A 72,089-nucleotide genomic window follows, 5' to 3' on the forward strand; every position below is an offset into this window, starting at 1 on the left:
TTGACTTTGTTAAGCACACATGCTGACATATCAAGGGTAATCAGTAAAAGAACAGAAATAGAATATATAACTTCCAAATAAGTAGTGGGGAAAATGGAATAAAAAACAAAATAAACAAAACTCAATATAAATTTTTTAAAGCTGAGAAAGGAGAAAAAGCAAAGAAAATTAGAAGAGGTAAAGAGCAACCAGTAAGATGTTAGAAACAAATGCAAATGGATATAATCTTTCAGTTAAAGGACAGAAATTGTCTTCAACTATACCTCAATAAAAAAATAAATGTATATTATGAAAAAAATGACAGAAATTGTCAGATTAGGGGAAAGATGGGAAAATCCATCTAATATGGAAGAGACACACCTAAAATATAATATAAGAAAAGGCTGTTAAGCAATGAAGAGATATACCAAGCAAATACTAGACAAAAGTCAGGGTAGTAAGACAAAATACTAAAACTGACTCAAGAAGAAATAGAAAATCTGAAAAAAACTATTAAGAGATTGAATCAATAATCAAAAAACTCCCCATAGGGCTTCCCTGGTGGCACAGTGGTTGAGAGTCCGCCTGCCAATGCAGGGGACACGGGTTCGTGTCCCGGTCCGGGAAGATCCCACATGCCGCGGAGCAGCTGGGCCCGTGAGCCATGGCCGCTGAGCCTGCGTGTCCAGAGCCTGTGCTCCGCGGCGGGAGAGGCCACAGCAGTGAGAGGCCCACGTACCGCAAAACAAACAAACAAACAAAAAAAAACTCCCCATAAAAGAAAGCCCAGGACCAGATAGCTTCATGAATTCTAGTAAGTATTTAAAGAATTAACACCAATCCTTCTCAACTTAAATCTAGACTAGTTTCATACTGACTTTATGAAACTACTTGACTTTGAGGATCTGGATGAAACAATGTTTCTACTTGTGCTTGATTTTTCTAAAATAGAACATTTAAGAATAAATACTCACCTTGAGGATTCCTGGGAATCATCCGTCACCATACCTTCCCCTCCACATTCCTACAGCATTACCATCAAACCACGACAAAAATTAAAGAGAAACTTAAAAAATAACAAAATTGACAACTGTGAATTCACTAAAGAAATCATTAGGAAGAAGACGTTAAGTTCTGTGGTTTTTATAATATTCTTACAATATTTGAATTTTAAAGATCTTCTCCAGAAACTTTTTTTAAATAAAAGTTTTATTGGAGAAAAATAGAACCACCACGTACACAGGGAAAAGAGCACAAAAATTCAACTGATACAGAACTGAAAGTCACAATTATCCAATGTTGTTTGCGATTACTTTTCAATTTCTTAAACAGCTCCCCTCAATTTGTTTAATAGTCTCACCAGTTTTTTCAGCTGAAATAGCATCAAGTTTTCAAAAAATTAAGAGCCTCAGGGAAGGGACCAGCTTTCAAAACAACAAAGGTAACACCAAGAGTCTCCTAATGGTACCAATTCTACCTAAAAATTCCGTAAGAGTAATTATCGAGTCTGGTGGAACAGTCTACATATCTCACAGACCATCAGGGATGAGTTAGAACACTGACTTAGATGGTCCAGTATGGAGAGAGGGCAAACAAAATAGCTGCATTTCCTTGTCAGATAAGCTCAGTTAAGGAAACCAGGGAGGCTCTAAGAAAATACAGGCAATGGCTGCTCAAAAATAGTTAGGAAGGCATTCTACATACCACATACTGTTGGACAACAGTGTGTAAGTTTGATGTAATTATAAAGAAAACAGGCAACTTTAAAAAAAAAATAGCTGGTCACAGGTCTTTGAGAACTCAAGAAAACAATCAATAGCAAACACAAGAGCCAAAGTCTCAGTTGAGGGTTAGGACCTAGGTATTCTTCTTCATGGTTCCAAATAGTCAAGGAAATACACTGTTGCAAAAAAGCATTAAAGCGGGCTTCCCTAGTGGCGCAGTGGTTGAGAGTCCGCCTGCCGATGCAGGGGACGTGGGTTCGTGCCCCGGTCCGGGAGGGTCCCGCATGCTGTGGAGCAGCTGGGCCCATGGGCCATGGCCGCTGAGCCTGCACGTCCGGAGCCTGTACTCCGCGACGGGAGAGGCCACAGCGGTGAAAAGAGCATTAAAGCAGTTCTGATTTTTAAAAAAATCTAAACAAAATTTCTGCTTTTCCTCCAAGATCAATTCCCTTCAAAGCTCCAAGGAAAAACAAGGAAGCAAAACAGAACCCCAAACCCAAAAAGAAAAAAGCATGATGGTAAAAGAGAAGAATTTTACTCACATTATCAATTTGAAAAACAATACTTTTGCTATTTTCTATGTATGAACAATCCTAGGACATTCCCCTGAAAAGTAGGTGTCCAGTGGCTATGAGAACTCTTTATCTTCAAGCAATTTTGAAAGGAATAAGATCAGCATAATACAGAATTTGAAATTCCCAACTAGGGGGTGTACGGGGGAAATGAGGAAGGATCTAGTTCTATCTAGGGCTTTAGGAAGTTAAAATAAGGATGAAAGGAAATGCTTATATGCCAACAAAAAGGAGAGTTGAGGTGCTTCAAAAAAAAAACTTTGGTAGAGAAAATAGGAATGCTAAATCCCAGGAAGCCTGTAACAATCTACAATTGGTCCAAGTTAAAGACAAAACTGTCCAAACAACATTAAAGTCTAAAGGAAGCTGAAAACTAGTTTATGAATTTTTGCTCTTGTAAAAAGTTACACAACACGTGGGTTTTGGTCTCTTTTGCGATGTTCATATTATATTCATTTTTAATGTGAAGAAAGAGTTGGATTTTTCTCTCCTACCATGTTCTTCTAGTACAACTGACCAGCAATTTTCTATTTCAGCTATTTTTATAAGTACCTGTTAATCAGCACAGTAAACTCAGGGCTGAACCATATACACACATCCCATGGGAACATTTTAGGATGTGCGTATATAAGACTATGTAAGCAACTGTCCCTCTGCTTGAAAACTTGTTTCCAAATAAAATTTTTAAAAACATCCCTTTCAGTGTAACAGAACATTACTTAGTAAAATATGAATAGCTATGACAGCTTATTTTTCTCTTCAAGGGAAATCACAAAACAGGTGAACAACCAAGTCCAGGGTGGTTTTTCTATTTGATAAATACATCCAGAACTCTGTACAGTAAATAAAGTTTGCATGCAGTTTAAGTATCTTTAAATGACATTTTAAGCAAATAAACCTTTTGCTTCATAATTAATGGTGTATAAGAACCCCCCTCCTCTTTTTTTAATAGCCATAGGGACCTCTTCCCCAGTTCCAAACAGGAATCATGAAGACCAGGTACTTTCTTAAGAGTTTTCTGCACATCATACTAAATAACATGCAAAGAGTTCAACAATATTCTTCTTAAAGGTAAGTATTACTCTTTAAATGGGCATGTTAACCACTGAAAAGTCACTCAACTATTTCCATTACACTGCTTCATTTGGTCATTGGTAGTATAAAAGAAGTCAAATAATAACAGGTTAGTTTATTCACTGGCTACTGCTTATGACACCCAATGCTCCAAGGCCAACATTTTAAGCAATATAATTGTACTGGTTTGGATTTTCTTTATCTCTTTCCATGTAGTCCCGGTCAATTAAGGATTCTATTCTCTTCTTAAGATCAGCAGGCTGTAAGAGAAGGCAAATTTTCAGTGCAAAGCTCATAATCAGTGGCTCAAGCCCATTCACCAATACCCCATGAAAAAAAAACAGTTTTGGCTCACTGATTTAATGTATTTAATCTCAATATTTTTTAATTTTTATTTTTAAAATCTTAATATTTTTTAATTTTTTAAATCTCCTTGTTTTTTAAAGAGGAAAGTATAATGAAAATAAACCAGGTTAAAAAATGTTTTTACACTATACATACACTGTCACATCTTATATTACTTATTTATCTGTTTATTTATCTACCTATCTATCTATCTATCTGGCTGTGTTGGGTCTTAGTTGCGGCAGCACGAGGGGTCTTTGTTGCTGCATGCAGGATCTTTAGTTGTGGCATGTGGGATCTAGTTCCGTCACCAGGGATCGAACCCGGGTCCCCTGCACTGGGAGTGGGGAGTCTTAGCCACTGGACCAGCAGGGAAGTCCCCTGTCATACTGTTATACAATACTTTACTTTTCTATTTTAAAGAGGTCTTCTAAGAACCAGCTATTCTCTGCACAAATACAAAAGACTACCATAACTTCACAAAAGGAACACATTATAGTTTAAGGAAACAGAATGCTATTTAGTTTTGCCAAGATAGTTTGAGAAAATAAGTAGACCCTAAATTTGGACAAAAGCTGGTTCTCAAAGTCAGGTGGCATATTTATAAATTAAATAAAAAATGTACTATGGAAATCACTATTTACAAGAATACTACAACAAATGGTTTGATAAGTGAAGTATCATCTCATAATTCAGATCTTTGTATTTCAGGTTTAAGGTTTAACTATTACCTGCTATAAGTGATTTGAATTTTTGAATCCAAGTTGTTGAAAAATCATTGAGAAAGCTTATAGCTTGTTCTCATGATTGCATTCTTAGCTCTTGGGTAACAAAATTCCACTGTCTTTTGTATCTAGCCTATAAAGAGAATATAATCTTGCTTGCTAACAGTTTTTCAGATTGTGTAAAATGGCTACTTGATCAAGAAATGTAAAGAGGTAAAGTAGTTTGATGGGGCAGCCAAAATTTCACCAAAGTTTGAATTCCAAGATTTGAAAATCAAAATGACTTTCTCTTAATTATGGTGAAAGACCTAGAATATCAGCACAATATTTATTACAGTGATCCTCTACCTTCCCTAGCTAGCTAGCAGCAGTGATCTCTCTGGCTAGAGGTGAAATGATTGTTAAGGCAGAACGTGAGGGTGAGAGTGTGGTAATGAGGAGGCAGTATTAGGTTTGGAGGAGAGAGAAAGCCTACCTTATTAGCAGTGACAGCTAATGAGCACTTATGTGCCAGGCCCAGTGCTAAGTTTTACATATATTATCTCATTTAAGCTTCACAATAATCCTACGAGATAAGTACTATTATCATCTCCATTTTACAAAAGAGGAAACAAGCTCAAAAGGTGAAATGACTTACCTAGGCCCAAAGCTCATGAGAACCCTAACAGCCAAGGGTCTATCCAAACTTTACGAAGTGTTTATCATCACAAGAGTTTGGGAATCTTCTAAAACATGAGATACAGTCCAGTACAACACCACATTGTCTAAGGCGCTTTATTACTGGGCATTTATAATGGAACATGTCCATGTGACGACTAATTTGTCTGCCAGAACTACCGCTAAGCTTTAAAAAAGATGCCTAATGATTACTAGCTATCTGTACAGTTTTTAATGGACACTTACAAAAGCTAACTAAACAGATTTAACTTAATTAAAATAACCAAATCTGTCAAATAGCTAGGTATTTCAAGGAGAAAAAGGAAACAAAAATAACAAAGAAGCTCAAAAAAATAAAGTGAATAAACTTGAAAATTTCAAAGACTCACTTAGCAGCTAAACTTTCAGGTATAGGAGCTTTTATAAATTGTTTTCCCCTTTTGTCACAGCTGCCCACATATGTCAACAAAGGTTTTTTTGGAATCATATATATGAGCATAAGAAATGAAAACTTTTGTCCCTCCAAATGGTCTTGAGGTTTTATTCTATGTTTGTAAGATTTGTGTCTGAAAAATCTAATTTTTATATATAATAAGCTCAATATTTTTTATATATAAGCAGCTCAATAATAAAATACAGAAGTACCTACCTTTACTGGAAATTTCAACTGGTTGTACACTTCTGAAACAAGGAGATTGTGGCTAAGCGTCTTTCTCATCTTCATAATTCGAACAATTGCAGCATCAATTTGATACTGTCTGTCTTGAAATACTCTTTCTGTGGTGCTTGCTTGTTCCTCAACCTAACAAAAAAGTTTTAAACTTAGGAACTGTACCTGAAGTGAAACTTGATTACTTATACAAATTGTACATTTTAGGGACATGACACAGTTAATGCTTTAAATATGCTGAACTACCAAAAGAAACCTTATAAATACAGACAAGGACAGAAAAAACCCTACAAACATAACTCCTATCTGTCCTAATGTCCTACATCAATGAAGTGACGCCAATATTAGTTAATATAAAAATACCATCTTTGAGCTGCTTTTCTAGAAAGAGACAGCTGATGCAGAATTTATCATTTTCTTTTACTCTCTTCTCAAAATCTTAATGTGTCACAAGAGGTTATTGACCAGATTTCTGTATGACATTAGCTTATCTGTAAAAGTGACTGATTCTGACATCTGACTCGAAGTATGATACTAACCAGCTAAGCTAACCAGTGTCAAACTTTTTTTAACATTTTATTTTATTGTATTTTATTTTTTGGCTGCCTTGGGTTTTCGTTGCTGCGCAGGCTTTCTGTAGTTGTGGTGAGCGGGGGCTGCTCTTCGTTATGGTGTGTGGGCTTCTCATTGCGGTGGCTTCTCTTGTTGCAGAGCATGGGCTCTAGGAGCGCAGGCTTCAGTAGTTGCGGTTCGCGGGCTCTAGAGCACAGGCTCAGCAGTTGTGGAGCACGGGCTTAGTGCTCCGAGGCATGTGGGATCTTCCCAGACCAGGGATCAAACCCGTGTCCCTTGCATTGGCAGGCGGATTCTTAACCACTGTGCCACCAGGGAAGTCCAAAATTTTTTTTCATTGATTTTTATTTTGTAAAATATAAATCAGAAACACACAGTTAAAAAAAAGTCAGTTAGGGCTTCCCTGGTGGCGCAGTGGTTGAGAGTCCGCCTGCTGATGCAGGGGACATGGGTTCGTGCCCCGGTCCGGGAAGATTCCACATGCCATGGAGCAGCTGGGCCTATGAGCCATGGCCGCTGAGCCTGCACGTCTGGAGCCTGTGCTCCGCAACGGGAGAGGCCACAGCAGTGAGAGGCCTGCGTACCGCAAAAAAAAAAAAAAAAAGTCAGTTAACCAATTCTAATGCTAAAGCAAGAATGTTCCTCTTTAGCATCTAAATTAAGAGTAGTTTAGGCTTTTCTTTTTCTTTTTTTTTTTTTTTTTTTTTGCAGTACGCGGGCCTCTCACTGTTGTGGCCTCTCCCGCTGCGGAGCACAGGCGCCGGATATGCAGGCTCAGTGGCCATGGCTCACGGGCCCAGCCGCTCCGCGGCATGTGGGATCTTCCCGGACCGGGGCACGAACCCGTGTCCCCTGCATCAGCAGGCGGACTCTCAACCACTGCGCCACCAGGGAAGCCCCGGCTTTTTTTTTTTGCCTCATCACTTGGCATGCGGGATCTTCATTCCCCCGATCGAACCTGTGCCCTCTGCAGTGGAAGCGCGGAGTCTTAACCACTGGATTGCCAGGGAAGTCCCTAGTTCGGGCTTTTTGCAGTTAGTTTCTTTCTGATACAGCACATGTTTTAAAATAACACAGTAATCTAAGGGAGTATCACACCTTTGATGTGAATGTTAACGAGACAGGAACTTGTTTGCAACCTTGACTTCTATCCCTATTATAAAACTTTTTGTCAAGTACTGCATTAAACCTTGCTGGAATTGAAACCAACTGGTTTCAGGAAATGCTGCAGTTGTTGGTTTCCTTAATAAAAGTCTCTTACAAATTCAAATGGTAAAAACAAACAAAATATTCACTGTTGATCAAAGAAACACTAACTGAACCTTCCAATTTTTCACCAAGCAAGCTGGCAAAGATTAAGAAAAGAAAATATAGTCTTTAGTGCTGGCAAGGGCACAGTAAGACAGGCACTCACATTAGACAGTGTAAATTGGTCCAATCTTTCTAGAACACGAAATGGCATAATGTATTAAGACTCTTAAAATGTTCACACTCTTTAACACAAAAAATCTACTTCCATGATAAATTCGTAAGGAAAGGATCAGAGAGATTAAGATTTAGGTACAGAGATGTATCTTGCTGTTTTATTTACAATACTAAGAAGTTATGAATTTAAGTACCCAACAATGGACACTGAATAAATTATTATAACTGTGTGAAAGAATATTGTGTGGCCATCTGCCATTTTATAAAGATGCTTAATGGCATGGAAAAATTCTAAAGACTTGGGGCTTCCCTGGTGGCACAGTGGTTAAGAGTCTGCCTGCCAATGCAGGGGACAGAGGTTCGAGCCCTGGTCCGGGAAGATCCCACATGCCACGGAGCAACTAAGCCCATGCGCCACAACTACTGAGCCTGTGCTCTAGAGCCCGCAAACCACAACTACTGAGCCTACGTGCTACAACTACTGAAGCTCATGCGCCTAGAGCCTGTGCTCCGCAACAAGAGAAGCCACCGCAATGAGAAGCCTGCGCACCGCAACGAAGAGTAGCCCCCACTCGCCGCAACTAGAGAATGCCTGCGTGCAGCAACGAAGACCCAATGCAGCCTAAAATAAATAAAATAAATAAATTTAAAAAAATTTCTAAAGTCTTAATTTAAACACACAAAAAGCAGGATATAAAACTATCAGGCCCAATTGTGTACACCCCCGCCCCCTCAAAACCTGCAAAATCAAATACTGAAATACACTGAGCTAGATATAGGCATAGATAATGTTAATGTTAGTGGTAGTATTCTAGGCTAAAATCTTCTTTATAAATCTTTATTATGAACATATATAATTCCAGTACATTAGAATGAGGAGAATGCAAAAGAAATACCGTTTCTTTCATCTGAATTTGATTGATCTTTATCCTGAAAAGTTTGTGCTTGAAATCATCATTACAAATGAACTTGTCACCATCTTCAATATCTTTACCCTTTGGATTTTTCGCCAGAACTCTAGCTTTGCCACAAGCCAATGACTGCAGTGTTCTTCTTAACTCTCCATCCTCTGAAGGAGAAAGAAGAGTGGCTTAGTTATTTGTTATTAACTCATCAACACACACAGCTACATTCAACCTCAATCTAGCTTCTACCCCACCCATCTATTAAAACTGTTTCCTTTTTCCCTCAAGATCATGAACAACTTCCTCTTTGTCCTATCCAATGGCTTTTTTCCTGGTCGTCCTCTAAAGGCTTCAATTATCATTCCGAGTGGATAACCACCACATCTTCAGAAATGACATCTCATTTTCCCCAGTCCTACATTTAAAGGATACCTCCAGCTGGCTCTTTTACTATCATCAATTTTAGTATGTCCAACATTTTATTCATCATCTTCCCTATAAAACTGTCTTCTTTCCAACTGTTAGTTATGAAGCTACCAACCTCCTCTGGTGAGAATCCCTGGAATCATCTTTTAACTCTTCCCTCTCCTGCATCCTCCACATATCTAGTAGTTGCTTCCTTAGAGATGCTTCGTCTCTCTTCTCATTGGCCTCATTCTAGTCTAAGCTCGTTCTCACTTTATGCCTGAATTACCCCATTAGCTTCTGGACTGGAATCTCTTCATCCTTCAAGCTGCCCTACTATCTACTGATTATAGGCAAGCTGCCCAAATAAGTCACTTCCAATATGTCACACACTTGAGATCCTACAATGTATGTTTCACTTGCTAGATTTGTAAGGCTCTCCATATCTTACCTATCTAACTTTGTATCTCACTACTCTATGCTGCAGTTAAACTTTTTATGACTCCTGCCCACACTGTGCTCATTCCTTCCTCCAAGCCTTTTCTCATGGTATTTCCTCTTGCAACATATGCCTTCTCCCTAACTTAAATCTGAAGGCCCAGACCAAGTCCTACCTCCTTCATGAAGGCTTTCCCAATTGTGCCAGTCCACAGTTATCTCTTGCTTCACTGAACTCCTAACACACTCTGTCAGCACCACAGATTGGTACTTATTGGTTGTGAAATTAAGTGTCACTTCTCCCTTTCCCCATGGTTATAAGTGCCGAGGAGGGGGATTATCCCTTTATAGTCCCCCAGAACTCTTAACCAAGTGGAGTGCACATAGTGGACACCAAATAATGCATGCTAATCAAACGATTCAACACAAACCTATTCCGGTAGCCTGCTTGATCTCTTCTAAACTGAACTCTTCTCCCTCATTAAACATTAGCAGCACCAGTGTTTGAAAAAGAGAGACCTGGAGTTCCTTTTTACCCTGTTGGAGAAACAACAGTGTTTAGCCATCATTTTTTTTTAAATGCATGAAAATTAATCAAACAACTAATCTCTTACTGGAAAAGCATTTTTCAATTAGTGGATTTAGAAACTCGGATTTACATTATCCAGAAAAGCCAGTATGTTCAGTGTAGGGTTTAGGTGTGATCCTACCTAAAACAGGAGAAAGGATTGGGTGACCTTTCTCTTTTTTTAAGCCTTATAATTAAAACAACAAAGTAATGAAAATTAATAACTCAGTTTTATGTGTCATTACAGATATTTATCATGAGCAACAAGAAATCACTATTTCAATGCATTTTCAACTCTTCTGATTCAGATTAGTCATGAAAAGCTATAGGATTTTTTGAAATTGATATAAGAACTGTTCCCCTTAACGCCCACTCTATTCTCTAGCTCCCAGCAACAAGAAAAGAAGTTTCCTGTCAAGAAGTGGCAGCGTGAACTTTGCATCCACAGGTGGGGAAAGGGTGTGGGAGAAAAGGGTTATTGGTTTTGGTTTTGCAGCAGGGCCCAATCAACTGTGGAAAAGACCACATTCTTATAATATACACAGGGCTGTGACAAGCTATCACTATCTCATGCAGATATTCAGGACAAATTTATAAAACACCATAAACCTTCAAATTAAGAGGGATGACCTCAATATCAAAGATGAAGGTGAAAACTAAGTTTGGGGAACATCCACTTACCTCTTTAAATTCTGCCTTTAGCACACAGTGTCCTAGGGTTGACTGCCACTGAAGTTTCCTGCCACTATGTTTGCCTAGGTAAAAGGTCTTGAAAATCTCCTGAAGTTTTACCATCTACAATAAATAAAACAAAGCTTTATTTAAGCTCTGTATCCAATATCACGTTCACCACTTTTTATATTTACCTCATGTGTAAAAATTTCTGGAAGTTTTAAAGACTATACAGAGCAGGTCCACTGATCACTTTGATGTAAGGTAATAACCACCAAATCTAATGGCATTAATCAGTCTTTACACTCTCTGATCTGTCTGCAACATTTTATCATTCCCTCTTTTGAAACATTCATCTCCAATGTCTTCTGTGTCTCTGCAACATGCTGGTTCCTTTATCTCACTATTGCTTCTTCATTGGATTCCTTCACAGGTACTTCTTTCTACCACCTACCAAATGTGAGCCTTTTTCAAAGTTCTGCCTTAGGCCTGCCTGTTCTTCCTGTTTCCACATTCTCCCTCTTAATGAGGGAGATCTGCTCCCTGGGCTTCCATGATTATCTCCATGGAGGACTCTCAGTATCTACCTCTCTAGCCTTAACCCTTTTCTAAGCTTCAGTCCTGGGTTAAGATATTTCCCCAGGAGTTAGGATGGATTTACTCAAGCATCCATCACTCAGCAGTCCAACCCCCAGGTGATATATGGCCAAGAATTTTTGAGAGCCGGGCAGAGTGATGGGTACAATCTGGGGAACTGAAAAAAGAGTCAAGGAAATTGGCCCTGAACTCAGAAACTTGGCATCTTTAGCTATGCTCTAATGATATAAGTACAAGAGTAATATAAATAAAAGAGTAAAGTATTAAAAACAGTTGACATTTGGTGGTGGCGTGCTTACTGACAACAAACTTTTAAAAAAGTACATATTTTTCAATGATAAGCAAAATAGAAATGTCATGTATTTCTATGCTTATAACTCAAGTCCTAAACAGCAACTCTTACCTCTGGTGGTAAATGAACTTCCATAGGCACATATGTTGGCCAATAACCCATCGTCAGGATATTCACAGTTAATTCAATATTCCCAGGTACATTCTGGTTCTGCATATACTACAGTAAGATCAACACACACACTGAGATCTTAAAAAATAAAAGTGCATACATTTCATGCCATAATAATGACCCATTTAAGAAGTTCCCCATTACAAAACTACATGTGAATACTGACGATCTTTAAAATAAAAGGCAACTATTGGACGAAGCCTATATTAAGTGCACTAGAAAAGTACACTGGGTAACATTTTGCTACAATGGCACACAAAGATCATGTGACTCTGTTAGAGGCATTAACGACTTAAATAAATAATTTCTCACATATGACTGGGCTGTTATAGGATTTCTTCTCCATTCTTTTCCCCATACCACCTGCAGTCCCCACCTCTGGAGACCCCTATGTGGCTTGGAAAACCTGGCAGCAACCCCCATTCCTCACCCCACCAGCCAGCCCAAGTCTCCGGTTTTTCACTTGCTCCACTGCCTGTTTGCAGGGGGTGACCTGAAATGGGGAAGGAAGAAGGGGAAAGGGCAAAGCAAATAAACCCTATTCTGTAGCTACTACAGGACCCATGATCCTACTGACCCTGATCTTTCTCTTGAGTCTTCCACTCTCATTTCCCAGCGTAGCAATATAGTGGTAAAGAAGTCATTATTAAAACCCTAGGAGAGGGCTTCCCTGGTGGTGCAGTGGTTGAGCGTCCGCCTGCCGATGCAGGGGACATGGGTTCGTGCCCCGGTCTGGGAAGATCCCACATGCCGCGGAGCGGCTGGGCCCGTGAGCCATGGCCGCTGAGCCTGCGCGTCCGGAGCCTGTGCTCCACAACGGGAGAGGCCACAACAGTGAGAGGCCCGCGTACCGCAAAAAAAAAAAAAAAAGAAAAAACCCTAGGAGAGGAAAATCTACTTTGCTATCACTATTACCTATAATCTCAAATATTTCAAAACCAGCTTCTACCAACACCTGCAAAACTATGGATCTAGCTTTTCATTTCCAATGTCCCTAAAGGCCTTATACAACCACTCTATCACTTCTCCTCCCTCCCCATCACCACCTTTGAACATGCGACTCACCAACAGCGATTAGATGCTAGAAGCCCTGTTCTCACTAGCTACAGCTTTTCTTGTCCTTACTTCTGTTCAATACATTTTATTTCTATTTTTGTGTGTATACTGAGAATAAATTTTGAAGTAGGTCAAATATACTTACATTTCATTCGTGATTTTTTTCCTCTACTGTGACTATCATCTAAGTTGCTATGAAGTATTTATAACGAATACATGTTTCTATTTATCCTCTTCAGTACAAACCAAAGTAAGGAGATAACTAAATACATTTAAGTTGGAGGAATTAAGTAAGAGTTTAACTCACTTTTACCTGTTTGAACTGAATCATGATGTCTTTAGAAAGTTCCATGTCTTTAAACATTCCTTCAAGTTTGCTGGTGAAAGCAGCTCCACATTCTATTAAAAATGTTTGTACATTTACAGTATTTTAAAGTGGTAAAAACACAGAATTTAGAATTGAAAACATGAAATATAACACTTACTTTAGCATGAAATATGATCTGTAACTATTCATAAGAACAAAAAAATCCTTACCCCAAAGGGTATGCCCCACTAATTCAGAGTCAAGTCTTTAATCCTGTAGTAACCTTATCTACTACTTAGGCATAAGATAAATGGGAAACTTTTATACAAATAATAAAATAACAATGCTTTATTTTTTAAAAAATCACAACAGCTCTGGATATGTAAATAGGTTGGAAACCTAATGAGCTTAATCAATTTACGTTTTTATCATACGAACATACAATGATTGACAAAAGAGGCAACTGACTGAAAGAGTAAAAACTAAGCTAACATTTTCTCTCAGAAATCAAAGAAGAAAAGGAACAGAAAGAATGACAAACATACCATGTTTAAGTTTGGACAGCATTGATTTTTCAGCATCCACAGATGCACTCTTCCCAACTAACAGGCGCTTGGCTAAATCTTTCTTATAGAAGGCCTCAAAAACATCCTTGCCTATGTTAAATAATAAAACACAACTCTCATAATACTCCAATATAAGGTTTTGACAAAATTAACTCAAAGTGCTTAATAAATCGCACCATTACTCCAAGTTATTTAAATTTATAGATTTTATCCAAGTTTGCTAAATGCAAGAAACATTAGAGGTAGATTTTTGTGCCAAACCTTTCAAAAGTTCTTTGCTGTAAAGAATTAAGACTGAATTAACTTTTCTTTAGAAAAGCTTTAGTCAACTAGTAGCTTTAGCATCAATACTCTAGAGATTAAAATAAGTAGCAAAATTCAAGGCTCTTAATAGTGGAAAAGTCAAAGCACAAGGCAATTAAGTAACATTCCTCAAGTACCCCAATAAATTAAATGCAAGGAATGTAACAGAATTTTAAATAGCTAACCCCCAAATAAATATACCTTCTAGGTTGGTTATACTCGCTAGTTTCTCTGTTGAGTGCTTTGTTTTAAAAGAAAAATATTAAAACAAAAATACGTACCATAGATAAATCTAAATATAATCATAATCTTATCCAACATTTTCTCAAGTTCTTCATCTGTAGCTTCTTTGTTGCCTGCGCGAAGCTTTGAATCTACATACTTAGCTAAAATGGGGGGAAAGTTTGTTGTTTAGTGATCATGGGTATCCATGAGGTACTGGTCACTATAAATACCAAATAGGAGTATGATATACTGACTTTTTCAATGTTTCACATGTATACATGCATTTTTAAAACAGTCTCCAAAGTCAGGGAGACCAAGTGACTTGTTCAATGTCACAGAGCTAAAAAATACAAGAGTCTCAATTCAAACCCAAGTCTTCTGGCTCCACATCTAACGTACTTTCTACCATACTGATGCTTACTAAAATGGGATATGCGGGATATGGGTACCCCGGGGGCGGGGGGTGTATACAGCCCTGTGCTGGGGTCATCAAAGCCATTGAAAGACACGGCATATCTTCTGGAGTATTCACTTTACACTGATGGTAGGCAATCTTAAACCCTTTTCTATTAAAACAAACCAGATACATTACAGAGTAAGAGGCAAATTTTGCAAAAATTTTAAGGGTAAGTAGTAAACCAAGAAAATTTCATCCTTTTAGGACTTCCCTGGTGGCGCAGTGGTTAAGAATCCACCTGCAAATGCAGGGGGCATGGGTTTGATCCCTGGTCCGGGAAGATCCCACACGCCACAGAGCCACTAAGCCATGTGCCACAACTACTGAGCCTGCGCTCTAGAGCCCATGAGCCACAACTACTGAGCCGACGTGCCACAACTACTGAAGCCCGCGCGCCTAGAGCCCATGCTCCACAATGAGAAGCCACCGCAATGAGAAGCCCGCGCACTGCAACGAAGAGTAACCCCCGCTCGCCACAACTGGAGAAAGCCTGCGCGCAGCAACGAAGACCCAAGGTAACCAAAAATTAAAAAAAAAAAAAATTTCATCCTTTTGGCGAAGGACCTTCTCAGCTACCTCCTCCTCGACATTAAGGGGTACCCAGGTGGGAAAAACTGAGAACTGAAGTATACCACACCTTTTACTCTAAATGGGCCCAGATTATTAGGTTTATTTTCATCCTGGACATTCTACCTTTCTCACTGGCAACTGTAATTTTGTGCTATCCTTTCCTGTAGCCCTATGTGTGGGCCTCAAGAAATGGCACCCTGCCTCACCTCTAAATTGCAGGAGGCTTGTAAAACAGCTATCAAGCTTTTTATAAATAAAAGTAAATAGGGTCTTACAAAGAAAGACCATGTTTGACATGTGGGTTTTGAGATATTCTTTAGCATGAAGGACTTATTCCTTGCATCCAGCTTCTTAGAAACCACCAAGTATGCAACTCCAAATAAATTAGGTGTTAATATATAAAACCTTGTCAAAATTTCAGGTTAACTGGAATTTTATGAGTAAAAGAAGAACATTAAAGAACCGGGAAAAGGGACTGGAGAAATACCTATAAGTTCAGCAGGTTTGTTTGGTCTTTTGTTAATGAATGTTTCAAATGCTTCTTTCATGGCGTTGATAAATTTTTCATTCTTCAGGAAACAGATATCAATTATATGGTCAACCTTATCTTTAAAATCCAGCAATTCTTGAACCATGGTTTTATCCTTTTCAGGATTAATTACAATAGTGCTACCAAATGCCTAAAGAAACAAAAATGACTTTTTATTAGAATTTAATTATCTGCAATGAAAACAATCCCTCAAATCATATTTTAAGTAGATACACATACTTTAAAATCCCAAAAAATTAAGATAAAGCTGGCTTTGAAGTCAAGAAAATAAAAAAATAAAGTTATAAAACATTCAGACTGATACCATTCATCTATAGTCATAAAATAAGTAATGGCCACTGGCTATATAATATCATAATGGGGCATTATTGTAGAAGTCTCTAGGGTCTTTTTCCTACTTTTAAAGAAGTCGGGTTGAATTTTTAAAAACCAGCAATCTGCCTTCAGTGTAAGATCAAAGAAAGGAAAGAAATTTGGATCCAAAAAAAGCCCTCTTCCTTTTTCCACATTCACTGCCATAATTATTGGAGCTAGAAATCACATCAGACATCAAGAAGAGAACTGTTTTATTGCTAATTTGCCACACAGCTATCATTCTCAGGTTGACTGTTCTCAAAATGCCCATTACTTAAAAAAAAAAGGATCTAACAAATAAGAAATTCTTGCTGATATGTACTCTAGATGTATAGATTATAAGCCATGAGAGAGAAAAAAAAATAGGTTAATGTTAATACCTTAATGTATTCAATCCATTGCTGCAAGAGAACCTGAACGCCACCTCGAACTCTACTGAAGAGCTGATACAGGAGAGATAAATCTTGAATTCGGTTTTCATCAAGGAGGCTATTTAAACCTGAATTTTGAAACATTTGGTATTTAAAAAGTGAACAAAAGTGTCAGATATTTTAATGAAAAATAAGTTATTGTGATACTGGTCTGAACTATGACTAGTCTGAGATTTTAATACAGAGATGTGCTTTGAATTAAACTCAAAGAAACAATCACCTTTCCAAGTGAAAACTAACTATAGGGAACTTTATATATAAAAACAAAAATTGTGTAATGGTTTGTACCATTTAGCATAGTAGATGAGATGTATAAACCAACTTATAAAAATTGGTTTACATAAATACACATTATAAATACCTCATATGTGCAATAGCCACATTATATTTGCATCAGTATACACATATATATATATATTTCAGAGTATTGGATATGGCCTATGGTATATCAAAAACCATGCAGCAATAGGCCAAGTTTAAATGAAGTTCTAAAGTATTCGATTTTCAGAATGAAATAAAAGTGTAACTGCATTAATGTACTAAAATACCTTAAACAAAAGAAAAGATGGCTGGAGAGAAAGGTAAGACTTTTTTGCTTATTTGTAGCATTGTCAAAATAAAATTCAGGGTATACTCATAGATCACTTAGGATTAATAGAAATGCTTGGTTTTATATGCTAGAAACAAAAACATTTCAGTGCAAAAAGGAACGCATTTCCTTATTACTGCAGTCTTAAAAATTAAATCAAGAATTCCCCAATTCCCACTGTTTCTTTACTGGAGTTGGTAGTCTGCTCTCATCTCACTCCCTGTATCTTTAAGTTAAGGAAACAGGCACCTCCTGAAAGTATACTGTGATGAATAGGGAAAAGGGGTTGTGTCCCTCCTCAGAAATGCAGCCACACGCTACCAAACTTTTAAAAGGGCAATCTTTAAAAATTTTTCTACTTGTTTGCTGCTACCATTTTAAAAGTAATCTCTTATTTGTAAACTACCAATTACCTTTCTGAAGAATCGCTGTTAAGTGTTCACCTAGAAGTTGTTTTTCCACAGTAGCAATTAATGACTTTCTACAAGGAAAAAAAAAGTTTAGAACTATTGACTTTGACTTTGCTGAAAATTTATAGTCTCCCCTGGGGGGAAAAATCAAATAGCTCATTATAGGTTAATTTCAATATTCCTATTCCTATGTATAAATTTATTGTGCTCAGAGTTACTCTACTTTATGTCTAGAAGGAAAACATTGCATATTTCAGAATTTGTTACATCACAAAATAAATATTTTAAGGGTCTTGCTATGGCTGGCTTTTCCCAAATTTCTCTGCTTTCACTAGGAAAGTGAAAGTGTGCTGCTTATAGGAACTCCTTGGTTGGTAAAATTCAGGAAAGCACGGAAATACTTTCTCCTATGAACACCCACTGAATTTTAATCGGCCTGAAGATTTCAAAGATCACATCAGCTTGTAATACTATTTTTTAATTACATCCTAAACACATATAGACAACCAATTATCAAATCCTTGATTAAATCTAATTAAGTAGGGAAAATAACAACTCGAAGGTTGCATTATGAAAACAATTGTTAAAGACTCAAGACACCTGAAAATAGTTACTAACATGTTTGGGGATGCCCAAAGTGCCTTAAGTGATTCAACAACACAGGTTAAGGCTATTAGGCTGAGCATGTAATACTTACTGGGTGGTCTGATCTAAGTAAGTAATAAGTCTGTCTGCTTCTTCTTCTAGACGTTTGTTAACATGATGAAGATATTCAGGAACCTACAAAGATAGTTTTTTATATTATTGTTTTCCTCCCCATAAATCATTCAGAAAATGTCAACTCCAAAAGATCCTGGGAGCAGCCCTGTCAAATGTGACAGGGTTGAATCATATGTAAAATTATAGGTAGAGTTTATGATCCAGAATTCTGGCCTTTAAGAAGAGAGAAAAGAAAGGAGCACCTAAGTGAGAGAAAAGCAGCATAATGTTGGGAAGATAAATGCAAAGGGCAGCTTATGTTCAATAAAGTAGGGTCTATTGTGAGACACAGTGGATTTATTAATCACGATTTTTAAATACCTCTCTTTCTTGCATTAATTTTTGGCCTTCGGCTGCGTAGAGTCGGTTAGTTTCTTCCAAAAATCGTTGTTCAAAAGAATCCTGATAAATCTGGGAAGGGGTAACAAAATAAAGGAGTTCAATTATCCAATAAGTGTTTATTGAATGCCCTTAATGGGAACAGCACTATGAGTTTGGTTTTTATTTTTTTGGCCATGCCTCGCGGCTTGTGGGATCTTAGCTCCCCAACCAGGGATCGAACCTGGGCCCTCAGCAGTGAGAGCGTGGAGTCCTAACCACTGGACCGCCAGGGAATTCCCTGAGCTTGCTTTTTAAACATCAAATTAGGGATAGCAATCAGCTCTGTAGTAAGTGAAGTAGTTGACTTACTTGCAAATCAGAGAGCATGCTTAAAAGGCTTCGGAGTAAACTTCTATCAATTGCTTCACCATTCCTTTCCCTCTCAATCAAAAGAAGAATGCCATCAATTGTCTTATTCTGGACTTTCTGATCACTTATAATATGAGCCCTAAATAACTCCAGTCCCATATCCCTAAAATAAAAAATATATATAATCTAAATTAATTGACGACAATACCACTTCTGGAGAGGCTTGCTTAACTTCTCACCACATGTTAATTAGGGTTCCAGGCTTTGAAGCAGCAATTGTAAAAGTATAAAATCCACACATTTAATTTTAAATAACATTATTAGATTAAAGCATACAGGAAACTCATTTTATCTTTAATGAAAACTGAAGTTAAATTCCCATCTTCCTCCATAACTAAGTTTTATTGTATGATTTTCTTTGGTGGATTTCTTCCTCGGTCAAATCAAGAGGCAAAATTAGTTCAAAGCTATAAAATGGTCTTCACTGTACTGGTAATGAAGGCTTAATTGCTCATTTGTCATCTGGCTTCAGTACTCAAAAATCAGTAAACTCTGATAACTGCTGTAGGTAGATGCTAGGCACATGGTGGGGGGAAGAGCTCATTGTACTCTTCCGTTTTTGTGTATCCATGGAATTTTCCACAATAATGTTAAAAGATAATGAGTGAAATCTTGATCAGCAACAAAATGATGCACACTCAGACAATCCAGAGCAAACTGTAATCCCCTTGGCTAACACAGAAACTTCTTCATAAGTTATTATATGCCCAGGGAATGTTAGCTATCTCCAATATTAGCATAGGCAAAACATAATTAACAAGGTAAAACTGCTATAAACAGAAGTCTAGAAGCCAAATATGAGTTTTCAGGAGAATATTCACAGTATCACTCTCTTCTATTAGTGTAATTAAGATTTGACTATGATTTGTTACAAATCTTTTCATAATTTTTTTTCTGGTATCCTTACCAAATGGAGGGTAGCATTGAATTTTGAAGAACGTAAGTCCTATCCAGAAACAAAAAAATGCTCCTGATCATGATCTGCCAATGAAAAAAAGAAATCAAACCATTTTTTATATTTTGTGAAGCTGAAATATTTTATAAAACAAGATTGCAGGGTTTACTTGTATATATACCAGACTACTAGGATCAAACATACAGATAAACACATCTACCTGAGAATATGCCCACACCATTTTTATTAAACTATTAATAAACCTTAATTCTTGCTGTAGTTTCCAGAAAAAAAAAGACACTTAAAATGGTCTATGACTTCTTTGCAATCTGAGAAGCAACTAAAAATAAAAACAGAATAAAGGGGCATACAATTTTTCCTCAGCAACAGTCCTCAGGGTGAAACTGCCTTAAATTGTATACATGGAATTTTGGGTGGGTGGGTGGGTGGGATGGATTTAAGATTTTTAATTTGCAGAATATAAGGTTTAAAATAATACCAGATTAGGGAAAAAGGAAAAGGTTGTGATCTGAATAAGCTAAAATGTAGAACCATCAGGCACCTTCACAAGTAACCAAATAGCGAGTGGGATAGCCATCAAGACTGACAGGCAAAATGTAACTTTTTTAATGAGATAAATACTTTCTGCTTAAGTGTTACAAAAATAAAAATGATCATAAGGTGAAAGTCATTCTAAAATACTGGTTTACCTGTAACTTGCAGTTTTAAAATAGAAAACTCAACCAAAATTAGTTTCAGTCCCCCCACTGCAAAGCTTTTAAAACTAGCATTCCTGTATTTGCAGAAATTTTAACTACAATATTTAGCTGAAATGTAATGCTTTTTCCATCTTACCATTTGTCTGCAATGGTTTTGCCAACATCTATCGATCTTCTTTAGAAAAAGAACACTATCCAATGAATCCGTGAGATATATGTTAAGGATATTTTAAAAGTGCTTAGTACAAGTAATATATGCAAAGTAAAAGCACATTTGTCTTCAATATGGAATGCCCTAGGTACTAAATGAAACTAAACAGCACTTAATTATGAAACAAAATGCTACTTCTTAAACTGTAAAAACATGTTAGATCCCACTAAAAAAAAATACCTCTAAAAACAAGTCTTAGTGGGACTTCCCTGGTGGCACAGTGGTTAAGAATCCACCTGCCAATGCAGGGGACATGAGTTCGATCCCTGCTCCGGGAAGATCCTACATGCCGTGGAGCAACTAAGCCCATGCACCACAACTACTGAGCCTGCGCTCTAGAGCCTGCGTGCCACAACTACTGAAGCATGCATGCCTAGAGCCCATGCTCTGCAACAAGAGAAGCCACCGCAATGAGAAGCCCGAGCACCACAATGAAGAGTAGCCCCCGCTCACCACAACTAGAGAAAGCCCGCACGCAAGCAACGAAGACCCAAAGCAGCAAAAAAAAAAAAAAAAAACCAAACCAAACAAAAAAACTGTCTTTGAAAAAAACAAAACAAACAAACAAACAACAAAAAAAACAACAAGCCTTAGGGACTTCCCTGGAGGTCCAGTGGTTAAGACTCTGCACTTCCACTGCAGGGGGCATGGGTTCAATCCCTCGTCGGGGAACTAAGATCCTGCAAGCCGCTAGGCCAAAACAACAAAAAACAAGTCTTAGACATAACTGAGCATTGTGTTTTCAGTTTATTATTTCCCAATTATCTTTCCTCAAAAAGAGTAAAGACATAAAGACATTTTATTTATTTACATTAATAGTACAATGTAGATTTGGACCCTAATTAGAGATAAAAAGTCAAATTTTGCATCTTCTTACTCTAGAGGCAAGATGAACAAAAAATAAATCTACAAAACACAGGCATTCCATTTCAAGCTGGGTTTAAAAGTGAGGGACAGAGAGGGAGGGATAGATGAAAATACAAGGTTTTTTGTTTTTAAAAGGATATTCTCTGAACTGATGAATTTGTGCTTTGATGTGATCTTCACAAATCTGTCTCAGCTGTTTGTACAAGTTTGCAGAAATCTTGTAAGAACAGAGATTTTCCACAGCCTGCAAAATTAAACACATACTTTCTTACGGAGTGAATGGGGTGGGGAGGGGGGATTTCTTGATTACTTACATCAAATTCCTATTATTTGTTATTTCTACCATGTCGACTTATTAAAAAGGATTATTCGTCCATTTAAAACACAAGGTAAGGGCTTCCCTGGTGGCGCGGTGGTTGAGAGTCCTCCTGCCAATGCAGGGGACACGGGTTCGTGCCCCGGTCCGGGAAGATCCCACATGCCGCAGAGCGGCTGGGCCGGTGAGCCATGGCCACTGAGCCTGCGCGTCCGGAGCCTATGCTCCGCAACGGGAGAGGCCACAACAGTGAGAAGCCCGCGTACCGCAAAAATAAATAAATTAAAAAAATAAAATAAAACACAAGGTAAAATAGCAAAATATCAACATGGGTAGTGAACTTTTTTCATAACCAGTGTACTATACCAAACCCCCCCCCACACACAAATTAATACATTTATTGTGGCAGTACAAGTTAAGGATGGAGGGAATCAAGCCAAATTCTCACCTTGTGAAGACCAATTTGTAACAACTGCTATAAATAAATTCTGTCTTGTTCTTAAAAATGTTAATTGTTTTCATAAGCAGAATTCCATTTTGAGTTTGAAAATAATTTCACCAATTGTTTATTAGATGGGTTGGGTGGTCCAACCACCACTGAAATAAAATTTATTTATACTTTCTTTGGTTTTCCTGAACAGAGAAATGCAGAATTTATTGCTAGCAGTATTATAATGAGTATGATATAATTATACACAGGAATTTTTCTCCAACATTGCAGCTTAAGAATATTTAAATAAATAGAGGCTTTAAAATTTGCACAATGGGATAAACATTAATTACTAAAGAAATACTGAATTTTTACTTCATTCTAATAGTTGAATTGGTCTTTTATACTCAGATCCCAAAAGGACAAACTTGAGATTTCAGTGAGTTTCTTCTTATGTGCATCAAAAGACTTCCAGATTTAATACAACAGGCATGGTAAAACTCTTTGGATGAACTCTGATATAATCTACAATTCCAACTAGTAATGACTTAAGTATAACACCAGGATTTTTTTTCTCATCACAACAGAAGGCAAAAATTCCATTAAAATTGACTCTAAGGGACCATCCAAGTCCTGTTGGTTGGAGTGGAATTTTATAAATATGTAGTTGGAAGTCATATTCCCAGCATGCAGGTCCAGCAAATAAACTAGCAAATGAAAAGAAAGCTTAAAGGAAACCACTTATACCAAAGGAGGAAAGGCACTACACCTTACCAGGAAACAGCAGACCACTTAGATATAGCAGCTAAGGAGGTATAAGAAGGCTAAGTCTCTGCTGGCCACCACTTTCCATGGGGCCTTGGGTCAGGCCACAAATGCCTAAGGGTGTGTTTATGTTTATTTCATGTGCCTGACTAGTTCACATTAGTCCTCTATGGACTCTCTCCCTTCCTCCTTTAGTAGTCTTCTCATTGTATCTTGGTGTTCCTTTTGAGTGACTAATTTTCTCAGCATTTCTCATTTTCCTGCTTAGATTCTGTCTTTGTATTTCACCTTCTCCACATTTCCCACCTGCAGTACTTTTCCGAGTCCTCCTTCACCATTCCCTTCTGCTGTGCTACTCTTTCTTCCATATATTAGTTCTCATTGCATCTATTTATCTTCTTACACAGATACCATATTCCCTTACTACTCAGCTAGGTTCCACTTCTTCCAATAAGCTTTCCTTAATTGCCTTGGCTACCAGTGACTCATTTGGCCCTATCACCAATCATACCACACTGACTTGTCCCTGAGTCAATACTGTATCTCTTAATGTGTATATCCTGTCCCCCAACTCTCCTTAATGACAAAAAGAGACCATTACCTATATGTTCTTTAATACTTTTTGGGCTTTGAACCAGGTGAATATAGTAAATATTCAGAAAACTAATGTACCTATAACTAGCAATGTGTCCTGCACACAGAAGGGGCTTACAGCATAAGGAGAAAACTGGTCAGAAAACATATAATTACAATACACTGTGTTGGGTGCTATGATGGGGATAAGACAGAGGTGAGGTCCCTAACCCAATCTTTAGGGCAGAGGCAAATCAGGAAAGGCTTCCTGAGCACAAGTAAAGAGGTGGAGCCCCAAAGACCCAGGGGGAAATAGATAAAGAGCTTATGAGAATAGTGAGAAATAAGAGAATTAAGCTGGTCTTCATATGCATACAGCTTCAGCTATGTTTAGTTGGAGAGTGGTTTAAGATATGAGAAGCAACAACAGAAGGAAAGGGAAAGGCAGGAGGATCTAAGGTGAGTTTTGAAGGTCAAGATGGAAGAGAACATCCTGCTTCCCTAATTTAGCCTTGACTGCTTAACATATAGACCAGATCTAGTAATTTCCGTTCCTTAAGAACTTTTCCATCAAGTTCTTCAGGTACCATTTATGGAGAAATCCCATAAGTGGTATAAAAAAATACAAAGGACTGAATGGTGTGGTGCATGGTCTACTATCATTTATGGAAAAAAAAAAGAAAAGAAAAAATTAATTTAAAAAACCTCCACACAGTTGTTTTAACACACATGAACCATTTCTGGAATGATACACCCAATTATGTTTGTCGAGAGGGGAATTAGCTGGGGGAGCAGGGTTGGAGGATGGAGTGGAAGTGAAACTTTTTACTACATGCTCTGTAATACTTTTGGGGCTTTGAACCAGATGAATATACCAACTGTTCAAAAAACTTAAGTACTTGCCTCCCCCAATAAAACCCTATCTTCCCCACCACCATACTTTTTAGCATGGCATTCAAGGCTCAATATTACCATTATTTTACTCTCATGTCTGTCTATAATCTTCCATACACCCCGTGATCTAAATACTCTGCTTTGCTCACTTTCAAGCAAGGTTTGTTTGGAGCAATCATGTGTGCCTAAACCAGTGGCTTCCAAAAGTTTTTGACAAGCCACAGTAAGAAATACATTTTATGTCACAATCCATTATACATAAATTTTATGTAATTGAAACAAAATCTTCATGAAACTGTATTTACCATTACTATGTGTGATGTACTCCGATATTTTCTATTTTACCTTTTTAAAAAAGTGCTGGTCACAAACTACTAATTTCATGAGCCTACTAGAATAAAAGCGCCTTAGGGGCAAGGACTAAGTGATCTCTATATGCCCATGGCATTTGTCCAGCTTTGCACACAGTAAGCAGTCACTGATTCAACAAGAATGGGGTGCTTACTAAGTACTCTGTCCTGTTAGGTGCTGGGATAGAAACATGAATAAGTGTTAAATCACTGCTGAGGAGCTTGAGGTAAACTCTATTTTATTCCAGATCTTTGAAAAGCACTTTTAGAAATGTATCATTTTACATTTCACTGAACACTCTGGAAATCCCTGGAAGTTTGATCTGGTATAATTATAACTAATATAACCTTGTTTCACAGGTAACTATTTGTATTAAACATTCTGGATAATTCTATAAGTCTCTTAAATAAAACTATCTTTTTACTTAAGCTCCCAATCACTACTGGTTAAATATGCTGCCTTAAATCCTTTTTGCAGGTAGTCGGATATAAGATAAAAACATTCTAATAAGGTTTTAACTTTTATTCCTCCAAATCCCAGCCCCTTTCCTCCAAAATTCATACACTGCATCAAACACATGTTTGTCTGAATTAAAAAAAAACTCCTAAGAAAATATAAACGTGTAGCAAATTAAATGCAAAACTATAGTTCCTGAAATTTGCAGAATATAAGATTTAGAAACAGCAAAGGCACATAAGTTTGCATTTGGGACGAGGAAAAGAGTGGAAATGAGGGTAAGAAGACTAGAATAAAAAAATGAAGAGGATTAAAATAAGGATAAAAAATACAAAGAATGCAAAAATAAATGGTAATGGAGGAAATCTGGAAAATTTTCTGATTTAGCAACAACAGACACTTAAGAAATTAAATTCCCACCAGGGTGCTGAACTTTGGTCACTGGTCTAACAGGTTGGGGCTTATTTTTCAAACCATAATGTTTAAAGAGAGAAAGAAAAGCATACCACAAAACTTTTCAACAACTGATACAACAATAAAACTCAAAATTATGTCTTTTTACATCTAGTAAAAATGCCTAAAATAAGATAATCAAAATATATCAAAAACTAAGAATTTGCAGAAAGGAAGCCGAACAATGAAACGTAAATTATTTCTCTTTTTACATCTAGTAAAAAGAGCTTAAATAAGACAAATTATCAAGGACTAAGAATTTGTAGTTGGGATAAATAGCAGGGATAGTATTAACAATTCAGTAAAAATAGGAGTAATAGTAACGTGACAGACTAAGCTTAAACACATCAAAGGTTAAACTTACAGAACACAAAACCTAGTCATCAACATAGAATATAATAGCTTGTCACCTCTGCTAAGAATCTACTACCTGCTCTCCACTGACTGCTTAAGAAACCCGATTTTACCATGGAAAATATCCTATACTCAGATGGATGCACTATTTGCTTCCAGTCTTGCAGTCATGTACTTGATGAATGAATCATTAATTGAAAGGCTCCGTTATTTAAGATTTATTTCACAGAAAGCTAACCAAACAAGAGTTCTCATTATTAATGATGAAATTATTTTCATCGGAATTGAAGTATGGACTAAGCTTACCTTCAAAGATAATAGCTAAAACTTTATACTAAGAATAAATGTAACACTCATACAGAAACCAGCCAGCTCCAAAAAAGGTAGCTGATTTAAAAACACTACACAGCTATTCACACAAGGCTGAGAACATGAGGAAAATAATCCCATTACTTAAAATATTACTTAGTAAAAAAGTCACACACCAAAACCAAGATTCCAACTATTAAGATACTACATATAAAAACAAGACACATTCTTGGGGCTTCCCTGGTGGCGCAGTGGTTGAGAGTCCGCCTGCCGATGCAGGGGACACGGATTCATGCCCCGGTCCGGGAAGATCCCACATGCCGCGGAGTGGCTGGGCCCGTGAGCCATGGCCGCTGAGCCTGCGCGTCCGGAGCCTGTGCTCCGCAACGGGAGAGGCCACAACAGTGAGAGGCCCGCGTACCGCAAAAAAAAATAAAAATAAAAAAACAAACAAGACACATTCTCGAGCAGTACAGAGGGACACTGTTCCTAGAGAGTTCTCTTTTTCTATTATTTTTTCAATTTGGCTAATGATGTTTTCTGATGCATATTTGGGATGTAATCTATTTATCAGCCAGCTGTTCTGACCCAGTGTGGATTTAGAATTTAAAAACATGTGTGTCGGGGCTTCCCTGGTGGCGCAGTGGTTCAGAGTCCACCTGCCGATGCAGGGGACACGGGTTCGTGCCCCGGTCTGGGAAGATCCCACATGCCGCAGAGCGGCTGGGCCCGTGAGCCATGGCCGCTGAGCCTGCGCGTCTGGAGCCTGTGCTCCGCAACGGGAGAGGCCACAACAGTGAGAGGCCCACGTACCGCAAAAAAAAAAAAAAAAAAAATTTAAAAACATGTGTGGCTTTAGAGCTGTATAATAAAACATAATCTTAAAGATACCTTTTTTAAAGACTCAAGTACTACTTATCATCATCATCACTGATGACACGGTCATACAGCAGGCAGTGTAGTAAGTACGTTTTTGCAGTATTTTATTTACAAATGAACAACCCTGCCATATAGGTAGTCTCCCCATTTTGCAATGAGGAAACCAAGGCTTAAAGAAGTAACTCACCCAAAGTTATCATGAGTGGCAGATCTCAAATCTAAGGCAGGCTGAACAACTCAAAAGTCAGTGCATTTAACCATACTCCTATCTGTAGTCAATCAAAAACAAACAAGCAAACAAACAAACAAAAAACCCCATACCAAAACAACATGAACCACTGCCTCACTCTTAACAGGATTTCAAGGTTGTGGAGGAAAGATAATTTTTAAACTCAGGTACAAGTCACACTTTAAATCACTTTTAAAAGACAACATTTACTTATTGCAAATATACTCAGAACAGCACGTTCTTTTCTAGAAATTAAAAACTTATGAGGTAGTATATGCAATCCACATTAGGGAAGACTTCCATGCTTAAGCCTTAAAGCAAAATGGTTTTTCATTCATAGAAAAAAGTTCTGCATAGACATATGCCAAGTAAGTGTTTACTTCAGGGACGGGGTGGGGGTGATGAGGAGTTTGGAGAACTTTTGTTTGGTACACTACATACTTCTATATTGTTTCAATTTTAGAAGAGTACTTTTAAATTACATTTCAACCTGTTAAAAATCAAACAAGCACCTGAAATCCAGATGGTATGAAATAATTTTACTCCCTTTATCCTTTTATCCTCTTTTTTGAACTTGAACACCTCAAAATAATCTTTCTGAGAACAATCCCAAGGAGCATTTATAAAATTAAGATCAAAAACAGCAAAAGAGCTAGAAACAAATGCTTCTGAATTTATTATCACAGAAGTAGTAAAGTATTATGAAAAATGAAGAGTGAAAAGTTGTAACACTAACTTTAGGCTAAAGAAAGGCAACTGAACAACAGCAGGTAAAAATTCTGAAGTACAAGAAAGGAAAAACACAAAAAAATGTGAGCTATGAGCTCTTGAAACACAAAGGGATTTAACAGAATCAATTTATCAGGAAAAATATTTTTTTAACCCAAAAGCTCTAGAAAAGTATTCAAGGTAAAGTAAATAGGGTTCATTAGCAACTACAATCAATATGTTATAAATATGGGGACTTCCCTGTTGGCGCAGCAGTTAAGATTCCGAGCTCCCAATGCAGGGGGCCCAGGTTTGATCCCTGGTCAGGGAACTAGATCCCACACGCATGCTGAAACTAAGAGTTAGCATGCCACAACTAAAGAGCCCGTGAGCCGCAACTAAGGAGCTCGCCTGCTGCAACTAAGACCTGGAGCAACCAAATATATAAGTAAATAAATAAATAAAAATGTTTTAAATGTCAGAAATATGAAATATGTAAAGTAACACATTACTGAAATTAAAGATGCTGTACACCAGCATATCCAAAGAAACACCATATACATGCACAAATGAAAAAAAATTACCTTCTTTTTTTAAATTTATTTATTTATTTATTTTTGGCTGCGTTGGGTCTTCATTGATGCGTGCGGGCTTCTTCCTACTTGCAGCGAGCGGGGGCTACTCTTCGCTGCAGTGCACGGGCCTCTCATTGCTGTGGCCTCTCCCATTGGGGAGCATGGGATCCAGATACGCAGGCTTCAGTAGTTGTGGCACGGGGTCTCAGTAGTTGTGGCTCGTGGGATCTAGAGCGCAGGCTCAGTAGTTGTGGTGCACGGGCTTAGCCGCTCTGCGGCATGTGGGATCTTCCTGGACCAGGGCTCAAACCCATGTCCCCCGGGCTTCCCTGGTGGCGCAGTGGTTGAGAATCTGCCGGGGGCACGGGTTCGAGCCCTGGTCTGGGAAGATCCCACATGCAGCAGAGCAACTAGGCCCGTGAGCCACAACTACTGAGCCTGCACGTCTGGAGCCTGTGCTCCGCAACAAGAGAGGCCACGATAGTGAGAGGCCCATGCACCACGATGAAGAGTGGCCCCCGCTTGCCACAACTAGAGAAAGCCCTCGCATAGAAACAAAAACCCAACACAGCTAAAAATAAATAAATAAATTTTTTTTTTTAAAGTAAGAAGACCCAACTGTCTTTTAAAAAAAAAAACCATGTCCCCTGCACTGGCAGGCAGATTCTTAACCACTGCGCTACCAGGGAAGCCCCCAAAAATTACCTTCTTTGATGACAGAGTTTCTTTTCCTAAAGTAAGACTATTTGCTTCAAACACTTCACTACAGAGGTATGTGAAGTGCTGTGGTGTATTAGTGAAAGTGCCCTGGACTAAAAACTTGGGCATCTCGGTTTAAGTGCCCTGCTCTACCAATACAGGACTCTAGACTTTGGAGTCCCTGAGACTCCATTTCCTCATCAATAGAGTAGGGATGATAACTACTACCTTATCTAATTCACAAAGGGTTTTCTATAATGCTTAAATGAGATAATCCTACTTTGTAGGCTGTCACATACACTATACGAAGAAAAGATACTGGACCACATGATCACTTAAGGCCTTTCCAACTGTAATTCTGCTTTTATTACTGTACAACTCAGGAGCCACATGTGTAATATACCAACATAGCCAAATGAGGTGGGCTTATCCTTAATACCTTAGTACTACTACTGACTACTACCTGACACTTACATAGCATTATAATGCTTACAATAGTACACAGCATCATTACTATGTATTCGGCACCGTTCTGAGTGTTTGGCATGCATTGACGCATTAAATTTAAACAGCAGCAGAAACTGGTGATCTTAATTGACCTATTACAAGTGAAAAAGTCATACTGTGCCTTACGAAAAAGTTTAACTAGTGATAACATCAACTTATATTTCTATCATAGTGCTTCAAGGTGTTTTTCACAAACATCTTATTTGAGTCTTATAAGCAACGCTGTGAGGTAGATAGAGCAGGAGTTCTTCCCCCATTTACAAAGGAGGAAACAGAAGCTAAGAGAGGTTTAGTACCTTGCCCAAGACCACAAGGGTAATAGAGCCAAAACTAGATCCCTTTGTCTTTTGACTCCTAATCCACTGTTTGTCCATCACCATACTATCTCTACAACTAAAATGAATAGATGAAAACTACGAATTCTGATAAACAGAACCAACATAATTTCTTACAAAGTACTCATCAATAGAAAAATTCAAGCCATTGGATTTTTTTTTTAATATGAAACTGCTGACGCTATCATGGAAAGTAACTTCTTGAATTGGTTTTGGCAAAAATACAGTAGGTCAAAGTATCTTGGTAGCAAGAAGTCTAAATCAGGAATTGCCCCTAATTGTATATTTAAGTTCAACACTTCAAATACAGATCCATTTGTTAAGCAAAAGAAACAAACCTGAACCTCAGACCAAGTTGCTGAACTACAAACCTGCTGATCATTTTTGGGCTAAGGTATGTCTTGTAGACCAGGAGAAAAGACAAACACAAAGAACAAGAGAAAGAAATGGCAAAAGTATGCTAACAGCAAAGACGTAGAATAAAGTATATGGAGAATATCTGCATTTCTTGAGGGCTTTCCTATATAGGTAACACCACTTAGCAAGAAGTATCACAACAGAATGACATGTCACCAGAAATCATCTTTGGGATCCAGGCTATAGGATTCTATTATAGGTCAAACTTATTACAGCAAGGTACTCCTAACTGTAAATCCTAATTAGAAGGGTCCAAGATAAGCCCAATTTATACCAATAAGACTGTACCCATAGTTTATGTCAGAATATATGGTCTGATTATAAAACAGAGTGCATATATTAATCAAGAAATTGTAATTAGAAGGGAACCAAAAATCTACATAAGTGCCCATTTCAGAAAGTAAAATCCATATACATTTCACCTCAATTTACACTAACCAAATCTGGTAATCCAAGTTAATACATACCTGATAGAGTTCTTCTAAATTGTACTTAATCGAAGTACTATTCTGGATAGCTTCCACTGCTTCTTTCAGTTTCTGCCATGTTTCATCTGTGTAGTTTTCTGGTAATTTAGGCTTATCTAGATGATATGTAAAAGGTTGATAATCAGAATAATATGTAGGATATAGTAATGAAAAGATCCATAAAATACTAGTATTACTGCTCTTTAAGGGTAAATTGTTATAAGTATTATATATAACTATTAAAGTAACCATTATATTCAGGCTTAGTATAAAGAAAAAAACTTGAAATGCCAGAATACTGTGTAAGTCATTTTGACTCACCTATTAAAACTGAAGGTGAGGGTTTTTTCCTGCTATTGACTGAATTGCTTCAAAAAATAAAAATTCAAGAATGACAAGTAAAAAAATAACAATCCTGATCCTATTCCATCATGTGTAAACCAAAGTCAACATGAATTTTGTACCTGAAATGTAAAATACTGAGTGCCTACTATGTACAAGGTACTTTATAAACATCTTAATTTTCCTAATAATGTCCTAAGGAAAGTATTATTATTCCTATTTTGCAACTGAGGCTGGAAGACTCATTTAGTAAGGCTTGCCCAAGGTCACCATAGCTAGTCAATGGTAAAACTGGGATTCTAACTCAGGTCTGTTTGACCCCCTTATTTATGTAGCATCTACAGGAATGAAGAGAATCATCTTAATTCATGTTATAATTTAAACTGCGTTTATGAGCAGAGTAAAATATAAAAAAAATTAAAACATCCAAACAACTCCAGAACCTATGTAGCACTTTCAGAATGGAAAGGAACATCTTAATCCAGGCTTTAATTTAAACTTCATTGACCAGCAATGAGTATTTTTTAATTAATACATCCAGATACGTTAATAATGTGTTTTTATTTTGGGAGGGGGAGAAAAAAACCCAAACAAAATCTCTGAAACCAGTATACAAATGCTTAAGACAAAATAGAGCATATTACTGATTTCCACACTAATGCTGAAAATACAAGCATGGAGAATCTAATTTTCTCAATACTAATATTTAGCCACAAGGCACTGATCTGGTAAATATTACTTTAGTTCATTCATTTTACTTGCACATTTAATAAACATTTTAGCATCCACTACTTGCCAGTTAAGAGTGTCGAAAAAGTCAGAGAAACAGAAACACACTCAAGAGATTAAAAAGTAATTCAGCTCAGTTACACTTTAAAAAATTGTTGATTTTACATTTGCATCAATGCATTCACAATACTCTCAAGCACATATCTCAAAAACTTGAAATGAGCAAATTTTCCTAAAAGCTGCAGGTCAGTACTCTAAGACCCATTTCAGTGATTAAAAAAAAAAAGATGTAGTAATTGTTCCTATCTTTAGACTAGTGGTACACAGAGTTACTACTGTGTATACACAGTATTTTCACTTCCAAACCCTACCTTTGGAAAGAAATGAAGAGATCATAAATACTTTTCTCCAACTATTGCTTCCACAATGAGTTTCAAGAGTGTAGTATTCAACATTATGAATCTAACTATAAGTCTTCTTTGAACATGAAAAAAATCACTAGTCCTACCTGCATTTCTAGGGACTAGATAACGTGGCCTACTGAATGATAAAAATAAAAATCCCAGCAGTGCCAAGGTTCACTATGCACCTGAAATAAATAAACCTTTTTAGAATACAAATTTCTCACCTGTAAAATCCAGATCAATCATATCGATTGTCAATGTTATAAGGAATAACAGATTAGATACAGTAGGCTGAGACAAGACCTCAAAATACTGCACAGAAACACCTGGTGTCTGCTTCAGCACAAGGATACTAACCACCCCCGGAAAATGAACCCTCCACCCAAAAAGGTCCTCCCTCCACCTCACTGATAATGCATAAAACATTAGGCCACCTCTATACTGTTTAATATATTAACATAAATAGAGCACGTGACCACTCAAGTGTCACATCCTTAGGTGATTATGGATTTTGGCCTTGGTTACCTTTAAAGTTCTTGATCACTAACTTCTTAGCAGAGCCAGGCTTGCTGTTAGCAAAGCTAGAGACGGTGGTAGAAGATTTGGCTAGGCCGTTTGCGTGATGCACCGAAGCCACAGAAGAGATTAATATACTCTTATTTTTAAGTTGCTGCTGCTGAGATGTTGCAGCAGTTGGTGAAGATGAGGAGGAGGAGGAGGAGGATTCCTCAGCCATCTTCGCATCAAACCCTACAAACTCCAGGGTGTCTTCAAAACGCAGCTTCTTCTGTATCGGTACGTGGCTGGGAGCAGCCACTGAAATCCCCAGGCAGGAGAAGGACGAGGTTGAAGGGGATGCCGAATCCCTGGGTTGTAAAGGAGTGGAAGAGGAGGGAGAGGTGGAATCAAAGTCTTCTCTCTCGTTACTACTGTTACTGCCGCTACTGCTGCTGCTGCTGTTTAACTTTCTCTTCTTGGCAGAGGTGGGCGGAGTGGTGCTGGTATTACCATCAGTGGCAGATCTGACCTCCTGAGCAGCAGCAGCAGCAGCTGAGGGATTGGGGGAAGAAAAACCTGTTGGAAACATGAAAATAGCGGGGTCAACAGGCAGACGAGCATCAAAAACCTACGTTTATATGCCTGAGTGCGTGTAGGAGAGAAGGTGGCAATGCTAGAGGGGGAAGGGAAGAAAGAGAGGAGAAACACAGAGGACGAGAAGGAAAGTGAAGGGGGGGCTCCACCGGGGGAATGGGAGGGTTTGGGAAGGAAGATAGGCTGACACCAGGAGTGAGCAGAACAAGGGGGGAGAGCGAATGAGGAGGCAGACAGGTAAACGGCCGTGCCGTCCCCCTCCCCAGCTTTTCGGGCTCTCTCCCCCCTTTCTGCAGGAGCGACTCAGTAAGTCTGTGAGGCTGCAGCTCCTCCTCCTTTTCTCCCTCTCTCTGGGAGGGGAGATGCCGTGGTTGGGGGGAGGGGGGAGGGGGAGAGAACCGGAGCTTGTTATTGTCAATAGCACAAGAAGCTAAAGATGGCGCCACTTCCGGTCACGCGGCGGCGAGGGAGGGGCGGTGTTAGTCCGCGAGAGTGGGGGGTGGAGAGCAGCACTGCAGGCGGCCGGGGGGCGGGGGAGCTGGTTTGCGGGGAGGCGGCGGGAAAGGGGCCGCTGAGGCGCCCGAGACGCTCGCGCTTGCTCTCCCTCCCCCTCCCTCTCCCGCTCCCCTTCCCAGGCAGCACTCTCCTCCCCCGGCCCACCGGTTACTTCCACCCCCTCCTAAACGGTCCCGCGGGAAGCTTCGCGCCGCAACGCCCTTACCGGAAGTGACTGAGCAGACACTTTTCATAGCGCCCAGATCCCGAAGCCCCCAGGTCCGCAGGACTTGAGTGGGGGTGGGGTGGGGGAGGGAGAAGGGGGGGCAGAGAAGTGGAAAGGGAGGAGGGGGCGGGCCTTCGAGACACCTTCGGAGCTCCTGATTGGAGCTTCCCGAACGCGAGGCGGGCAGGGAGGGGTGGTGGCGGGAGAAGGAGCGGGAAGGAGCCTGAAGGGGAGGGAAGGTGGTGACGGTGAGGGGCGGGGTGAGCTAGCTGGGAAAAAAGAGGGAGGGAGTAAAAGTAAGGGAACGGAGAATGGAAACTTTGAAAGCGATAAAGGAATAAGGAGGGGTTGCAAGGCGAGAGGAGTAACCCGAAATGGAGGAAAATAGAATCATGCCATTATGCTTAGTGCTAGAGAGGAATGTCATGACGTTAAGATAGGAAAGGAAAAGAAAAAGAGCTTATATAGAAGGAAGAATGAGTTTTCATTCGGTTGAGCTATAAATTGTTTCTCTTTTATGTCAAGGACACAGCTGACCCAATACTGAGTGTTTTGATAGTTTTCTCAGTAATGTAGTTGCAAATCCTTTTACCTTCCTACCAGGAGCATTTTCTAAGATGGCTGGCTAGAGTTAAGGGTGCATTCTTTTTTTAAAAAAAATTAATTAGTTTATTTTTTGGCTGCATTGGGTCTTAATTGACGGTGGCTTCTCTTGTTGCGGAGCACGGGCTCTAGGCACGCGGACTTCAGTAGTTGTGGCTCACGGGCTCTAGAGCACAGGCTCAGTAGTTGTGGTGCACGGGCTTAGTTGCTCCATGGCATGTGGGATCTTCCCAGACCAGGGCTCGAACCAGTGTCCCCTGCATTGGCAGGCAGATTCTTAACCACTGTCCCACCAGGGAAGCCCGAGTTAAGGGTGCGTTCTAAGGCCAAGAAACAGGAAGGTAACTAACACTTCTCCCTAACACAATTCCCAGGACCAACCCCAACCCCCATCAATCATTAACCCAGTAATTTATAGACTAAACAAAGCCACTTCTTTTACCAAATCCTGGTTCATACGTTTTGTCTCAAGACATTTTAGGAGAACAATATTGGCAAAAGTCAATCTTCTCTACCAATATAGTACATGAGTGCAAATTTTAAAATGAAGTAATCCTAAGAACAAACCTCTAAATTTGGTTAAATTAGCAACAATAAACCTTGTAAATCCCCTGTTGGGAGTTTTTATTTAACCTGTGGGTATTGGCGGGGAGGGGAGGTAGGAGAACACAATGTCAAATAAAACTAAATATGCCAACCTGTTGATCTTTCTAACTGCGGAAACATTCAAGGAGCATGTACTGAAAGACTCAGTATGCCAGACACTATACCAGGTCCTGCCATCAAGAAGCCAGAGGGAGAAGAGTCTCAAAACTAATTTCTATAACAGTACTATAACAACGTACAAAGTGCTGCGGCAACAGTTGAAACAAGACATTTGAGAGAATTCTGGAATAGTCAGAGCTTCACAGAGGAACTGAGGTTTATGCTGGGTCTCAAAGAGGAAGTTTCCAAAACGACAAGAGGAGAGAGGGTGAAAGGCATCCTGGGCAGTGGAAACGGGCAAAGCAGGGAGTTGTGAAAGGGCCTGGCCTGTTTATGGAAAAATGGAAAGTGCAGTGAGGCTGGAAAGTAGTATGTCTGGTTGAAAGTAAGAAAAATGAGGCTCAAGGATGCCTGGAACATGAAGCCAAAAATTTTGGAGTCTACCCTGTAGGCTAGGGTAGACGGTATGGAGACCAAACTGGGCTTTTAAAAGCAGGGTAGTGACGGGATTATGGATGGAGTAAAAGCAGTTTGTATTGTATAGTTTGAGATGGACAAATCAGAACCCTAAGAATAAATCAGTTTTCTTAATTTTGTTTACACAGGTCCACTTTTTATTTTTTATTGTCTTGAAAAGTCCTTGGTTAAAAAGCAAATCCTCCTAAAAGAGGCACCAACTTGGGCCACTATCAGCTTTGTGCTGTTTGATGACAACAGGCTGAAAGCAAGGCTCTAATGGAACTAAGGCCCCAGGGCCACAGAGAAGAGAGATAAGAAGCCTCAAAGGGGGAAGATGGACTCCTACCTGTTTTGAATGTACCGTGTTGTTGTTCCTGTCCAAAATGAGACTGTAAACTCTTAAGGCCAGGGAAGGTATCCGAAAATATTAAACCCTCTTTTATTGTGTCTCACATTTCACACGGTGCTGAACAACTGTGTAAATTCAGAGTAAATACTTACTGAGTTGAGTATTTCATTGAATGAGAATAAAATAATGCCATGTCTTCATTAGGGAGGATTAACTGGCTAATTTTCAGGACAATGATAAAGGTCATTCTAATTCATGTACTTATATTCCTTAGAAGGGTGTATGGATGGGCCAACTGATAATGGCCCAAAGTGGTACCCTTTCTAGGAGGATTTGTATTTTAACCAGGGACTTCTCAAGACCAAAAAAAGGAAAAAAAAAAGTAGGCCTTGTTCTAATTCATGTAATTATATTCCTTAGAAGGGTGTATGGAAGTGCTAGCTATCTTAAAAATTACAAAAATTAGTGCCATACAAAGATTAACTTTTATACTAACATACAGGATAGCTGAATCCTGTTAATATTCAACTACGTGGTAGTAATAATAGCTCCCAATCTGACACGGTTACCTAAGCCCTTCAGTCTTCCACATTACATGTTAGCTCTAAAAGCACAGATACTTGACTCTTGAGCTCTAGCTCACTTTGAATGACCCAGTAGTCTAACCTACTAGTTAAGTTTTCCATGAAATATCCTTAAGTGAGTTTTGTAGGAAAATATTTTTTTCTTTTTTTTCTTAGTGATTAATAAAAATCTTCCTTTTGAGGACTTCCCTGGTGGTGCAGTGGTTAAGAATCCACCTGCCGATGCAGGGGACATGGGTTCGAGCCCTGGTCCGGGAAGATGCCATATGCCACAGAGCAACTAAGCCCATGTGCCACAACTACTAAGCCCACACGCCCTAGATCCCGTGCCCCACAACAAGAGAAGCCACCACATTGAGAAGGCTGCACCGCAACGAAGAGTAACCCCTGCTCGCCACAACTAGAGAAAGCCCGTGTGCAGCAATAAAGACCCAACTCAGCCAAAAATAAAATAAATAAATAAATTTATATAAACAAATTAATTAATTAATATAAAAAAATCTTCCTTTTGACATTCTACAGTCTTAATTTATTTTGTGCCAGGTCAATTCTCACATATTTAGCACATCTTAATACGGATATGTAATTTATGTAATTTTTTTAATTTAACATTTACATTTTGTGACACAAACCAACTTAGATATTACTATGTGATGTATGAAGACCAGGACTTTGTGTCTTTTTGGAACTTTGGACCAATTTAAAAGGAAGAAAAACCCACATGGCTTTGTAAAACATCTTTTACATCAAGAATCGACTAATTGGGGCTAACTAAATACCCAAATGTTTGCCAACCAACATTAAAGATATTCTCAGCATTAAAATACATTTTTCAAGGTTAATTCAATGAAATCACAATAATCAAGTCGTGCAATGTAGGACACCATACAATTATGGCCATTATCAGACTAAACCCGATTGGGCACTTAACATATTCCATACACAGAATCTTTCATCTGGTGAGTTCAACTCATATCTTAGAAACAATAAAACTTCACAATGCTGCCAGATGAGGTACAGTTATTATTGGCCTTCTTTTAATCAAGTAAATAAATAAATCTGTAGCTATTTATAAAGGTAAGTATATGCATAAAGGAAGAGATACAAATAAAGACAGAGGACTATCTAATGTCCATTCCCCTATTTTTGTAGGCATCTCTCTAAAAAGGCAGAGTGTAACCAGTTTCCCTTTTTTGATCATGGAGATCCCCCAGGGTGCATGGTTTGGGGTCTTCTCCAGACATCTCTGAGGAGGGGTTTGTCAGTGAATAGTCACTCCTTGAAGCCTTGTTATCCATGGGTGGGATTTTCCTTAAAAATAGGAGATACTGCTTGCTCAGAAAGATGTTCCTGCAGCAAGCATTGTTTAAGAATGTGTCCAGAAAAGACAACTGCTGGGTAAAAGCTGGTCCATGTTCTCTACCCACTTTTCGGAAGGACCATCTCTGAAGGAGGGAAATACAGAGGAGTCAAACCTAGCAGTGGTGACATAGTAAACATTATACCATAATAAGGGTTTTGTTATGCTATCAGTAGCAAGGGACTGCTAGGGGATGACCGAGGAGGCCAAAGTTTAAGCAATGATGATCCAGCTACACAATGTGAATTCACCCTTTGTCCATCCTGGAGTTGCTTTATAAAGCAAGGAACTTAATAACAAATGCTGAACCTATGGTGTTCAGTAAAATGTAAATAAATGACACAGATCTCATGTTTTTAACAAAATCATTTCTCTTCTATGTAAAGTTATCTCATCAACTGAATATTTACTGACTTGGGTACATTAACCATTAGAGTACTTATCTCCTTATCTCAGAGATTTTATCTACTGTCATAACCTGTGAACCATCTGGAAAGTAGATTTTTAAGGACCAACAGTTAGGGGCAGGCAGTTTCCCCTGGGGATTTGGGAGTGGGGGACAGATCAGTCACAGATTACTTCTTCCTTTGGTGCTGCCAAGCACTTGCTTATTATGGAGTTGCTGGGCCTATTTTTAACCTTCTGTTCACTTTATCAATGACTCTCACAGCCCTTCCACTCCCACCCTGCTTTAAGGTTTGATCTTCCAATGTCTTCAGCTTTTCTTTTTTTTTTTTTTTTGTACTTCCTGCTCAAATTTTTTTTTTATTAGTTTCTGCTTTATAACAAAGTGAATCAGTCATACATATACATCTGTTCCCACATCCCTTCCCTCATGCATCTCCCTCCCTCCCACCCTCCCCACCCCACCCCTCCAGGCGGTCACAAAGCACCGAGCTGATCTCCCTGTGCTCTGCGGCTGCTTCCCACTATCTATCTACCTTACGTTTGGTAGTGTATATATGTCCATGCCTCTCTTTCGCTTTGTCACAGCTTACCCTTCCCCCTCCCCATATCCTCAAGTCCATTCTCAAGTAGGTCTGTGTCTTTATTCCCGTTTTACCCCTAGGTTCTTCATGACATTTTTTTTTAAATTCCATATATATGTGTTAGCATACGGTATTTGTCTTTCTCTTTCTGACTTACTTCACTCTGTATGACAGACTCTACGTCTATCCACCTCATTACAAATAGCTCAGTTTCGTTTCTTTTTATGGCTGAGTAATATTCCATTGTATATATGTGCCACATCTTCTTTATCCATTCATCCGATGATGGACACTTAGGTTGTTTCCAGCTCCGGGCTATTGTGAATAGAGCTGCAATGAACATTTTGGTACATGTCTCTTTTCTTAAGAGCGGGGCCAATTTAGGTTTAAATCAGAGGTTCCCAACTCTAACTGCACAACAGAATTGCCTGGGGAGTTTTTAAAAAAACACCTTTGCCCAGGTCTGCACCTAGTCCAACGGAATTAGAATCTCGGTGAGTAGGGCCTCAATTATCAGTTTTTTTAAGAAGCTCTCTGGGTGATTCTACATAACTCCAGGGTTGAGGCCACAGCTGTAGGTGAAATAAGTACCACTGTGATCTGAATGAGGCTGATAAGCCTTTGTATTCCTTTTAATGCCTGAAATTTCACATTTATTCATTCCTTTTGATAAAAATAGCCGCCTTCTCTAGGAATCCTTTTTTCAAATGCAAATTAGCCAGGGAGACTTAGTTCCTGACCCTTTTAGGTGAATGCTTCTTGGGAACAAAGGATAATACAAAAGTCCTAAGTGCCTGGAGGTAAAACAGAACTATGTGTAGGCACTGCAACGTGGGTAGGGGAGGAAAGTTACCATCAAGGGAGGAAAGATTTCTGAGAGTACATTTTGCTGACCTCACAGTATTGCCTGGGGCCAACCCTGCTTTGAGAGGACTGCATATTTAGCATCAAGTCAAATTTGACAGCTTATCTCAGCGCCAAAATCATGTTAAAAGAAAATTTTAATTTTTTAAATAAGCAAAACAAAGAGCAGACATTGGGAATGTAGGTTTGGAGCTATCCATAAATGCCCAACTTTTGAATTATCACTCACCATATGGATGTTTCTATTGCCAAATGATCTGTTTTTCCTGATTCTATTAAATGTTCTTTATTCCCACAGATAGCATTATCTCTCTTGCCAATTCATTTGGTCATTCAACAAAAATGTATTGAGCAAACTACTCTGGGCAAGGCATGGTGCTAGATGTCATAAGGGAATACAGAACTAATACGAAATTCCATTTGCAGTTGATTTTACAGTTTTTCAAAGCACTTTCACACACAGTCTTATTTTATCCTCATAACCACACTGTGAAATAGGTCAAGTGCCATCCCCATTTTACAGATGAGAAACATGCTCAGGGCAGGAGGTTAAAATGACTTGCCAAAGTCACAAAGCACAGACTTAAACCAAACCCAGCTTTTCTCTAACTCCAAATACAGTACTTCCCATAGTTTATAATTTAGTAAGGAGACATGCCATAAAAATGTTTCAAGTAATAGACAAGTTAGGAAAAAAACGTTCAGAGCCCCACTCACCAGGAGGAAAAAATGAGGAATAATAAAACAACTCCTTTATGGAGATGAGCCAAATCACAGTGCCCAAAAGGAGCCCAAGCTTCGATTTAGTTCAGGCCATCATCAAGCACACAGCACACAGCACCAAGCAATGCACCTTCAAAGAGAGAGTGGCATTTTGATTATAGAAAATCAGTCCATTCCCTGGCTGGACCCTCAGCCAGTGGCCGATCTTCACCAAAGGTTGAATCCAGCTCCTCCTAGCCAAATCCAGGCAAACACTGAACAAACCTTGCCCGAGGACCCATCATGATCCAGTCACCGAGTATACAAAGACAATCCTTGCCCTCAAACAGTTCTCAACTGGCCTAGTGGGCGAGGCATACAACTACAGGACAGAGCAGATAAAGGCTGGTAATAGGAACACAGAGAGACACCTGCACAGCCTAGGAAGGCAGGGTGTGGTGGGGTGGGGAAAGGGTAGGGGTGGGGAGTTAAGAACAGCTTCCAGAGAAAGTAAATTTAAATCCCAGAGGGTAAGTGTGAATTAGCCAGGAAAGCGGAGTGGGAAGGAGCAGGGGGTGGGGCACAAAAAAGGGAAATGGGGAGCAAAGTTAAATCCTGAAGGTGAGAGAGAATAAGGCATATTCAGGGAATTGCAAGGAGACTAGTTCTCAGGAGTAGTTTCAGTCTTAACCAGAAACCCTGGAGTGCTCAGGACAGAAATCAAGGCAGCATCCCAGTCTCAAATCTGGTACAGCAATTCCTAGGCCTCTTAGCACTGAGCCTTACTTCTATACCCTACTTGCTGTTGGACCTGTGGCTACTGATAATAATTCTTGCTTTGAGCCACACTGGTTCAGGAATTGGACAAGTTGGGCTCATCATTAGATACAGGAGCTCAGAATCACAAAGGGCAGGAGGAGGGGGTGATGAGGCTTGGGAAATAAGATAATGAGAAAGAAATGAGATGATACAGATGCACGTATGACCGCAATGTTGGACAATGCTACAGGAATTCAGATGAACTAGAGCAGGGTTTGGGAAATGATGGCCAGTGGACCAAACTCAGCCAGCTGCCTATCTTTATAAAGAACGTTTTATTGGAACACTGCCATACTCATTCAATTACATATTTTCTGTGGCTGCTTTTGTGCTAAAACAACAGAGTTCAGTAGCTGCAACAGACCATATGGCCCGCAGAGCATAAAATATTTCCTACCTAGTCATTTACAGAAAAAAAAAATTGCTGACCCTTGCTCTTAAATAAGCTAAGTGCTAAAAAAAGTTACATGGAGAATGTTTAGTGGTGGCACAAAGGATGAAGTGATTCAAAACACGCTAAAGATTTTCTGTTCCTAGTCTGCATCACCTTTGACACAGACCTCAAAGAATGGCAAAAGAATATTCTTCGAATGACTATATTCACACAAGAAAATACTACACAGCATTGAAAAATAAACTGCAGTTACATGCATAAATCACATAAATAATGTTACATGAGAAAAGCAAATCACAGAATACATACATACAATTTGGTAATTTTTTTGTAAAGCTCAAAAATAAGAAAACTCATGGATATATAATGTGATAAAACTTAAAATATAGAAGGGAAATAATAAACACAAAATCCATGATAGGGGACTGCTTTAGGGGAAGCAAAGGGGGAGAATTTAGGTAGATTCAAAAGCATTGGTAGTGTTCTAGTTCTTAAGCTGATGATAGGTTCTTGGATTTTTGTTTTATTATTATGCTCCATAAATTACATGTCACACTTATTCTTATGTATATATTAAAATTATATAATAAAAAAATTTTTTAAGTATAAAGACAGCAAGTGGTGATCAGTTGAATGCTAGAGCATAGCAGTTTGGAGAATGAATACCTGGAAGAGATGGCAAATGACAACTAGGACTGATTTTTGGAACATTTAAGCATTTCTCCTGGATTCCCTGAAATTACTCAGGAGCTGGAGGAATCGTCCTCCAACCTGGTAGAAGAATAGACTTCCCATGGTCCACAAGATGGGGGCTTGGAATTGTTATTTGTATACTAATTATACAAATCTGAACTTAATTTGTAGTATCAGGATGGTGAGATCTGGAAGTCTACGGGTTACCTGAAAAAGGGAACAAAGACATGGAAGTATGAGGAAAATCATGGCCCATTTAAGCAAATGCAAGCATGACCATGCTGTGTGACTGATGTGCAATAGGCCTACAGGGAGGATGGTGGGAGACGAAGACAGGCAGGGTTCAGATCATGACGAACTTTGTACGGCATGCTCCAGAGTTTGGATTCGCTCCATTAGGTCATGGGTAACCCACTGAAGGGCTTCAAGCAGTGAAGGGAGTAATACGGTCAGCTGTACATTTAGAGATGTCCAGGGCTCAACAACCTTTGACTACAAAGTGAGGTGACAGCTCCCCCCAATCCCCAAAGGTAACCTCAGTTAACAGTTTGCTAATTAAAGATATTTTTCTATATATTTAGCTGTATACAGAGTTTTTGCTTTTTTAAAAAAATAGTTCACACTGTGTGAATTGTTATGTGACTTTTATTTCGCTTAATATTATATCATGGACATCTTTCCGTGTCAGTATTCATAGATTTACCTCACCATTTTTATGGGCAGCATAGTACATTTAGCCTTCTGTATCCACCAGATCTGCATCAGTGGATCCGGAGGGTGGAATGTACTATACCATTTCAGGTAAGGGACTTGAACATCAGGGATTTTGTTATTCCTGCAGGGGGTTGGGGGGAGGTGAGGGCAAGGGGAAGGGGGAAGGGGGGAGGTGGCAGGAGGGGGGAGGGGGAGGGAGGGGGAGGGGGAGGGGTGGGGCAAGGGGGTCCTGGAACCAATCCACTGTGGATACCAAGGGACAACTGTATATGGATGCACATATTCCTGTCATTTTTAAAAAATTCTAATTATTACACTTTCTTCTTGTTTCTTTTTCCCCTTTCCTTACTTTTGCTGGACTGACTGAGTTTCCTTTTTTCCTTTTTTTTTAACTATTAGTGGCTGGGAAGTTCTATGAACTATTTATATTCAATTAATGGTTACCTTTTGGTTTTGTTTACTTATACCAATGACACACAAACACATTTTTGTAAAAAAAAATACAAAAACAATATAGAAGAACATAGGATAAAAAGTGGAAGTGTCCCTTCACTGTTAAGTTTGGTGCACAGCCTTCCTCAGCATTTATGTACATATATATTTATATTTATACAAATAAGCTTTACTGTCTTTTTAAAAAATGGTATCATTACTGTACATGAAGTTCTACAATTTGCTCTTTAAACCTAATATACATTAGAGATCTTTTCATGATAGTACATGGAGATCTATCTAATTCTTTTTAAAGACTGTGTACTATTTGGTAATAAAAACATACCACATTTTATGTAACCATTCCCTTATTTTGGGACGTTTGGTTACTTCCAATTTTTTGCTACTACAAACATGCAGCAATGAACATCCTGTAACATATATCTTTGTGCATGTGTAAAAGTATTTCTGAGAAACCATATGATCATCTCAATAGATGCAGAGAAAGCTTTCGACCAAATTCAACACCCATTTATGATAAAAACCCTCCAGAAAGTAGGCATAGAGGGAACTTTCCTCAACATAATAAAGGCCATATATGACAAACCTACAGCCAACATCATCCTCAATGGTGAAAAACTGAAACCATTTCCACTAAGATCAGGAACAAGACAAGGTTGTCCACTCTCACCACTCTTATTCAACATAGTTTTGGAAGTTTTAGCCACAGCAATCAGAAGAAAAAGAAATAAAAGGAATCCAAATCAGAAAAGAAGAAGTAAAGCTATCACTGTTTGCAGATGACATGATACTATACATAGAGAATCCTAAAGATGCTACCAGAAAACTACTAGAGCTAATCAATGAATTTGGTAAAGTAGCAGGAAACAAAATTAATGCACAGAAATCTCTTGCATTCCTATACACTAATGATGAAAAATCTGAAAGTGAAATTAAGAAAACACTCCCAATTACCATTGCAACAAAAAGAAAAAAATAGGGCTTCCCTGGTGGCGCAGTGGTTGAGAGTCCGCCTGCCGATGCAGGGGACACGGGTTCGTGCCCCGATCCCGGAAGATCCCACATGCCGCGGAGCGGCTGGGCCCGCGAGCCATGGCCGCGGAGCCTGTGTGTGTCCGGAGCCTGTGCTCCGCAACGGGAGAGGCCACAGCAGTGAGAGGCCCACGTACAGAAAAAAAAAAAAAAAGAAAAAAATATCTAGGAATAAACCTACCTAAGGAGACAAAAGACCCGTATGCAGAAAATTATAAGACACTGATGAAAGAAATTAAAGATGATACAAATAGATGGAGAGATGTACCATGTTCTTGGATTGGAAGAATCAACATTGTGAAAATGACTCTACTACCCAAAGCAATCTACAGATTCAATGCAATCCCTATCAAACTACCACTGGCATTTTTCACAGAACTAGAACAAAAAATTTCACAATTTGTATGGAAACACAAAAGACCCCGAATAGCCAAAGCAATCTTGAGAAAGAAAAACGGAGCTGGAGGAATCAGGCTCCCTGACTTCAGACTATAATACAAAGCTACAGTAATCAAGACAGTATGGTAGTGGCACAAAAATAGAAATATAGATCAATGGAACAGAATAGAAAGCCCAGAGATAAACCCATACACATATGGTCACCTTATCTTTGATAAAGGAGGCAAGAATGTACAATGGAGAAAAGACAGCCTCTTCAATAAGTGGTACTGGGAAAACTGGACAGCTACATGTGTAAGAGTGAAATTAGAACACTCCCTAAGACCATACACAAAAATAAACTCAAAATGGATTAAAGACCTAGATGTAAGGCCAGACATTATCAAACTCTTAGAGGAAAACACAGGCAGAACACTCTATGACATAAATCACAGCAAGATCCTTTATGACCCACCTCCTAGAGAAATGGAAATAAAAACAAAAATAAACAAATGGGACCTAGTGAAACTTCAAAGCTTTTGCACAGCAAACGAAAACATAAACAAGACGAAAAGACAAACCTCAGAATGGGAGAAAATATTTGCAAATGAAGCAACTGACAAAGGATTAATCTCCAAAATTTATAAGCACCTCATGCAGCTCAATATTAAAAAAACAAACAACCCAATCCAAAAATGGGCAGAAGACCTAAATAGACATTTCTCCAAAGAAGATAAACAGATTGCCAACAGACACATGAAAGAATGCTCAACATCATTAATCATTAGAGAAATGCAAATCAAAACTACAATGAGATATCATCTCACACCAGTCAGAATGGCCATCATCAAAAAATCTACAAACAATAAATGCTGGAGAGGGTGTGGAGAAAAGGGAACCCTCTTGCACTGTTGGTGGGAATGTGAATTGGTACAGCCACTATGGAGAACAGTATGGAGGTTCCATTAAAGACTAAAAATAAAACTACCATACAACCCAGCAATCCCACTACTGGGCATATACCTTGAGAAAACCATAATTCAAAAAGAGTCATGTACCAAAATGTTCATTGCAGCTCTATTTACAATAGCCAGGACATGGAAGCAACCTAAGTGTCCATCAAAAGATGAATGGATAAAGAAGATATGGCACATATATACAATGGAATATTACTCAGCCATAAAAAGAAACGAAACTGAGCTATTTGTAATGAGGTGGATAGACCTAGAGTCTGTCATACAGAGTGAAGTAAGTCAGAAAGAGAAAAACAAATACCGTATGCTAACACATATATATGGAATCTAAAAAAAAATGGTCATGAAGAACCTAGGGGCAAGATGGGAATAAAGATGCAGACCTACTAGAGAATGGACTTGAGGATACGGGGAGGGGGAAGGGTAAGCTGGGACAAAGTGAGAGAGTAGCACTGACATATATACACTACCAAATGTAAAATAGATAGCTAGTGGGAAGCAGCCACATAGCACAGGGAGATCAGCTCGGTGCTTTGTGACCACCTAGAGGGGTGGGATAGGGAGGGTGGGAGGGAGTGAGATGCAAGAGGGAAGAGATATGGGGATATGTGTATATGTATAACTGATTCACTTTGTTATAAAGCAGAAACTAACACACCATTGTAAAGCAATTATACTCCAATAAAGATGTTAAAAAAAAAAGAAGGGGGCTTCCCTGGTGGCGCAGTGGTTGAGAGTCCACCTGCCGATGCAGGGGACATGGGTTTGTGTCCCGGTCTGGGAAGATCCCCCATGCCGTGGAGCGGCTGGGCCCATGAGCCATGGCCGCTGAGCCTGCGCATCCGGAGCCTGCATTGGTGTCCCCTGCATTGGTAGGCGGATTCTTAACCACTGTGCCACCAGGGAACCCCGACATATTCTTAACAATTATTTGAACTTTAAGTTTTATTAGTTTATTTACCACCAGAACCTTTTGATGTGGCTCTATTGGCAATCCCATCCCGAGCAGATGACCGTGACTTCATCTATCGTTGGGGTCTATGTGAGAAAACGGAGAATTCACTTTTACAGCTGCCCTCTCCCATATCTGGATGCTATTATGGATTCATTGACTGGTTTCCCAACTAATTTTATCCTATTTGTTTCGTATCTTCAAGAAAATCCTCACAGGGCTTCCCTGGTAGTGCAGTAGTTATGAATGCACCTGCCAATGATGGGGACACACGGGTTCGAGCCCTGGTCCGGGAAGATCCCACATGCCACGGAGCAACTAAGACCATGCGCCACAACAGAGCCTGCGCTCTAGAGCCTGCGAGCCACAACTACTGAGCCCGCGCACCACAACTACTGAAGCCCACATGCCTAGAGCCCGAGCTCCACCACTGCAGTGAGAAGCCTGCGCACCGCAATGAAAAGTAGCCCCCACTTGCCGCAACTTGAGAAAGCTGCACGCAGCAACAAGACCCAATGCAACCAAAAATAAATAAATTTATTAAAAGAAAACAAGAAAAAAGAAAATCCTCACAATTTCGGCCTACTAATCATACGTTCCCTGTTATCCCTTATGGCTATGGCTCTATTCTTATATTTATTTTTCGTCTTTCATTTAAAGCTAACTTGGGGGGAGAAAAATCACATTTGTTCAGACTAACATCTTAAACTGGAAGTCTGACGTAGCCCTTCAAATCCTATTTTGAATTTCGATGGCTTGAGCCCCCGCTGGCTGAAATGCCAAGAATTAGACTCCCCTCCAACTGTCTTGCAGCTATCTTGAGGGTTCTTCAAAGTATGAGCTCACTTGTGATCTGAACCAGGTCTCTAATTATCTTCTATTGTGGCCTCTTCAGCAAGACCTGTGGTTGTTGAGGGTCCTCCCGTGGTCACCGCTTTGCCGGAGGCAGTTTTCTCGACAGATAAATTCGGCTCTCACATACTTACCCCTAAATTCTCCACACCGCAGGTGAATAAAGGCTGTAACTTCTAATATACCTCTTCTAAACGTTTGGGAATAACGAAAGGAAGTACAACATAAAGAATAACTTAAAAACTGTCTAGGGCTTCCCTGGTGGCGCAGTGGTTGACAGTCCGCCTGCCGATGTAGGGGACATGGGTTCATGCCCCGGTCCGGGAAGATCCCACATGCTGCGGAGCGGCTGGGCCCGTGAGCCATGGCCGCTGAGCCTGCGCGTCCAGAGCCTGTGCTCCACAACGGGAGACGTCTCAGAGGCTCAGGGCTCGGAAGACAATCGTTCGGTAAACACGCTAACGACGACAGCCAGACCGCTGAGCTAAGTCCTGCCCACTGAGGTTGGATTTCCTGTGGATTTAACGGTTTTCAACGATGATTGACAGCAGATCTGACCAATCCCTTCAGGGGAAACCCCACTCGCCTAGCAGAGGCCTAGTTGGTGCCAAAAGCGAAAAAACGAACACTCAAAGACATCTGCTATCGATGGATACATTACCCAAAGTCTGGGTTATTCTCTCTTGAATAATACCACCTATGGGACATCAGCAGGTCAGCCAAAGTTGTTCTATTTCAAGACTGGTGCAATTCCTGCACTAATACCACTGAGTGGTAGTGAAAGTTCTGACTCTCCTCGGGGTCTCCTCAGACACAATCCCAGCGTGCAGTGGGAGAGGCACCAGGCTCCCTACGTGGTCTCCACTCAGTGGGCCAGGGTAGGAGAAGTGAGGTGGCTGCCTCGAGGTAGCTTGCCCAGGGTGGCATGGGTGAGGGGCGGGGCACAGTTCTTCCATGGCGTTTGGCTAGAGTACATCAGTTGTGTAAAATTTTCTGTCTTGCTAGGTTGGTCCTTTCCTCATCCTTTGTCTAGAGAGAGCAGAATTTGGGGGGCTCTTATTTGTGCCGGTTGACGTTTCACACATACCTTTTTCCACTACTGTGAATGGGATACTTCTTTTTCCTGTTTCTATTTCTAGTATTGCTAGAATAAAAGAAAGCTATTGGAATATAATAATAGAATGTTAATTGTAAAATCTACGTGGTGGGTATATTGGTGTTCATTGTGAAATTCTTTAAACTTTTCTGTATGTTAAAAAATTTTATATTAAATGTTGGAAAATAAAACAAAATGGAACCACTTTATAATGCTTCAAAAAATGGAAAAATGAAACCTATGGGATTCTGTACATTTATCTTACAGCCAGCTTGTATTATTAGTTAGGACTTTTGTTTCCAAGTGACAGAAACCCAGCTTGAATAAGCTGAAGAGGAAAATGGAGTTTATTGGTTTATATTACTGGGAAGGAGAGGGCAGATCCCAGACACACCTGGATCCAGAGACTCAAGTCTAGCCAGTACCTAGGCACTCATTTCTTCATCTGTCTTCTCAGCCTCTCTCTTCTCTGTATTGCCTCATTCTCTAAGACTCTTCCATATGGTAGAGACACAGCTATCAACTACTCTGGGGTCTACTTATGGTTTAAGATCTGAAGAAAAGAGAATGCTACTTCTTTACCTCTGATTTGGAATATTCCAAGGAAGGTATTAGATCTCTGGTCTGGGTCATATGCCTATCTCTTGGAGCTGCCACAGTGTCCAGCAGGGTTTGATATTATGATTAGTCCATGCTGGGTTAGGTGCCCAGCTGTGTGTGCAAAGGGGGAATGGGGCAAAGTACTAACATTGCTCGTCCCACCAGGACTATATTGAAAGGACAGTGAAGGAGTAACAGATCTCCAAAGGAAGAGAAGTGCTATTACCAGAAGCAGGGAGGAAGGAATGCTGGGCAAACCAAAACAACAGATGTCCACTACATAGACTCCTCAGTTTTAATAGTTTTAAAATTGCATTTCTTGGATTCCCAATGCCTATAATCATATCATCTGCAAATAATTATACTTTTTTCCCTTTCCCCCTTTTTAGTTTTATACAGCTTATTTTATTTTCTTGGTTTATTACATTTTCAGAACCTTCAAAATGCTGTAGTGGGGCTTCCCTGGTGGCGCAGTGGTTAAGAATCCGCCTGCCAATGCAGGGGACACGGGTTGAAGCCGTGGCCTGGGAAGATCCCACATGCCGCGTAGCAACTAAGCCCCTGTGCCACAACTACTGAGCCTGTGCTCTAGAGCCCGCAAGCCACAACTACTGAGCCCACGTGCCACAACTACTGAAACCCGTGTGCCTAGAGCCCGTGCTCCGCAACAAGAGAAGCCACGACAATGAGAAGCCCGTGCACCGCAACGAAGAGTAGACCCCACTCACCGTAACTAGAGAAAGCCTGCGCGCAGCAGTGAAGACCCAACACAGCCAAAAATAAAAACAAAATAAATTAATTAATTAAAAACAAAAACAAAAACAAAATGCACTGTAGTGGACATCCATGCCTTATTCCTGCACAGTTGCCACGATAGTTACTTCTGGTAGATAAGTGGATGGCCCAGGTCGGGTGAGTGGGGTAGGTTGTGGGAGGAGGCATTGTAGCCTGGTCAGTACAGGCCTTGTCCCTAGTTCCTGAGGACAGCTCTTGGAGCGGCCTAGCGGTGGTTGATGGTCTCTGAGAGTTGTTGCTGGCATTTGCGTTAAAGACCTTGCTCTTGGTGCTGAGGGTGGCTCTGTCTTCAGTGAGGAGGGCCTAGTCTCTAAAACCAGAGCTCCCCGATTGTTGGAGGCAGGATCTCTGAGCTGCAATTCAATGTTGGCTCTGCAAGAGCTCAGGGAGGTCAGAGGGCTGTCTCTTGGGACAGTGGGTTGTGGGGAGCAAAGGTTGTTGCCATAGGAGGCCCACTTGAGCAAAGTCTCTGAGCTTGAACCTGACCTCTCAGCCCTGTGCATGGAATTGGGAGAAGCCCCAGATGGCAGAGGCCTTGTCTCTGGGCATTGTACATAGCATTGGCAGAGACTACTATTTGCTTATATATGGTTCTGCAGGATATGCCCTGCACAAAGGTGTACCACTGAGGGGGTATGTGTGTTGGGGGTGGGAGAGGATGAAATCTAGCCCATACTCTGCTAGTCCACAAGCCTTGAGCCCTAATGCAGGAATGCCACTGTCAGCAGAGAAAGGCAAGCATTTTTCTAATTGGCCTACCCAAAGGAGTGCCTTTTTCTAATCAACTCACCCAAAGGGGGCACTTTTTTTTTTTTTTTTTTTTTTTTTGCGGTACGCAGGCCTCTCCCGTTGCGGAGCACAGGCTCCGGACGCGCAGGCTCAGCGGCCATGGCTCACGGGCCCAGCTGCTCCGCAGCATATGGGATCTTCCCGGACTGGGGCATGAACCCGTGTCCCCTGCATTGGCAGGCAGACTCTCAACCACTGCGCCACCAGGGAAGCCCCGAGGGCACTTTTTTGTGTACAATTTTTCTGCTCTGAGGATCATGCCTGCTAGTTGTCACCTTGGCTCTCTCAGAAGCACTGATATGCAGACACTAGATTTCTCAATCCTAATGGACCTTTATTAGAAGTCCTGACTAATCAGAAGCCAGCACTGGAAGATGCCCTTTCCCCTGGCCTTTCAGAGTGAACGCTGGCCACTCTCCTTGCCTCAGTCAAATTGACATAAGAAAATGACTTTGGTCAGATTAGATCAAGATGGCAGCCTAAGTGCTTGTAACTTTGTCCCCATCCTCCCCTCCCCAAATGTCTTAAAACATCAGAATAGCAAAATGACCAAGAGTGGTATAATTAAAGGAAAGTGTACCATCAGCAGTTCAGAAATTGTGAAGAATCCGTTGAGGATAGAAATCTGATATGATCATATTGATAAGAAAGGAGGAGGAGCACAGTCCAAAATGTGCAAGAGAAAATTACTGGATTAAAACCAGAGTAAATAAAATCTCTGAATAAATGCAAAGAGCGGGGGAGGCTCTCTGGTCAATTAAAGAATTGTATTCAGAAAAGAAGGATCAGTTGGGCCCCTTTGTGATCAGTCCTACCCCTCCTTCCCCCAACCCATTCCAAGGTTAAAGGCTAAAATATCACCCTAAAGAAAGTGAGCTATTTGCTTCCAAAAGTTTGCTAGTGTGAGTGTAGGATCCTAGAAAAAAAACAGAGCAGACCGTGGTGTAATCTGGACTTCCACAAAATATATGGAAAAACAAAAAAAGAGAAGCAACTTTGAACAGGAGAGAAATACACTAAAGTTCTCCACTGCCAGAGTAAAATTGTTTTGGCAATTTGTGGGGAGTAGGGAGAATGGCCTTTCTGTCTCATTCGTAGTTACTTACCTTAAAGGGAAGCCTGACAGGTCAGCACACACAACCCACTTACATAAAGTTCTTCTGCTCAGAAGATGGGGCAGTCAGACACACATAACTGCAGAGGGAACCCAGGCAAGCTATCTTTGTTAATCAGTGTGTCCCTTATTCACTAATATGCATAGACAACAAAGGATTACCAGAAATAGTTGGAGAAAATCTACAACATAAAAGAGAAGAACCAAGGGTTTCAATTCAACCAACCACAGATCGAAAATATTCTAAAAAGTTCCAAAAAGCAAAAGTGAATTTGCAGAGCTGGCAACTATATACATAGCATTTACATTGTATTTACAACTATTTACAAAGCATTGACATGTATTAGGTATTATCAGTAATCTAGAGATGATTTAAAATATATGGGAGTTTTTATAATAACTATAAATGGAGTATAACCTTTAAAAAATATGAATCACTATATTGTACAACTGTAACATATAATATTGTACAACCACCATACTTCAATTTGAGAAAAAGTATACAGGAGTTCATTTATTTTGTTTTGCTTTTTATTTGTTTTTTATATTCCACATATGATTAAAATCATACAGTATTTGTATTTCTCGGTCTGACTTATTTCACTTAGCATAATACCCTCAGGGTCCATCCATGTTATTGCAAATGACAAGCTTTCATCTTTTTATGGCTGAATAGTACTCCATTGTAACAAAATAAATGAACATACCAAACCAAACAAAAACAAAGACACAGATACAGAGAATAGAGTAGTGGTTACCAGAGGAATGTGGGGAGAATGAAATGGGTGAAGGGGATCAACTGTAAGGTTATGAATGGAAACTGAATTTTTGGTGGTGAGCACGTTGTAGGGTATACAGAAGGAGAAATATAATGTTACACGCATGAAACTTATATAATATAAATCAATATTACCTCAATAAAAATAAATACACCTGAAAATAAAAAAAATAATAATAAAGTATATGGGAGGATGTACATAGGTTATTTGCAAGTACTACGCCATTTTATAAGAGACTTGAGCATCTGAGGATTTTGGCATCCATGGGGGATCCTGAAACCAATCCTCAGTGGAGACCGAGGGACTACTGTACATAGAACAATTGTCCCTGAGTGGGGAAAGGGAAGGAGTGAAGTAATACAAGGAACAAAACTCCAGTTTTCAGATTCTAATTTTCTGACATATTCAGAACACATTGTAGGCATATTCAGAACCTTTGTGAATTACTCAGGTAGGTATTACAGCAAAATGAAAGAAACAAATCCAAAAAAGAGGACGATGTGGAATATAAGAAATCGTGGTAAGCAAAGAAACAGTAAAACTTTGAGTTGTCCAAATGCTAGCAAAAACCAAACAAACAAAAAAACCCCACTATTTGAATCAGACAAAAATAGAATTCAGAGCCAAAAATATTAAAAGAGACAAAAGGGTATTTAATATTGTTAAAAGGTACACTCCACTAAGAACGTGTGACAATCATGTATCTTTATGAACCTAACAACATGAATTAGTGACAAAGACTGTTAGGATACTAACAGAATACAAATTTACAAATAACCAATCATAGGTGGAGGATCCCCTCTCTTGCTCTCCCTTTCCTCCTTTCCCTCTTCCCTTCTTATCCCTTTCCTGCTTTCTCCCCTACTTTTCCCCCAAAATATATATTTAGCACCTAATATGTGCCAGGCATTGTATTAGGTACTGTGGGCATAGTAGCAAGCAAAACAGCCTTGGTGCCTGCCGCATGAAGCTTTCAGTCTAGTCAGGGAGATAGACATTATTCAAATATTCATTCAAATACATGTAAAATTACAACCGTGATGAGTGCTCTGTAGGAGAGGTACACAGAGGTGTGAGAGGTCAGGGAAGGTCCCCGAGCAAGCGAAACCTCCCCAGAGATTTGAAGTTAACTGAGTGAAGAGGGAGAAAAAGTATTTCAAGCAGAGGGAAAAGTCTGTGCAAAGGCCCTGTGGCAGGAGGAAGCCCAGTGCATATAAGGGACAAAAGAGCTGGTTCGGCTGTAGACAATCAGCAAGTGGGGAATTTTATAAGATGAGACTAAAGGAGTAAATATTCAGGGTCTCAGAGGCTATGTTAATTGTGTCCTTATTCTAAGCACAATAAGAATCATTGAAAAGATTAAAAGTGAAAAAGACAATTCTGACGGTAAAAGGTATTGACTGGATAAAAGTCAAAGCAGGGAGCTCAATTAGAAGGCTCTAACTGGGAATTCTCTGGCAGTCCAGTGGTTAGAACTCCAGGCTCTCAATGCCAAGGGCCGAGGTTCAATCCCTCGTCGGGGAAATAAGATCCCACAAGCCACATGGCGTGGCAAGAAGGCTCTAACTATATGCTGGAAGATATCTTAGAGGTGGTGCAAGTGGTCAACATTGAGAGAGAAGAAGATAGTTTTAAGAGATTTAACAGGCAAAATTGATAGGGCTTCAGGGTGGGTTGCACATGAAGATGAGAGAGAGGACATAGCAAAGGTGACTCCTGGTTTCTGGCTTTGCAAAAGGCAAGTGATGGACGATGGTGCCATTCTTGGAGATAGGGAACACTGCAAGAAGACCAGGTTATTGGTTTTGGTTTATAGGGGGAGGTGGAAGAAAAGACTTTGGTTTTGAATATGTTGAATTGGAGGTGTTTTGAGGCATGTAAGAGGAGATGTGTAGTGGGCGTAAAAATCTTTGGAGTTCAGAGAAAAACTGGGGACATCAATTTGTGACATATATGAACAGGGGATAATTGAAGCCCCAGGTATGGATGTGATTACTTAAAGAGAGGTTGTAAAGTGAGAAGAGGGGCTGTAACTGAGTTAAATGTTAAGATTCAGTGGTTGAGTAAAGGATGGTAAGGAGAGTAGAGAGGTATGAGGAAAGCCAGGAGAGTGATGTGTCAGTTAAACCAAGGGAAGAGAGTATTTCAAAAAGAGGCAATGGTTCCCTGAAAGAAGAGCTACTGACAGGTCAAATAAATGAGGATGAAAACACATCTATTACATTTAGCAATACAAAGGTCATTTTTGACCGTTCTAATTATTCTTTTTTTAAAAATTATTTTTGGCTGCATTGGGTCTTCGGGCTTCCTCCAGTTGCAGCGAGCGGGGGCTACTCTTTGTTGCGGTGTGCAGGCCTCTTGTTGTGGTGGCTCCTCTTGTTGAGGAGCACAGGCTCTAGGCGTGCAGGCTCAGTAGTTGTGGCATGCAGGCTCACGGGCTCTAGAGTGCAGGTTCAGTAGTTGTGGCGCACGGGGTTAGTTGCTCTGCTGCATGTGGGATCTTCCTGAACCAGGGCTCAAACCCACGTCCCCTGCATTGGTAGGTGGATTCTTAACCACTGCGCCACCAGGGAAGTCCCCGTTCTAGTTATTCTTTTCTAGTTATTCTTAACACACAATCCCAAAATTTAGTGGCTTAAAACAAAAATGTAATAATAATTATTATTATATCTGATGATTATTTGGCTCAAGAATTTAGACAAGGCACATCCAGCTCATTTTGGCTTCATGATGTCTGGGGCCTCAGCTGGGATGACTTGAATGGCTGAGAACTAGAATATTTGGGGGCGGGCTGGACATCTTTTTCTCCAGACAGCCTCTCCACGTGGCTAGCTTGGGTCTTCTCACAGAAGGACGGACTCAGGGTAGGCAGACACATTACCTGGTGCTTCAAGAGTCCAAGAGTAAGTGTTCCAAGAGGCCTAGGTGGAAGCTGCAAGGCTTCTTATGTCCTAGCCTTATACGTTCCAGAATATCACTTCTGCTGCATTCTTTTGGTTAAAGAAGTCACTAAGACAAGCCCAGATTCAAGGAGAGAAGAATTAGACTCCAGAGAGAGAGAGGTGCTGAAGAATCAAGAGAGAAACAGGATAATTGATAAGGCAAGGTTTCTGAGAAAATGGAAAAGAATGGAATTCCAAGGGCAGGTGGAGAAATGGGTCTCAGAAGGAGGGGTAGTTCTTCTATTGTTAGAAGAATGAGAAAAGTTAAATGGGATGGGATGAAGGTAGACAGTTGTAAGTTGTATGTTTGGTACCAGGCAGATGAAGGCAATCCCATCTTCCTTTCCATTTTATGCATAAAGTAGGATGTGATGGTTGGGGGGGGGGTGGCAAAAATTTGAGAAAAGTGGAGAAGGTTTGAAATAGTTCAGAATAACTTAATAAGAGATAAGATTGGGGTTGCTGGCCAGACTTTCAGGCATATTTGAAGTAAAATATTTCTCTAAGAAATCATCAGATCATGTGAATAAGTAAGGATATACAGAAGTTCATAACACTACTCAACAAGATTGAATATATATATATACATAGATATATATAATATATATGAGATTACCCTGTCCAAACATAGAATGTGTTTTCTTTGCAAATACCTATAGAACATTTTCCAAAATGACTCATTTATTAGTCTGCAAAAATGCAGAAATCATAGGAGTAACAGTCTCTGATCACAGTGCAATAATATTACAAATTAGCAACAGAAAGAGCCCCCCAAATCAACACACTTAGAATTTCTTTCTGGTTAAAGTCCCTTAGGTAACAGCTTTCTTGAGATAGAATTTATATGCCATAAAATTCACCCCTTTAAAGCATACAGTTCAATGATTTTAGTATATTCACAGAGTTGTGCAACCATTGCCACATTCTAATTTTAGAACATTGTCATCACCCCATAAAGAAATCCTGTCCCTTTCCTCAGCTGCCACTTAGGTGGCTAAGGCCGCGTTGGGGTGAGGCCCTCACATCATCGGGCGACTAGAACCACGCCGGGCAGCCCCTGCCTTGCACTCCCCCGCACCATGGCCTCCGTCTTAGAGCTCGCCTGCATCTACTCCGTCCTCATCCTGAACGACAATGAGGTGACGGTCACGGAGGATAAGATCAATGCCCTCATTAAAGCAGCTGGTGTAAATGTTGAACCTTTCTGGTCAGGCTTGTTTGCAAAGGCTTTGGCCAGTGTCAACATTGGTAGCCTCATCTGCAATGTGGGGGCTGGTGGACCTGCACCAGCAGCTGGTGGACCTGCACCAGCGGGAAGTCCTGCCCCCTCCACCACTGCTGCCCCAGCTGAGGAAAGTAGAAGCAAAGAAAGAAGAATGTGAAGAGTCTGATGATGACATGAGCTTTGGTCTTTTTGACTAAACCTCTTTAGTAACACGTTCAATAAAGAGTGGAGCTCTTTGCTGACAAAAAAAAAAAAGAAAGAAATCTTGTGTTCATTAGCTGACACATCCTATTCCCACCTTTCCCCATACCCTGGCAACCACTAATCTACTTTCTGTCTCTATGTATTTGCCTATTCTGGACGTTTCATATAAATGGAACTATACAATATGTGGTCCTTTGTGACTGGCTTCTTTTACTTAGCCTAATATTCTCAAGGCTCATGCATGCAGTAGCATGCATCAGAACTTCATTCCTTTTTATGGCTGAATCATATTCCATTGTATGGGTAAGCCATATTTGTTTATTTCACCAGTTGAAGGATATTTGTGTTGTTTCTGCTTTTTGGCTATTATGAATAATGCTGCTATGAACATTCATGTACAAGTTTTTTTTTTTTTTTTTTGTGGTATGCGGGCCTCTCACTGTTGTGGCCTCCCCCATTGTGGAGCACAGGCTCCGGACACGCAGGCTCAGCAGCCATGGCTCACGGGCCCAGCCGCTCCGCGGCATGTGGGATCTTCCCGGACCGGGGCACGAACCCGTGTCCCCTGCATCGGCAGGCGTACTCTCAATCACTGCGCCACCAGGGAAGCCCTCATGTACAAGTTTTTGTGTGGGCATATGTTTTCATTTCTTGGGTAGATACCTAGGAGTGGAATTGCTGGACCATTTGGTAACTCCATATTTAACATTATATGGAACTGTCAAACTGTTTTCCAAAGAGGTTGTACTGTTTTATCTTCCCACAGCAATGTGTGAGGGTTCCAGTGTCTCCACATCCTTGCCAACACACGATATTATTTGTCTTTTTAATTATAGCCATCCTTATAGGGTATTTTTAAAACATTTAACAAACTCTTTTAGGATAGTTTTACATTTACCGAAAATATATAAGAATATTACAGAGAGTTCCTATATACCCTGTACCCAGTTTTTCCTATTGTTAGTATTACTATGGTACATTTATCACAACTAATGAACCAATATTGATACACTATTAATAACTAATGTCCATATTTTCTTCAGATTTCCTTAGTTTTTACCTAAATGCCCTTTTTTTCTCCTCCAAGATCCCATCCAGGAGACCACATCATCTTTAGTCATATCTCTTTAGGCTCCTCTTGGCTGTGACCATTTCTTAGACCTTCCTTGTTTTTGACTACCTTGACAGTTCTAAGGAGTCCAGTCAGATATTTTGTAGAATATCCTTTTTTATCCAAATTTGAGTTTGTCTGATGCATTTTCCATAGTTATACATCATACCAAGGGTACATGCTATCAACATGATTTATCATTGATGAGGTGAACCTTGATTGCCTGGCTGAGGCAGTGTTTGGCTTGTTTCTCTACTGCAACACTATTCTTTTTCTCTCTTTCCAAACTCCACTGTTTATAAAGAAGTCATTATGCACAACCTACACTTAAGGAGTGGGCAGTTATGCTCCACTGGCTTGAGAGAGTATCTACATAAATTATTTGGAATTCTCCTGTACAAGAGATTTGTGTACTCTCCTTTAATTTATTTATTCAATCATTTATTAATATCAGTATGGATTTGTTAATATTTATTTTATACTTTGAATTATAATCCAATGATAATTTTGTTGCTCAAATTGTTTCAAATTTGGCCATTGGAAGCTCTTTCAGTTGGCTCCTATATCCCTTTGACATACCTCTATAATTGCAGGGGTTTTTGTTTTTATGTTTGTTCAGTTTTTTATAATTAAAAAAAATTTATGGTGGTCCCGGCTCATCTTATATTTTCCATGCTCCAGTCCTAGAGTCAGCCATTTCTCCATGGAGCCCTGATTCCTTCTATCGGAGAATGGAGAAAAATTTGGTGCTATCTACTAAATTAAATATCCACTTAACCCTCAACTCTGCAATTCTGTTAGGTATGTAGCTTAAAGAAATAATGGCATTTGTTTTGAAAGAGGTATGTGCAAGCAATTTTTTGTGTGTAAGCATTTAAAATGCAGTATTATATGTATTGATAATTCACTTAAATATTTATTGCAGGCTTATTATGAGTTCAGCCTGTTCTAGGCCTTGGGGATATAGCAGGGAGTCAGACAAAGTCCTTACCTTCTTCTTTTATTTTATTTTTTTTTTAATAAAATTATTTATTTATTTATTATTTATTTTTGGCTGCGTTGGGTCTTCATTGCTGCGCGTGGGCTTTCTCTAGGTGTGCCGAGTGGGGGCTACTCTTTGTTGTGGTGTGTGAGCTTCTCATTGTGGTGGCTTCTCTTGTTGTGGAGCACGGGCTCTAGGCACACGGGCTTCAGTACTTGTGGCTCGCAGGCTCTAGAGCACATGCTCAGTAGTTATGGCGCACCGGCTTAATTGCTCCGCGGCATGTGGGATCTTCCCAGACCATGGCTCGAACCCATGTCCCCTGCACTGGCAAGGAGATTCTTAACCACTGTGCCACCAAGGAAGTCCCAAAGTCCCTACCTTCTTTTTTTAAAATTTATTTTATTTTAATTTATTTTATTTTTTGTCTGCATTGGGTCTTTGTTGCCATGCATGGGCTCTTCTCTAGTTGCAGCTAGTGGGAGCTACTCTTCATTGTGGTGTTCAGGCTTCTCATTGCGGTGGCTTCTCATGTTGCAGAGTGCGGGCTCTAGGCGTGCAGGCTTCAGTAGTTGTGGCACGCGGGCTCCAGTAGTTGTGGCATGCAGGCTCAATAGTTGTGTCCCACAGGCTTAGTTGCTCCGTGGTGTTGCAGTTGTCCAGTCAGAGACGAAAATGAGTCCAACACACGAGATGTATGCGTTAAAGCACAGTGGTAGAGGGCTGCAGCTCACTCAGGCAAAACAGCAAAGCCCTCAGTCCACTATGGCGTATTTATTTAAGCTTTATCTAATAGAAAAAGGTTCTTTTTAGCACAGGCTGTGTCGTCCTTGAACATCTAAACAATGTACCTCCTTATTTTCTTATGTTCCCGATCATACCAAGGACATGCATAGATCAGTGCCCAGAACAATCAGTACTGCTTGCAGTCCTGAAACATTCTCACACACCCAGCTTGTTAGGTGAGCCGATTCTTGGGTCACGTCTTTTCCCATGTCCTCAGTTACCCTGCTACACCGTGGCATGTGGGATCTTCCCGGACCAGGGATCGAACCCGTGTCCCCTGCATTGGCAGGCGGATTCTTAACCACTGTGCCACCAGGGAAGCCCCTACCTTCTTGAAGCTTACTATCTACTGGGGGAAACAGACAATCAACAGCAAAAAAATAAATAATTTTAACGTCAGGCAGTCCTGTCACTCAGGGTACTGGCAGAAAAGAGAGGTGCATTCAAACAGAAGGATTGATAAGCATTTAATGAAGGATTTACAAAGTTGTAAACAATGGTAAGTGAAAGGACAAGAAATGATTCAGCAGCCACAGGTGGGAGGGGGATGAGAAGACATTACCATAGCTTGGCCCTGAGTCAACCTGGAGAGAAGTATGACAATAGGAGAGAGTCACCGGACAGGAGTGTCACAGCTGCTGGAAAATCACAGCAGGGAGGGAGCTGGGGAATAAATGCTATAACTCCAGTCTCTCCCACCCTCCTGTCTCTTGAGGGTATCTCTCACAGGCAAAACCAAAGGGGAAACCAGAAGGCAAGGAAGCCTATTATTGCAGATCATAAAGATCTGCTGCAGGGCACAGAGCAAGGTGGAAAGGGGGAGAGTGGATCCAGAGAGGCAAAGTGAGAATATTCAGCGCAGTAGTGATAAGTGCTATGGGGAAAAGTAAAGAAGAGTAAAAGAGAGAGTGTAAAATGGGGCACTATTTTAGATAGTGTTAGGATGAGGTGGCATTTGAATAACGGCGTGAGTGAAGTGAAGGAGGGAGTCATGTGGATATCTAAGAGAAGCACATTCTAGGCAGAGGGCAAAAGTGCCAAGGCCTTGAAGTGTTATTCATACAATGAAATATTATACAACAATCAAGATGAATGAACCACAGCAACATGCAAATTTACATGGGTGAATCTTAGAAAAGTAAATATGGAAGGGGAAAAATTAGGTTCCCAAAGAGTACATACAGCATACAGCTGTATAAAGTTAAAATGCATTATAATAAAAATTATACTTTTAAGAAAGATATATATATATCCATATATGTATGTAGGCACACATATCTATATATGTATGTGTATATATATGTATATATATATGTGTGTGTGTGCATATATATGTATGACATAAAATTGTATTAAATGGAGCACCACAAAATGATGAACACAGGATTCAGGATAATAATTCTTTGCCAGGGGGTGGGGGGAGGCAGAGGAATGAGATTAGGGCCATATGGTTAGATTTAGTTATTAGGTTCATGGATACTTATTACATTATTTAAAAAACTAACTAAAAATGAACCATACTTGTATTAATAAAGAGAATGTGCCATGAATCAAAGATTATTATTAATTTAATTCTATTCATCCAAGAACCAATGAAAAAAATAAGACTCTGAGAAGCAAGGGACCATGCTTGGCATGCCTGTGGAATAGCAGGAAAGCCAATGTGGCTGGAGCAGAGAAAGGGAGAGGAGTAGTAGATGAGGTGGAGGGGTGGATGGGGGCCAGATTGTGTAGAGCCTTCAGAGCAGGATGAGGACCTTGGATCTTATTATAACTGAGATGGGAAGCCACTGGGGGTTTTGTGCAAGGGAGTTACATGATCTGACTTATGTTTTAAAAGGTTCATCCTACCTGCTGTGTAAAAAATAGACTGTAAGGCAGCAGGCATAAGAGTGAAAGCAAGAAGCAAAATAAGTAAGAGACGAGTTTGGTAGTCAAGGTGACAGATGATAGTGAATTTGACTAGAGTCATAGTATTAGAGGTATGTGAGAAGCGATCAGATTTTGGATATATTTTGAAAGTAAAGGTGATAGTATTTGATGATGGACTAAATGAAGGATGTAAGAGAAAGAGAGGGCTTCAGGGATTTTTGATCCAAGAAAATAGGTGGATGGGACTCCCATTTATTGAGATGAAGAAGATTGCATGTTGGGGAAGGGGCTGAAATCAAGAATTCTATTTTGGACACGTTTCATTTGCAGTGTCTGTTATTCAAGTGGAGATGTCAACTTTGGATAGTTTGAAGTGTAGTGGAGATATTCAGGCTGGAGATTTCAAATTGGAAGTCCATGGTATATAGATGGTATGGAAAGCTATGAAACTGGCTAAGGAGAATCAGGAGAAGGTGGTGTTAAGGAAGTCAAGGTACCAAAGTGTTTCAAGAAGGAGATCATGGTCAACTCAAATACTACTGAGAGCTTGAGTAAAATGAGAACTGAGTATGATTTTTGGTTTTGGCAAGGCGGAGGTCATTATTAACCGAACTGAGTAAAGGGATGGGGGGGTGGTAGATGGCATTTTAAAATACGTATTTATTTATTTATTTTGGCTGCGCCGGGACTTAGTTGCAGCACGCTGGCTTTTCGTTGCGGCATGCGGGATCTTATAATTTTATTTATTTATTTATTTTTGGCTGTGTTGGGTCTTCGTTTCTCTGCGAGGGCTTTCTCTAGTCGTGGCAAGCGGGGGCCACTCTTCATCGCGGCGCATGGGCCTCTCACTATCGCGGCCTCTCTTGTTGCAGAGCACAGGCTCCAGACGCGCAGGCTCAGTAGTTGTGGCTCACGAGCCCAGTTGCTCTGTGGCATTTGGGATCTTCCCAGACCAGGGCTCGAACCCGTATCCCCTGCATTGGCAGGCAGATTCTCAACCACTGCGCCACCAGGGAAGCCTGTCATACGGGATCTTTACATGCATGCAGGGATCTAGTTCCCAGACCAAGGATCAAACCCAGGCCCCCTATATTGGGAGCGTGGAGTCTTACCCACTGGACCCCAGGGAAGTCCCTAGATGGAATTTTTAAAAGGAGAGATTACGGCAATACCTTATTGAGAAGGTAACATTTGAGCAAAGGTCTGAAGGAGGTGAGGGAATTGGTCATGTGGAGATCTGGGGTAGAGCTTTCCAGGTAGAAGGACCAACCAGTGCAAAGACTCTAAGATGTGGGGTGTTGGAAAATAGCATGGCAGTCAGTGTGACTGGAGAAGAGTAAGAAAAGGGAAGGAAGAGTAGTAGAAAATGAAATTGAAGAGGTAACAGGAACCTAGACAATTAAAGACCTTGTAAGCTATTGTACAGATATCGGTTTTACTCTAGTTGAGATGGAGAGCTGTTGGAGAGGTTTGAGCAGAGAAGAGACTTTACTTTGAATTTCACTTTTAATAGGAAAATCTGGCTTGTGTTGAAAATAGATTGTGGTGCGAGGCAGAGGTAAAAGACCAGTTTGGGGGCTATTGAAACAATCCAGGCAGTAGATAATGATGGCTTGAACTAGGATGGTAGCTGTGAAGGTCATGAGAAGTGGTTGACTTTTTTATGTATTTTGAAGAATCAATAGGACTTACTAATGACTTGGGGGTGGAGTGTGAGAGGAAGAGAGGAGTGAAGGAAATTCCTAAGATTTCAGGTCTGAGCACATGAAAGGATGGAGTTGTCAATAACTGACGACTGTGGGTAAAATAGGTTTGGGGACAGATGAGTGTATGAGGGGACAGAATGGAGAGAGTCTAGAAGTACAGTTTTAGACATGTGTTTGAGATGCTGGTAGAAGTGGGTAGATGGGGTGGTGGGAGTCTATGAAAGGTGTTCGGGGTTGAAGGAGAGAAATAGTCATCTAGGGGAGACTGCATAGCTTATGCTGAGCTGTCCAATACTTAGCCACTAGCCACATGTGACTACTGAGTACTTGAAATGTGGTTAATATGGCTAAGGAACTGGTTTTTCAAGGTCCATCTAATTTAATTATTTAAATGTAAACATAAGTAGCCACATGTGCTAATGGCTACCGTTTTGGTGAGCACAGATTATAGAATATTTCCATCATTGCAGAGAGTTCTATTGGACAGCACTAGTCTAAGAATATATACTATAATTGCCAGGCAGCATTAAGGGCCCACTTGAGATTAGTGATCATGAATTTAAAATGAAGCTGGTTAGCATGGCTCTGTGTGTGTGTGTGTGTGTGTGTGTGTGTGTGTTTTGTTTTTTTGTGTTTTTTTAAATTTATTTATTTTTGGTTGCATTGGGTCTTTGTTGCTGCACGGTGTGCGGGCTTCTCACTGCGGTGGCTTCTAGTCATGGCACGCGGGCTCAGTAGTTGTGGCGCACAGGCTTAGTTGCTCCGGGGCATGTGGGATCTTCCCGGACCAGGGCTTGAACCTGTGTCCCCTGCATTGGCAGGCAGATTCTTAACCACTGCACCACCAGTGAAGCCCTGTGTGTGTTTTTAAAAAAATTTTTTAATTGAAGTATAGTTGATTTAGAATGTTGTGTTAGTTTCTGGTGTATAGCAAAGTGACTATATATATATATATATATATATATATATATATATATATATTCCAGATTCTGGTACTTCATAGCTTGGTAATCTTGGGCAAGCTACTTTACCTCTTTTTTCCTCAGTTTTCTCATCTATAAAATGGAAATAATAATAGTATCTACTTCATAAAGTCACTCTGAGAATTAAATAAGTTAATACATGAAAGCACTCACAACAGTGCCTGACATAGCATAAGTAGTCAGTAGATGCTAGCTATGATTATGGTCATTATACTTCCGTGTTGTTTGAATGTTATACGATGTGGGTGTATTCACGTATTTCCGTTGAAAGAGCTGAGAGGAAGGAGCCAGTAGAGAGGGAGAGGTTGAAGGTATAGGACAGAGGTAATGACAGCTTGAGTAAGGTTACTGAGGACCTGTACATGAAAGGGATCTGGAAGACAGATGGAGGAATTAGACCTAGCTTGGAAGAGGGCTCTCTCTCATTTTAACAGTAGAAGGATGGCTCTGAATATATTCCTAGTTTGGTAGTAGTAGGTAGTAGGAAGTTGGTTTCCCATATGGAGACTTCTATCTTATCTTTAAGAGGTGAGTTATTTGGTAGATTGAAGGGGCTGTTGAGGTGTTGGAGTTTTGAGGAAAATGGGCAAGCTTTGAAAGAATCACTGGGGAGAATGAGAGAGTGACCCGAAAACATGAAAGGATTTCCCCAGGAATATTGAAGGTCCATTTGAGGCTGGGACTACGAATTCAGGGTGGTACCTGTTTATTTACCTGTGATTTTTCTTTTGCAGTGTTTAACGACTCTAGGGTGGAGAGGAAAGGCTGTGAACCAGGATCTTCAATGAATGAGTAGAGGACAGCAAAGAGGAAGTCAAGGTGTAACCAGATAGTATGAAACTTGGAGGAAGAAGAATCAGGGTTTTTTTTTTTTTTTACCTGAGGGTGAGGAGGAATTGTCTAGAAGTTGTAGTGTGGCTGGAAGAGGGCATCTCATCACCTCCTGACTCCCTAGTACATGCAGCGTCTTGGTGTAAATCACTTTCACTTGAAAGTGCTGTAAGAGAAGCTCCAATCTCATGGGAAAGCCAGGAATATCACTGGACATTCAGGGATAAGTTGGAGAATGGGTAGGAGTTTGTTAATCATGGAATTGTGTTCCAGGGAGGCATAGCAGAAGCACCTGGAAATTAAGGTAGAAATGAGAGGTCAGGTGGCAGGAGAAGAAGCACAGAGGAATATGGGAATGAGGTTAGAAGAGAGGAATAACAATGACTGCAATAGTAATTTAATAATAACAATACTAATAATTTAACAATGCTTTGCCTGTATTCTCTCATTTAATCCTCATAACAACCTCATAAAGTAGAGCCTTTACTTTTCAGATGAGAAGACAGGCACACGGGTTTAAGTGACTTGCCCAAGGTCACATAATAATAGATTGAACTTGGTGCTTACATATTGGGCGATGACAAAAGAAAATAGGGATGTGAGTGAGGTACAGTGAGTTTGGCTTATCATAAATTTGTCAAGATGGTTACTTCTGACAGTCTTTTGATAAATAGGGGTCTCTCAGCTTTCTCCAAATTTAGCTGTATTTGGGACTAGAGGTGGATGATGCTGTTTGGTTGGTGTTCCTTATATTGCTCTGTATGGAAGGATCCAGGCCATGGCCGATGCATTTTCTCACCTGTGCTCTGCACAGTGATTGGTGGTGGGGGTAGTGGTGTGATTCTTAGGTATGTCTTGACCTTGTGGGGGATATAAAGTCACGCTGCAGGTGGCTCTGAAGTATAAGGCTGCAGGGCGGTTTGTGGGTAAAGTGACCTTAATGGAAGACTTCACAGGCTGTAGATTCTGAGAGATGAGAGACCCAGTAGGGGTCTGGCAGTGGCCCAATTCTTTCTTGCAGTGAAAGCACCTCCTCCAGTGTTCAAAGCTATGGCCCACCTCCTAAAGAAACCATTTTTTACTGGACACTCTGGAGGGTTTTGGTGCCATGCTTATTGCTCAAGGAAGCTTGTGAAGAAGAAAAGGAGGCCTTACTGTAAACTTCCTTGGGCAGCATTTTATAGTCTTATGTCAAGATGATCCTATAAAATTGTTTCAAAATTCTAAGACAGCAAATACAATCATTAAATGTTTAATGCTTATTATAGCTAGGTTACTTATTTTAGTAAACTGTATGCCAGACTTGGTTTTTCTGTGTCCTGTGCTGCATGTACATTGATGTCCCTTGTAAAATAAATTGCACAGAACATCTATGCATGAATTCTAGTATAGACAGCATATATGTCTAAAACATAAAGGTCCTTTATAACTATTGCATGAATAAGTGAAGTTCATTATTTCAATTTTGGAAGAGGTTTATTTTGAGGTATTTCTTCTTTTATGACATATTGTTTGTTGTAGCAGTGATTTATTTGATGATGAGTTCTGTCAGGAGTAAACCCCCAATTATGACCTTGGAAAAATGATCCTGTTTACAACACAAAACCAGAAACACATTACAGTGAAAAGTGGGCCCTGCTTATGTACCTGTGTAGATGGGTTATGAATAAAGGTATTCATGTACACATACAGAACTAAATATCTCCCTCATTAATGCTAATGACCTAACTTGGCATTTGTCATAATTCAGATTCAGTTTCTGTGATTATCAGAGTGTGTGAAAGTGGATTAAAATGTGTATGCACATGTAGCTATATATCTATTCCATGCATGTGGGATTTGTCATAATTTAGAGTATGTATAATTTTTTTTTTTTTTTTTTGCGGTACGCGGGCCTCTCACTGTTGTGGCCTCTCCTATTGCGGAGCACAGGCTCCGGACACGCAGGCTCAGCGGCCATGGCTCACGGGCCCAGCTGCTCTGCGACATGTGGGATCTTCCCGGACCGGGGCACGAACCCGTGTCCCCTGCATCGGCAGGTGGACTCTCAACAACTGCGCCACCAGGGAAGCCCTATTTTTATTTTTTAAAACCTTATTATTATTATTTTTGGCCGCCCCACGCGGCATGCGTGGTCTTAGTTCCCCCACCGGGGATCGAGCTGGCACCCCCTGCAGTGGAAGCGTGGAGTCTTAACCACTGGACAAACAGGGAAGTCCTTATGTATAATTTTTATAGAATTAAAAGTTAGCTATTATTTCTAGCACTGCAAATACTCAGCATAATACTTTTTAATTAGTCTAAAATTAGTAGGTTCAAGAAATTAGGAAGTCCATCTAGGTATTATTAATTTTGGAGTTCATCAAGTTAAATTTTATTTACTAGTGGAATGCATTGTTATTACTAAGGTGTTATGTTTAGATTGAATACAAAATATTTATTTTCTCCTACCTCCAACCGCTTAATTATAACTGTTTATAGTTGTTATAATATATTTACTGTTACACGGCAGGCTTCCAGGGCGATGTGAGTTGCCAGTAGAGGAAAGTTCTCCTGTTTTGTAAGAAGCCTAACAGTGTAGCACTAACCACAGCTTGGGGTCTGGGCTTCAGTTTTGTATGTTCATAAACGATATTTAAACGTCACAGAGTTGATTGATGCTGGGAATGCGGATTCACGCTAAGGACGTTCTCAAGAGATTGATGTATAAACCATAATGCCAATTTATTAATTTACAAAGACAATTGTTCACGCGGATATGATTTGAAAATAGCAAGTCCTTTCCGGGCAGATCTTCATGGGAAGCTAAATTATAATCAGAAGATTGTTGCTACCATAGAGTCAAGGCAAGGTGAGTTAGCAGTACAATTCAAACACATAATACCATTTGCTGTCATTGCCAAGGCCCATCTCCCCAATATAGAGTATTTGCTCCGTGGAGAGACTGGTGTATTTGTTTTACAGATCAGTGCACACCCATCCCACCGCCTGGGTAGTGCCTGTTTAGGTTTTGCATTTTTCTATGCTTTCTTTGCTGATCAAAACCCTTGATTTGCTCTTTTTTAAAATCACATAAGTAAAACGTGTTTCTTTAGCTGTTATCTCTTCAATCGGATTAGTCTAGTATCGATCGGCTACAGGCCATTCTATCATTCAGGGAAGGTACCTCTTTATATTTATAGCTCAACTTATAGCCATGGGGGTGAGGCAGGGGACAGCAACCTAGTGAATAATTCTTTGGGGGCACCTCACTGTGGCCAGTGAATATGGTTGCCAGATTAAAATACAGGACGCCCAATTCAATTCAGATAGCACGTACTTTTTTTTTTTTTTTAGTATAAGTATGTCCCAAATATTGGATGAGGTATAGTTATACTAAAAAAAGTATTCATTGTTTTTCTGAAATCCAAATGTCCTGTACAGGGCGTCCTATATTTTTGCTAAATTTGGCAAGCCCACGAGTACATCAACATGATGTCAAGAGGCTTGCTTGGCTTCAAGCTGGTCTGTAAGCACCAATCCATTCGGTTTTCTCAGGGAACAAAAACCATTCCCACTAAAAAATAACTGTAGGTAGCAATGAAACACGGAAGAATTTTGACCCTTTGAGGAACCCGTAGTGACGCAACAGCCTTAAATACTGCCTTGCTTGATTGCCCCGCCCCCTCCATCTTCGTTCTCTGCTCTTAGAATGATTGCTCCATCACTTCTTCCTTCTGAAGTCCCGCCTTTTCAGCTACCCGCTCTGGATAGGGATCGGTAAACCAAAAAGGGCCGGCAAAAGAGCCGACGGGGCTTCCCTGGTGGCGCAGTGGTTGAGAGTCCGCCTGCCGATGCAGGGGACACGCGTTCGTGCGCCGGTCCGGAAAGATCCCACATGCCGCGGAGCGGCTAGACCCATGAGCCCTGGCCGCTGAGCCTGTGCGTCCGGAGCCTGTGCTCCGCAATGGGAGAGGCCACAACAGTGAGAGGCCCGCGTACTGCAAAAAAAAAAAAAAAAAAAAAAAAAAGAGCCGACGGTTTTGAGAACCGGAAGTAGTCAAATTTTCTGACAACCGTAAAGTGCGGCTGGCTGTCTCCCTTTCCGGATAACGACAACAGCTCCGACTGTTAGTGCCGGCCTTCCTCGTGTAAGGGGATCTGCCGGACTCTTGCTAATTCAATTTTTTCCCCATTCCGGGCCCTTCCCTATCGTCGCCCCCTTCACCTTGGATCATGTTCAAGAAGTAAGGACATTCTGTGGCCTCCGTCGGCTGCTCACAAAGGTGGTGGGGGTGGGGGTGGGGAAGAAGGCAAGAGCAAAGATTCTCTTTCTCTCTCCCCCGCCCCTGCCATCCTTACTCCCTAAGGTTTTCTATAGTACTATTCTCTCAACTCGCAACTAGCAACACTTCTTTAAGCTTTCGTCCCTAATCCTCAGTTGGGTTTGGGTCCTCCCACCCTCATTTTCTTTCTCCTTACGTCTCTTTCTCTTTTGCCCCCTTTCCTAGTTCTATCTCCGTTCCTAGGGTTCTACCAATCACATCCATGCACTGTGATTTAGGGACATATCCTCTTTAGCAGAGAGGAGAGCCCTGCACTCACTGCCTTGTGGTTACTAGTTATGAACTGAATAAGGGAAGGCTTGACTTCCTGGGTCATGGGAGTGAAGGAGTCTGGGTGACAGGAAGCTAGCGGACTGTGATACCTATTGCCTAGCTGCCAGATGAACCTTGTCTTGAAAATAGCGTGACTGCCCCATAGGCTATTCAGTGTGAGGAAGACAAAAATTCTTTGGAACCTACCTAGTGGGTTTGCCTTCCAGATTTGGTAGACGCAAAAAGCAAAGGGGGATCATGGGCAAAGGAAGGTGGGTTTTGTGCATGACATTTTGAGCAGAAATAAATAGGGATGTTAAATACCGTCGTCATCATCACTTAAAAAAGAATCTCAGCAGATTACATAGCCTAGGAGGGGCCGATTTTCACTGTTATATTTGGGTTGGTCTTTTGTATCTCAACGCTTGAGGGTATTTTCATTTTGTTTGGTTTTGCTTTTGTTTTTTTACACAGGTTTTGTTATAGGTGGGAATCTGTTTCTTCCTGGGTAGAGTTGAGTAAGATTTTCCAGGAGAGGCATTTGTGTAGCTAATTACAGATTATAATGTGAAATATGCCTCATACCCTTACCCCCTCGCCCCCCCGCCCAGCTAATTGTGACTTTATGACAGTTTATTTTAATATTGTATTAAGATTTTGGTTTTGTGCTGGACACAATAAAAGGGAAATGGTATTTTAAAAAACAATTGATTTCATAATTAATTTAGACGTCTAAATATTTGCTTGGAAATAGACGACTAATTAAAACAATACCTTTAGCTATTCTGATATGTCTTCTTGGAAATGCCTTTTTTTTTTCCTTGCAAAAATCATTTGGCAGATTTGATGAAAAAGAAAATGTGTCCAACTGCATCCAGTTGAAAACCTCAGTTATAAAGGGTATTAAGAACCAATTGTTAGAACAATTTCCAGGTATTGAACCATGGCTTAATCAAATCATGCCTAAGAAAGATCCTGTCAAAATAGTGCGATGGTAAGTCTTTA

The 72,089-nt window shown here is 40.1% G+C and overlaps 2 protein-coding genes and 1 pseudogene across 3 annotated transcripts in view; 2 read left to right on the top strand and 1 right to left on the bottom strand.

Annotated features, from left to right (window-relative positions):
* Nucleotides 1-3,444: 3,444 nt before the first annotated feature.
* Nucleotides 3,445-34,859, bottom strand: CUL4B (cullin 4B). Its single transcript, XM_079727284.1, has 21 exons — nucleotides 34,817-34,859; nucleotides 33,529-34,077; nucleotides 31,529-31,644; nucleotides 21,952-22,055; nucleotides 20,870-20,939; nucleotides 20,027-20,100; nucleotides 19,060-19,222; nucleotides 18,691-18,780; nucleotides 18,308-18,390; nucleotides 17,614-17,681; nucleotides 16,561-16,679; nucleotides 15,764-15,956; nucleotides 14,306-14,410; nucleotides 13,701-13,811; nucleotides 13,162-13,247; nucleotides 11,733-11,840; nucleotides 10,742-10,855; nucleotides 9,924-10,029; nucleotides 8,641-8,813; nucleotides 5,726-5,878; nucleotides 3,445-3,609 (listed from the first exon to the last, which is right to left on the bottom strand). Exons 1-21 carry the CDS (start codon nucleotides 34,842-34,844, stop codon nucleotides 3,514-3,516), a joined length of 2,709 nt encoding a protein of 902 aa, XP_079583410.1. The 5' UTR covers nucleotides 34,845-34,859; the 3' UTR covers nucleotides 3,445-3,513.
* Nucleotides 34,860-57,886: 23,027 nt separating this feature from the next.
* Nucleotides 57,887-58,229, top strand: LOC307069447 (large ribosomal subunit protein P1-like; annotated as a pseudogene). Its single transcript has one exon. The product of its transcript is annotated as a large ribosomal subunit protein P1-like (transcript).
* Nucleotides 58,230-70,222: 11,993 nt separating this feature from the next.
* MCTS1 (MCTS1 re-initiation and release factor) overlaps nucleotides 70,223-72,089 on the top strand; it is an 8,603-nt gene continuing 6,736 nt past the window's right edge. The window contains exons 1-2 of the mRNA XM_079727795.1: nucleotides 70,223-70,733; nucleotides 71,926-72,078. Of these exons, the coding sequence (XP_079583921.1) occupies nucleotides 70,723-70,733; nucleotides 71,926-72,078 (164 nt within the window). The 5' untranslated portion in view covers nucleotides 70,223-70,722. The remainder of the gene's footprint in view (nucleotides 70,734-71,925; nucleotides 72,079-72,089) is intronic.

This window comes from Hyperoodon ampullatus (assembly GCF_949752795.1).
Source record: "Hyperoodon ampullatus genome assembly, chromosome: X".
Classification (NCBI taxonomy): Eukaryota; Metazoa; Chordata; class Mammalia; order Artiodactyla; family Ziphiidae; genus Hyperoodon; species Hyperoodon ampullatus.

Bases quoted from the DNA above. Each gene is read 5' to 3' on its own strand.
- CUL4B (XM_079727284.1), bottom strand. From the start codon at position 34,844: ATGAAAAGTGTCTGCTCAGTCACTTCCG. The intron at 19,223-20,026 runs GTAAGGATACCA...TTTTTATTTTAG, and splicing joins TCAATGCTACCCTCCATTTG to GGATATGGGACTGGAGTTAT. The intron at 17,682-18,307 runs GTAAGTATTACA...TTTTCCTTGTAG, and splicing joins TACTTAGATCAGACCACCCA to AAAGTCATTAATTGCTACTG.